Genomic DNA, 72,089 nt, shown 5'->3' on the forward strand with positions numbered 1-72,089 from the left:
GCTTCAGCACTAAACAAATACATTTACATATGCATTTTATTTATATAAAAAATATAAATGAAACTTCTACAAATTTCCATTCAATAATACTCCTTAATTGTACATATTTATGTACATATGTTCATAAATTCTTTCAAACCCAACCTTCCCACCTAACCTTGGCTTAAGTTGTGTTGGGTTAAACTTTGGTAAGCCTGAGTTGATAAATTCAAGTTGGACCTTGGATTGTGCCAGGCCTGATCCTAAGGTTAATACCTTTAGGCTGCGTTTGGATATAATGCAAATATGTAGAGTGTAAAACAGTTCATATAAATTGTAAAGTTGGGTTAGTTTTGCTTTGACAAATTTACCTTCTTACCAAATAGACTTTTAGCTGTAATGGATGCAAACATGAATTCCAATAAAGCATATGTTTTTCTTTATCAAAATCCCACTTGAATGCAAATTTACTTCTTTTTTATTAATGTACTTTTACATCTTATTATCAATGTAAATATGCATTGATCTGTCACAAGGTTCAAAGTATCGGAAACACAAGGTGTATCGAAAAGATAATTTTAAGAAATGTATCGGGATACATTTTAGATACGCATGGATACGGACGAAAAATCAAGATACATATAAATATGATAGGAAATTTAAATAAATCATAAAAAATATATTAGTAATAATACTTACAAGTTTACATGATTGTAAATAAGTCATTTAAATGTAAACAACATATTTTAATGTTTATATAAAATGTGACATATCAAGATATAATTAGTAACCGTTGAAAAATGATGGAATAACTAAAATGTGAAAAAAGCAAAAAAAAAAAAACTAAAATGTGAATATATATATATATATATATATACATCAATTTTCAAATAACCAATATAGTTTATCTTAATATTTATTAGGGCGGCAAGAGCTTCAAAATTTTGAATTCCACTACGAGCTACAATAATTCAAAATGTCAAGCACCCTCACCCTAAACACCAATACCTGCTCATGTATTGACATCAATTTCAAATTTCAAACTAGCACCTACCCCAACTGTATAGTGGAACTAAGAATTTTGACAATGGGCTGAATGGTCATTCTCCCTAATAATATATGTTTAAATGATGATGATGATAATGGTGACACCACTTGGGCTGTTCTAATTGAGTAGTTAATCCGTTGCCACTATCAGTCATCCGTCTTTAAATCACCCACCACAATGTCAACGACAGTTTCAAATCACTGTAAACGACAGTTTCAAATCACTGATTCCCAGCAGCAGCATGTGATGCAACATGCAAGGGCCCGTTTTATTAAATAAACGAAGACCTTGTCAATCAAACGCTGCCTCTTGTTCTCTCTTTCTTTCTTTTTGCCTTATGCTGTTGTCGATCAATTCTCGTTGCTTTGCCAAGATATTGGCTTCTGGGGGAGATGGATTGAAACTGGGCTTACATCCAAATTCAACCGTATTGCTCATAGAGTTGACAATTTGACACCATGCATGCCGCCCCACACTTGCTGCATTGCCAAAGGAAGAGTCACACAATTATTGTTTTAATTATTTTATTTATTGTGTAACCTGCTTAATTTCAACAACAATGCAGTTTCTTTCTTCTTCTTAAAAATATATATAATATATTAACAAAGAGCCATCCAATTCAGTGCTCTTTTCGTCGTCCTATTCTCAAGAAGCAACGCCTGTGCAACGATCTATGTGAAAGGCATGAGATTGCAGATTAACTGAATGTGATGATGTATGTATGTATGCATCAGGGGCTGTGTGACTAATAATAAGTAACGCCCCCACAATAGCCATACATGCCAGATGAGAGCTTGAATATGATTGATTAATGGTTATATAAACAAATGATAGGGTGCAACTTGCAAGCAGCAGATCTAAGTGGTTAGAGTAGAGATGCCCTACCACAAAGAGGCGAAAATAAAAAGCATGCTCAGTCAGACATCTCCCCAATCCAAATCCAATGAATTCGCTTGCATTATCGTGGAATTAGTGATTTATTTATCCCTCCAAGGCAGGCGGATGCAGATGAGCAGATGACAATGTTTGTCAAAGAAATCACCATCGGCCAGCCTTGTTAAAAGTCACCATCTGTCAATCACGGCCTATTTTGCATGGTCTTTATTTTCAAGCTAAGCTTGTAGGTATATATGTTCCTACTACTACTATTACTATTATGGGGATCAACCAATGGGTTTTACTATTCGGTAACCACTAATTCCCGAGTCTTTGACTTTAAACTCACTAACTAAATTATCATCAGAAAGACTTCAACATTGAGCCCGAATCATTATTATTCATCTAAGCTTAAAGCCTTGTCCCATCCATACTACATGAATCCCATTCAACCCCCTATCCGTTTTTGTCAGCCCCCAGAATTTATCGTAAATCACTTCTTCTATGTCTAATAGTTTTCTATTTGCTAGATCCATCTCTAGATCTCCAATACATTACACCACCCATCCTAAATCCACATCCTCTACTCACAAAAGAATGCCCAAAAGTGGACACATCACAAATTTATGCCACGTGTATTCCACACATGAAAAACATACAATGCTTTTTGAAAATTCAACCATGTTGAGAGAGAGTGGCACAAAACATTCACGTTCTTAGTCTACATTGGTGTATTTACTCGTGATTAGACCTGTTCATGGACCAAATAATCCAATGGGCTGGATTCTATTTGGATCAAGTTTCGACATTACCTACCTAGTTAGCATCCCAAGTACGAAACCAAGCACCCACTATGCCGCTATGGATCAAAGGGTATTGGGACGATAAGCCCTTTCAACCAAGGATATGGATATGTGATAAGGATAAGGTGTATTCAACTTCAATCACATCTCATTTTTATCTCCTCTATTTTTCTAATTCAAAACAATGTGGACGAAAGGAGATGAAAGGCCACTCAACCGCCCATTGCCTAGAAATGAAATGCAAGGCAAATCATTACATATTTACATCAAAAGCAAATTGCAGCTCCTCTGTTTACATTTTCTCTCTGTTTTTTACTTTTGTTGAATTTTGTTGCAAAGAGCACTTACGTGAAAGCTCCATACAGTGAAAAGGGTAGACGTAGATCTAATAAAAAGAAACGAAGTCATTGATGATGTTTGGTTTGGTGACTTGGAAGATTGAAACAAAGTGCTACTTCATTTTATATTTTTTTGGGTAAATTACAGACTGCCACCCAGTATTTTGGGTAGTGACACTTTATCTCCTGAAACTTTCATTTGTAACAAGGATGCATCCTGAATTTTCAGATTTCAACATTTTGCCCCTTCCTTGCTAACAACCTTGACAGTCAAGACAAAATTACTAAAATGTTCATTCAAGAGCTTGATGAGCTGAGAGAATAAACATTTTAAAAGCACAGTATCTCTTGTTGTATTTTTAGTTTTTTTGCAGTAATTAATGTTTTCTATTTTTTTTCTTTTTATTTATTGTATTTGTACAATTTTCTGTTTTATTTTCCTCTCTTCCCTTTTTTGGTATTATCTACAATGTCCTACTTTTTTCTTTATTTTCCAATTTTTGTTTTAATTTATCAATTTTCTGCAAAATGGTTTCATAAAAGGAGATAAGGGCAAATGGCAATTTGTGGTTTTAGAAATGTTTAAACACACATCGACAGTCACATGAGAATCTTTTAGAAAATTAAACAACAGAATGTTAAAAAAGAGGGGGGCAAAGTGCTGGAGTCTGAAAGATTTGTCACAAATGAACGTTCGGGAGGTTAAGTGTCACTACATTGTACAAGGTGGCAGTGTGCAATGTATTCTTCTTCCTCTTCTTCTTCATGTAGGGTCTTCTTGTAATATTAACGCATAAAGAACGCCCTACAGCAGAAACATGCACATAATGCCAACCAAAAAGAAGCTCAACAATAATTTCTTTTATCCTTTTTTTACTTTTACATCGTTTCTATCAACCAGTTCTTGCAGTAAGGCCCCTTTACACACAGTCTGCATTGTGTGTACCTTAAGGATCATACCAAATGAAAGAAAAAAAAAGATGGATTAAAGACGAGACATTATAAATGAAAAACAATATTAAGTTAAACATGGCACAATTTAGTGTATATCTTTGTGTGTGCTGCAACTGTTGCAGCAAATGCTCTCGATACCCATCCTGAATCCCCATGGAATATCCGTGAATTTCCACCAATCATGCAAGCTTGCTTTTTCACTGGTCCAACCATGAGAAAGAACAAAGATCATACTCAAAAGTCAGTAAAGTTACCATAAAGCAACAACATTGATATAGAAACTAATATCCCTGTATATTTCCATATACAGGGAAATCATTAAGCCGTTTCACCTATATTTAGCAGACAATCTACACTCTAGTGCATACAAAATCCAGTTGGAGGAGCCTACTTTGGAGACTTACTAATTTGACATCTCAACCTAAATGTATTGTTCACAAGAGTTCTTTTTTTTTTTTTTCACCCAAAGCAAAATCAACATCTTTTTGAAAGCTAAAGCAAAATCAACAGAGACAATAATTATGTTCTTTGTTTATTTGCTTGCACATTCAAGATAAATAGAATGGCCGGTCCAATAACACAAATCCTGTTGCCATAAAGTTTCTGTTTTCATGTTGGTTAAAGGAGAGATGAAGTGGATTTAGAGTAATCCTTGGAAATCAGCCCATCACGGATCTACACTTTGTAACTATTATGGAGCCAGTGGTTTCCGTGGTTCAAATTACCATAGTTCATCTTGAAAGGAACCCTATTAAAGGACATTAGTGTTGAGATCTTACCTGGTTGATGTAGCGCTGATTGCATTCAAGGTTCTAAATATCGACACAGGCCGATACACCGTGCTTTTTTTTATGTTTCATTTATTTTTTTTTCAAAACCGGTTCAGAGGGGTTGGTTTAAGTCCCAGCTACCCTCTGAACCATGGTCTGACCTGATACAACCCCTGTAGGGGCATATCGGGAAGCTCTCAGCACAATACGTATCGATACTTTGAACCTTGATTGCACTGACCCAAACTGATGCAGGTTGGTGGTTACTTCGATACTAATAGATGTGGGACTGAGTTTTTCGACTACCCTAAAACGACTCCAGGGGGGCAGGAAGGGTACAGAGATGATTATTTATTTTAAGGATAGATAAGAGGTTAAAAAGGTTCCTAGTCAAATCACTAAGGACAGCATATTCTACCTAGAATAGTTAAAAAACAGAAAACTCAATAACCAAGCATGATAATAAATTTTTTTAAGGAAATTTACGAAAAATATTTAGAACGGATTGTATGTAACGGTTGAATTTGTTTTGATTTTGTGCAAATTTCCCACAGAAAAGACAAAAAAAAATCCCTATTCCCTTCATAAGAAAACTACCGAAGTTCCATAAACCAAGGCTTTAAATGGAGTTTTGAGATGAAATTTGGTAGGAAGAAAGGTTGGTAAAAACTTACAGGGGACAACCTAATAGGAGGGCATTTGGGTTTGGCACAAAAGAAAAAGAACTACCAAAATGGAAAACTTCAAATTCTAACGCAAATTAAAGAAAAATTCATATGAGCTCCTCAAAAAATATTATATAAACTCCTTTAATAAAGAATCTGTGAGCTGGTGGACTGGTTGTAGTAGAAATAGTTGCTTGCAGAATTGAAGAGAAGATAGAGGGAGAAAGAAAAGAGGAAAGGTCATGTATCACTCAACAAGAGGCCTAGAATCACTTTAACATTTATCGAATTATCCACCATAAATATGTTATTATACATAAAAGTTCACTCAATCATCATTCATTGACCATGCTTTTGTGCTTGGGACAAATATAGACACTATAGGGGTGGTGGCCAAACCTACTACAAAACTAAAAAATAGAATTTACAAAATTGTCACTATCATAATTTAACGTGTCATTCAGTACCACTAATTGACCTCCAACCATGGAAATTTTTGCTTTCCGGGAGGGGGGGGGGGGGTTTATTTAGTATGACCTCCGAAAATCCTCCAAAAGCAGCACTTGGATACAGCTAGACCTGTTCATGGGCCGGGTAGCCCGACGGCCCGGCCCACACCCTGGCCGGGCTTGGTCATATAATTAGGCCCGCGGGCCTGACCTCGGGCTTAACACAGTAAGCCAGACTGTGTTTCGGGCCGGGCTCGGGATTTGTCAAAAAAGCCTGGCCCCAGCCCGGCCCGGCCCAACTCAGTATTATATATTTTATAAAATATATAATATGTATTTTATATATTATATTATTTATTAAAATATATATTTATAATTTAATATATATATATATATTTTATTCTTTTCTTTATAATTTCAATCTATCTCTCTCTTTATTCAGCTGCTTCAACATTAATAATAATAATAATATAGGCTAAATTTCGGGCCCAGGCCCAGGCTCGGGCTTCGGGCTTTTTATGAGGGCCGGGCTCGGGCCCATATTGTAGGCCCGATGGTCGGGCCGGGCTCGGGCCTTAAAAAAATTTGTTAATACACAATAAAAGCCCGGCCCGGCCCATGAACAGGTCTAGATACAGCACACCTGACCGCATACAAAGGTTTTTAAACATTTTAGACACTAATGGCACTCGTGAATTGCAAAACCTTAACTGTATTTCCTCATACTTGAAGATTTGTTTAAGATAATAAAAACCGTTAACATTATTAATGAATTTATAGTCTATTAAATAATAATAAACAATAAATTACTTAAATAATAAATAATTATTTATTATAGACATTTATCAAAGGTTACAGCATTCAGATTACAAAACAGCTTCACTGCATTTAAAGATCCAGAAAGGCTAAAAAGCAATTTTTCACTACTCAGCTCAAAATTGTTCTCAGTAACGTTTTTTGCCTTCCAGAGATTGAAGTTTAGATTTACGAAACACTACCTAACTCAAGGAAAGATTCAATAACTCCTGAACTACTTAACCAATCATTATGAACTTTTAAATACAACTAAATTATGATAGAAAAAAAGAAACATTTAGGTTGGACTTCACAAACATGTAAATGACCAAAATGTTCCTGTTGTCTAAAACTAAATACAGAAAAAGCGTTAGTAGAAAATTCGAGTTCTGACTATTTAATTCCTGCAGCACTAGTCTAATTACTTTTTGCATTCTTAGTAAACTTTGAAAGATGAATAACAGATAAAGTATGTTCCCAAGTTTTTTAAGGGGTTTAATGGGATACGTTTGTTTTAAATTATGTCTAACAACATATTTTCAAAAGTGTCTTTTCAGAGAAGATCAAAATTATTGTTTCTTTCATAAGCTATTTTTGGTGACTACTTTTCAATGCAGAAGTTTCAATACCAAAAAAAAAAGGAAAAGAAAAAGCAGATACAGAACAAAATGCAATCTATTTTTTAAAAACAGACGAAGCAAAGATACTCTTATTTGTCTACACAAAAGCTTATTCCCATGCACTGATAGCTTTAGTGTGTTTTTGGGATATAATAATGCTAGGAGTTAATATGGAGAAAATCTACAGAAGTCCCTCACTTGGCACCAGAAGAGTAGCATAAGTTTTAACAGGAAAAGTTCAATCAAGACCACTGCATATGTTCAGTAATCAGCTTCTCTTTCGGTTAGCAAGATTCTAGTGGTGAAGGTACATCCGGGATCAGGTACAATGTGAACTTCATTGTCCCAACCCAAAAATGACGATAATATTTATATTTATGTGTGCGTATGTGCAGGGATGAGAAAGATGATTTTGATGACACAACTAGTTTCTTTATGTAAAATATTATTATGTGATGTCTATTTATTATGTCTGTGCGGGCAAATATGAATTCCCATAACAGCCCAAAACCTGATTTCTTGCATAGGTGAGGTTATGGTTGAATATGTTAAGTTGAAGATAGGGTTCAGACAGTTCAGTCAGTGTTAGAATTGAGGATACATGATTGGGCTAGATTTCACCTCAGCCCAACCCAACCTGGCCTGATTTGAGCTCCTTATTGGTGGAGATGATTCCCTCTTAATTTTGTTCCCAAGGCTTTGCATCCAGGCCTTACTTGCCGTATCTAATCTTGTAAGATCAGTGTAAGTCAAGTGTTGCCTAGGTGTCAGCTGGGTCATTGCCAAGGCAACCAAAAGGTCCGAAATAACTAGGTGGATGGTGCAGATACAAATATCTTATGAGGGACAAATAATTAATTGAATATTGTGATGGTGACAATGTTTTTTTACATTGGGATCAGAGTGTAGGTAACATTTTATGCTCTAAGAACTACGAAAACCAGTGGTGAATGTTGTGATAGTGACAATGTTTATTTACATTGGGATCAGGGTGTAGGTCACATTTTATGCTCTAAGAACTAACAGAACCAGCAAAAACACTGTAGCAAGCGAAGCTGTTCAAAATAAAAGATTTAGAACCAATGTATTATGTGAAGACTTTCGAAAACATCAATGATTGCTTGGAAACATAAGGAGAGATGGAATCAGATTGAGATGAATTTCTTGATGTCATCCCATTAGACAAAGTAGTTCAAATTAATAAAAGGATAGATATTGAGGTGGTGGTTGGAAGAGAAGTTCAAGAAGGGAAGGGTTTGGGTTTGTTCCTTTTCAGCAGTGAAGAGCAAGAAAAATATTTATGGTACTAGGATAAAGAGATACAATTAAATATTCCGAATCCACAGGTTAGGACTTAAATATGCAAGTTGTTTTAGGGGGAGGAATTGTCAGGAGGGAATAGACAGATCGTTTTTGAAGATTTTAGAAGAGGTATTTTGTTAGGGGTAGTGGCAGTTTTGTTTGGGGCATATGTCTTTTGTTAGGTGAGGATGGTTGCAATCCTTTCAGGTGTGAAAAGGTTACCTATGATGGGAAGATGGAGCATGTTTTTATGGAGCTGTTCTTGATAGTTAGGGTTGATAGGTGTGTCAGTGTCTTTTTCTCTCTTTGGTGATTTCTTATCACTTCCTGCAACTTCTTTTTATTTTAATATAAAAATTTCGTTTGCTATAAAAAAAAAATTAACTAATTACGCCCCTTCTATATATTATGTAGGTGTTACAACCCATTTTTGGTCCATGGGAGTGTATGCATATCTGAATATTAGAGATCATAATCTAATTCATTTATGTTTTCTTTTGGGAAACTTACAGACTACCACCCTGTACTTTGGAGGTAGTGACACTTAAACCCCCGAATGTTCATTTGCGACAAAGACCCACACTCAACTTTCAGATTCCAACACTTTACACCCGCTGTCATTTTGTCAGCTAACTTCAGAAAAGATTCTTATATGATTCTCACGTGCATGTTTAAACATCTCTAAAACCCCAAACTACCCTTATATCGTTTTATGAGACCATTTTGTAGAAAATTGATAAAATACAACAAGCAATTTCATATTTGAGAGGTAATGAAGCTTACCATTACAATCCAGAAATCAGCACCCAACTGATATGGAGAACAAAACTAGTATATATAAGAAACATCCCCTTCTTTATCCTTTTCTTCTGTCCTTCAAGTTCCAAATCGTGGTACTTGCTGCAGCAAAGGAGAGCTAGTTGACTGTGCTACCAAATGCTCTGAGCTTGGGGATGATCTTATTGTGTGGTTAACAACTGGATTGCCAATTGCTTGTCTGATCGTGTCTTTAGCACTATTTGCATTGGTTTGAGAATGAGATGATTCCATCAATGCGCGTATCTGATCCAATAATGTGTTTTAGTAATTCTCTAGTACCCAGATGCATGGAATGTAACATAAACACAATGAATATCATAACAAAAAGTAGGGAAAAAGAATAAGATTCCAAAACTACCATCCCAAGACGCCTATTGTGAAGATCGCCTGACAACTGCAAGTACATGATGTATCAAAATTAGATTCCTAAAAGTCAAAAGAGAAAGAACATTTGCATAAAATTAAATGCTAAAATATATTATCAAAGAGCACCTCCAAGAAAACATATCTGTGAAAATAAAGGCAATAAACTAAATACAACATAAAACACATACTATATCAGTAACTAAGAAAATGCACACAAATTATAAAAAAAGGTAGCAAATAATAAATGCTTTTGGCATCTCATGGAGAAACAATCCTGTTTGCATTGCACCTAATAGTTGGAAGTATTCCTACCAGGAGAGAGCATTTTGTTTTGGTTGCTTGGTGATTTTTGGACGTTGGACCACCATAAACCCAGGGGGATACTTTTTCCATATTGATTTTAAATGTACTTTAAGATTATGTATAACTTTCAACTTCTATCATTCATCATTAAATAAGCATCCATACCCCATTTTCTGAAGACCTTTCCTGTGCTGTTGCACTAGTTTATACCTAGAACCTGGATAAGTCTATACTACCAAGGAACCATCCTGCACGAAAAAATCAGGTTGGCCAGGGTGATGCAGGAAGGGTTTTGTGCAATTGGTTATCCTTTTACATGAAAATTGCTATATTTCATATTTTTTCTATTTTAGCTTTTTTGACAAAAGAATGTGCTTAACAAATTTAACAGGTTATGCACATAGCCACATGGACACAAAATCGAAAAGGCACAGTATCATCATCAGAAATCTTCTGGCATGTCCTTGGAAATCCACCAACTTCCTTCTTGCCTACTTTCTCTAGACACATTAGATGTGAAACCTTGACTGGAAGTCTAGCTAAGTAAAGCTAGATTCTGAGAAGATGAATGGTGGAGGGAGATCCCCTTCTCCTAAAAGTGTCCTAGACTCATTGATCATCTTCTTCCATGACCATCCAATTTCCTTTGTTTTTTGAGTTCTTCAAATATGGAATTCTGGGGTGACAAGAAAGATTGGCATATGCCAAATGTTAAGTTTCAATGTTCTTTTGGAACCTTAGAAGTTTTTTCCTTGCCAACGGAAGGCAGGGACAAACTTATTTGCACAACTATTTTTTTGTTTTTTCAATGTGTTTATTTGTAGTACTATTTCTTTCCCTATTAACAAAAAATAAATACTATTTCCTTCCCTCATAAGGAATTGTTGAATGCTTCTACTCTCCCAAAGATACGTACATACTGCTTAAAAGTAGCTCACCAGAAAATTTAGTTTCTAGAGCGGGGGTTTAGTAACTACACTGGGACCTGCCCTTCCTGTGTAGGCAGTGGCAATTTGGTTTCTATTTGGGGTGGGTGAGTTTAATGACTTAATTGTACAGCCTTCTGTACTTTCTGATCTCTTTTTCTTCCCTTGAATTATAATAAAGTTCTAATATTTTTCAATGCTTTTTTGGTTGGATAACAGGTTACAAGTGCCTTGCACCCAGCACCCCTTTGCATATTGTTAGCCTTGACTAACCACCCCTTAAATGCCTACACTAGTATTGTACCCCAATACAAGTTATTTATACATACACCAGATTTTGTCAAGCCATCCACTAGGAGGTTATCTTACCTTGGAGTGTGGCTGAAAATTAAAATCAATTTCTGAAAATAGTTTAGATTTTTTTTTGATAAGTAAGATAGTTTCGATATTTCCCTTAGCATGTTTCTATATTTTAATGATCCTGCTTCATTATAATTCACTTATTCAATTACAACCTTTGAATCTTCTTCAACTTGTAATCCCTTGTAGCTGAGTGACTTAGCCAGCTTGAGACAATACAGCATAACCCATAATTCTGCCCTGATTGTCTCTATTCCCTTTCAGACCTGAGTAAATTGTTTCCAGCTTGTGCAGAAGAAGAGTATCACACTGTGTTTTTATTTCCACATGCTTCCAACTTGTGCCTAGCTTATAGAAAGATGGTGAACCACCTTTTTCATCCACTAGAATTATGCATCTAAAATCTGCAAAACACTTTTAGCATTTCTGGTGTCCATTTCTTGACCTTTTTTTTATCAGTAATCCAGTTCTTAGTTCTTCAGGATGTGCAAAACTTCCTTCAAGGGTTTCTATTCCAACCAAAATACCCTCAGTGACAGGGATAAGGTTATGCAACAATGCCTTCTGCATGCAGGTTTTTTATGCATCTAGAAGAAAAGGAATACAAGAACATTTTAGAATAAGGTGAGAATATAGTCAGTTATTGATCTGGTCAATATTCTATTGGATTATAGTTGACTCATACAATAGTTGTCCAATATTGCAAGACTATCCTCACAAGGTACTGGCAGTCATCCCAGGGATCACCTAAGGACACCATATGTTAATTTTGATGAATATTCCCTAAACAACCCATACCTGTCAAGAAGATACGATATGTGCAGGTTTCCACACTATGTATATGACCAGAACATGGATATGTCAAGTGGAGTGTGGAGAGTGTACCATCACATTACAGAGGTGAAAGCATATATATACAGATGGTACAATCTTCTATAATATTCTTCAGTCTTCACATAGATACATGGAGCTAGGTCATTGCTCCTAATAGAGCCCCACTTCAGCAAACCATTCAGAATGTTTGTTTCAGTCTTCAAGGAGTGGAACATAGGATTCTTTTTGAAAGATGTAAACTTGCGGCTAGAAAAGGAGGGGAGCTTCTTCAAAAAAAACAGAGAATTGATGAGGTTGACTTGGGCCTTAACGACAAGGCAGGGAGCAGTGATGGGGTTCGAAAAGTCAAAAATAGTAGTTTAGAGAAGGAGTGGTTCTCTTTTTTCTCTCTTTATCTTAATGGAGTTAAAAATTTTATCTTGGAATGTTAGGGGATTAGGTTCAGGAAGAAGAAGGTTGGTGGTGTGCGGTACTCTTAGAAGATCGAAATCTCAAATTGTGTTTTTGCAAGAAACTAAGCTGGAAGCTATGGACCGGTGTAGTTAGGAGTATTTGGGGGGATGGTCAAGTTAAATGGAGGGCTAAATCAGCCACCAGCAGTGCTGGAGGTTTACTGACTCTGTGGAACCCTATGTTTTGTAAACTTATTTCCTTTAAAACTGGCCTCTTTTCATTATCAGTGATTCTGGAGTTTTCGGATGGGAATCAGTACCAGATAATTAATGTGTATGGCCCTTCAGTTGTAGGCTTACAGAGTCTTTTTGGAAGGAGTTGGTTGTTATGAGAGGCTCATTTTCTTGTCCGTGGATAATTTGGGGGTGATTTCAATGCCACCATATCCTCTGATGAAAGAAATTCTAGAAACAGAAGGACAAGGGAGATGAGTTTGTTTGCTGATTTCATAAACAATTTTGAGCTTATGGACACTCCTTTAGTAGGAGCTCAGTATACCTGGATAAATAACCACGAGATTCCTACCCTGGTAAGGCTGGACAGGCTTCTTATCTCCTCAAATTGGGAGGAGGTCTTTCCGGATTTTAAGCAGATTGCTCTTCCTAGGCCTGTTTCGGTTCACACCCCAATCAGCTAGTTTGTGGTGTCCGGGAAAAAACCAAGACACCTTTCAAGTTTGAAAATTCATGGTTTGAAGAATAAAGATTTATCTCTTTGCTGAAGTCAGTCTGGTGTGGGTGTCAAGTGGAGGGTACTAGCTCCCATATCCTTGCAAAGAAGATGGGAGCAATTAAAGAAAAGGTCAATATCTGGAATTTGGAAAACAAAATTGATCTAGAAACCAAAAAAAGAGCTTACCTGAATACCATTTCAGAAATTGACAGAGCTGAAGAGGTGGGTCCAATCTCAGAAGAATTGAGACAAAAAAGGGTTCAGGCAAAGACAAAATTTGACAAGTTGACAGTGAAGGAAGAAATTAAATGGAGACAGAGCTAAAGTAACTTGGGTAAGACTAGGAGACAGAAACTCACATTTCTTTCACAAAATGGCCAATGCTCGAGTCAGAACCTCTTCAATCAGCAAATTGGAATGGGAGGGAAGAGTTGGGAATTCAGTTGCTGAAATCAAAATGGCAGCCTCTTCTTTCTATAAGAATCTTTACAAGGAATCTTGGGACAGAAGACCTTTCCCTTTGGATTTAGTTTTCAACCAGTTAAGTGCAGAATAGAAACAGCTTCTGGAGAGGCCCTTTTCTGAAGAAGAAATTAAGGCAGCAATTTTTAGTTTGGATGGTGACAAATCCCCTGGGCCGGATGGATTATTTAACCTATTTTTCATCAAATGTCGGCATTTTGTTAAATCTGATTTGCTTAAGGTTTTTCAGGATTTTCATGATAATGCTTCTCTGCAAAGAAGTCTTGATACCACCTTTATAACTTTGATCCCAAAACTGGAAGGGGCCATAAACCTCAGAGATTTCAGACCCATTACCCTATTGAACAGATTCTATAAAATTCTAGCAAAAGTGTTGGCAGAAAGAATGAAGCAGGTGTTGAGTAGTATAATTTCAAACAACCAGTTTGCTTTTGTTCCGGGGAGGCAAATACTTGACTCTGTCCTTATAGATAATGAGCTCATTGACTCGAGATTAAGAGAGGGAACTCCGGGCCTTGTAGTTAAGCTGGACATAGAGAAAGCCTACAATCATGTTAATTGGAGGTGTCTGGATCGTGTGCATGAGAAAATGAATTTTGGTCAGAAGTGGAGGAATTGGATCAAAGTTTGTGTTTCCTCACCCAAATTCTGTCTTGATAAATGGCTCTGCGGGGTATTTTGAAAGTTATAGGGGTCTTAGACAGGGTGACCCTCTATCACCCTTGCTCTTCATTTGTCTAATGGAACTTCTGTCCCAATTCTCCCTTAAGGCTGCGGCTAGTGGGCTTTGGGATGGTTTTGCTATCGCCCCAGAAGCAGAAAAGATCAACATTTTGCAATTTGCAAATGATACCCTCTGTTTCCTAGATGCCTCAACTGATCAATTGGAGCTCCTACTTGGTGTACTGTGCTGGTTTGAAGTGGTTTCAGGTCTAAAAGTTAACCTTCATGAAAGCAAAATCATTCTGGTGGGTCCTGTTCCAAACTTGGAAGATTGTACTAGCTTTTTTTATCAATAAACATGTATTTTATTAAATTTCAGATTGTAAACAATTTATACAACTTGGTGATGGGAGTGTTGATCCCTTTAATTACTCTATTCTATCCCTCATTACAGTGCAGCCCAAAATAGGTGTTGTCTCAATGCCCCTTGTTTTGCTAAAGCATCAGCTAGCCCATTTGCACTTCTTCGGACCCATTTAAATTCAGCCTCAACCTCCTTTGCTATCTTTTCCACTTCCCTAATCACTTGTTTAAACGTTCACGGGGTACGGCTACTGTTTGCTGCCCAGGAAATTACTACTTTTGAGTCCCCTTCCACCTCAATATCTGTATCCTAACTGTTTGGCCAACTTTAACCCTTGTAGTAATGCCAAAAGTTCAGCCTTCGGTGAGTTTCCGATGCCAATCAGTCCTAAGAATAAACCCAATATCCTCATTTCAGAATTTCTGAATACTCCTCCTACTCCTGAAACGCCCAGATTTCCAAAGGAGCTCCCATCAAAATTTAGTTTCACTTTATTGCCTTCTGGTGGTTTCCACTCCAACCTTACTTTTTCTCTTACTCTTGATGATTGTGTTATTTCAGGCCAGGTTCTTAGAATGTTTGTGACCGAGAAGACTTGAAACTTGAAAGCTAGCCAGGGTTTTACCCAATGAGCTACTTTCACCTTGATGCTATCAATAACTTCCTCTACTGCTCTGCTTTTTTCCGAGAAAATCCCGTTATTCCTCTCTTCCCATATTACCCAACAAATTGCTGCCTTTGTTGCTTTCCACGTTACCATCCCTCTTTTCTTTTGTTGTCTCAAGAAGTCACGGTTGAAGAGTCCTGCCACATCTTGAGGGGGAACCCACCTACAGCCAAAGAGAGTACAAAAGAATTCCCAAATTTGGAGCACAAAAGAACAAGATGTCATTAAATGGGATAGGATCTCACCACTTTCCTTACACAAAGAGCACACATGAGGAGAAAGGAAAATGTATGGTCTTCTTCTCTGCAGCATATCACAAGTGTTTACCTTAGCAAGGAATATTTCCCAGCAGAAGGCTTGAATCCTTGGGGGAATAGGCTTGCACCAAATTTCTTTCACAGGCAAATCCCCACCTAGAGGGTTGGGGGAAGCAAGTACTGAAGAAGAACAAGAAAAGAGATCGTCTGGAGAGCCTACCTAGATTCTAGAATCTTCCAGCGAAGGGTCCAAGTGGATTTTCCCTAGAAGGTCCAGCAATAGGATTAAAGACTCATACTCGTTTTCCCTTAGTCCCCTTCTGAGGCCCAACTTCCAATTCACACCATTTGGACACTGTGCTCCCAACATGGATATAGCTTCCCCCTTGATCTTTAAGTGGGGTTTCCCCTACCCAAAGATCTTCCCAAAATAGAATTTTATTACCTTGTCCCACATCGAACTAGATGGAATTGGGGAAAGTAGAGTAGATTTCATGAATTGCTTTCCAAGGAGAAGCCAAAGAACAGTGAGGGGAGATTTTTGCATCCCAGCCATTTCCGTCCACCCCATGAATGCTCTCCATTTCTTTGTGCCATAGTCTATCGCTCTCAAAGGGAAACCTCCAAAGCCATTTACCTAGTAGAGTTGTGTTCCTTAATAGGATGTTCCCAATCCTTAAACCCCCTTGTTCCTTAGGTTTGTTAACCTGCTTCCACTTGATCAAATGGTCCTTCCTTTCCTCTCTTGAATCCCAAAGGAAATCTCTTATATACTTCACTAAGCACCTTGCTACCCTAGAAGGGATTCTAAAGGTTGAAAGGAAATAGGTGGGGAGGTTTGCCAGTGTGGCTCTAATCAAGGTTATTCTTCCACCCAAAGAAATATAATTCCTCTTCCATAGGGCTAACTTCCTATCAAACCTTTCTAAAACTGGTTTCCAAAATCCAACTGACCTAGGGTTTCCTCTTAAAGGAAGATTGTGCTAGCTTGATGGCCTGTCAGGTGAACTTCCTTCATGTGAAGTATCTTCAGTTCCCCTTGGGTCTAAGTGCTTCTCTTCTGCGATTTGGGATCCAATTATTGAGAGAATGGAGAAAAAACGAGCCTCCTGAAAGGCTAAATACCTGTTTGTTGAAGGTAGAGTGACTCTTATCAAAAGTACTTTGGCCAATCTTCCCACCTACTTCCTGTCCCTCTTTCCCATTCCAACCAAAGTAGCTAAGAAGCTTGAAAATCTTCAAAGGAATTTCCTTTGGAGGGGATGGGAAGAATAGCAAAAAATTCATATGGTGAAATGGGATCAAGTTTGCTTGCCTAGGGAGGAGGGGGATCTAGGCCTAAGAAAGTTGAAGGTGCTAAATTCTGCTCTTCTGAGTAAGTGGTGATGGAGGTTTGCTGCTGAAAGAAATTCCTGGTGGAGGAACTTAATTGCCTCTAAGTACGGGGTGGATTGGGGAAATTGGAAATCACAAGATCCATTCCCAAATTGGAGTTGCTCTGTTTGGAAAGGTATTCTCAAAAGTCTACCTTTGATGTATGAAGGTGTGAGATTTAAGGTGGGTAGAGGGGACATGCTGATGTTTTGGAAAGATCCTTGGTGTTTGGATAGACCTTTAACTGAGGCATTTCCACTTCTTTTTCAATGTGCAGCAAATCAAGAAGTATCAGTGGTGGATTCCTATTCTCTCTCCAATAACACAGTGATCTGGAATCCTCAGTTCAGAAGAAACCTGTTTGATTGGGATGTAAATGGGGTCTTAGAGCTGTTGGACCTGTTACAGGGTCAGATTATAGATACCAACAGTGAAGATGAATGGACCTGGATCTGGAGTAGGGATGGCTGCTTCTCAGTTAATTCCCTGACTTCTAAACTTAGAAGCACTGGTGGGGTTAACTTCCCCTGTAAGCAAGTTTGGAATCCTAGTTCTCCCTCTAAATCCAACTTCCTGGTGTGCACAATGGTACTGAACAAATGCCTATCTAAAATCAATTTGGATAGGAGGGGTCTTCATCTCCCTTCTCTGATGTGTGGTCTTTGTGGTCTATTGCTTGAATCCACAGGCCACCTGTGCATCCACTGTCCTATCTCCTCTAGCGTGTGGGATCATTTCCTCAGGGTTGGACTTTGCTGGGTCATGCCAAGTTCAATCGAAGACATTCTGTTTAGCTGGGAGATTACAGGCCTAAAAAAAAAAAAGGAAAACTAATATGGAAGACAATTCCTGTGGCTGTTCTTTGGGTAATCTGGTCTGAGAGAAACAGGAGAGTTTTTTGTAACAAGACTAAGAGCACTGATGAGATAGCACAGCAGGCGGTCAGCAAGCTGATTTCTTGGGTGTCTGTTACTCCTGACTTTAAGAATAATAATGTTCCCAATTTGTTTAGTTCCAAGTCCATTTGGAGTCTGTAACTTGGCTTAGTGCTCTGTCTAGTCCTTTTGTGGCTAGCCTTCCTGTTGTAACTTGTACTCCCTGTTTTAATAAAATCTTGCTTTACCTTTCAAAAAAAAACAAAAAAAAAAAAACCTTGACTTCAAAACCTGTACTGATAATCAATCAACTTCCACCCTTTCTTTTTCTTCTTTTCCTAGGACAAAAACAGGGTCTCATCAACTCAGCCCCTATATTTCCTGAACTTTCTATTCTTTATTCCTTTTCTTCTCATGAATATGTTGGTTTTCTATTTTTGATATGAAGTTCATACTTTTTTGATGAATAACTGACAGAATTTTATTAAAGATTGAAGTACACATGAGGTTGGACACACCCATTGGGATAGTTACCCTCATACATCTCCACAACACCTTGTCTTGTCTGCTTTGGGTGGATAAAATATGTATCAGAGAAAAGGTTTCTTAGGTCTGTTTTTTTTTTTTTTTTGAACTGTAAATCCAGCTGGGTCCTGCAGTTCAGACCCCAAAGTTGAAAGCCCCCCCCCCTTCCCAACAGGTTTCTTAGGTCTGTAGGAGCTGTCCCAGACTGCAAGAAGAAATAGATCCAAATAGCAATCACAAATTGGCAGGAGATTAGTAAGTGAGATGTATTTTCCCCAGTTTTGCAGAGAAGACAAATGTGTGGAGGAGATAAGAACCAATTTGGCATTCTCCTCTATAAGTTTTCACATGTATTGATTTTGTTGTGATAGACCTCCCAGTAAAAAAGCCCAGACTTTAGGAGGGGCAGGTCCTTTTCATATCACATCAACAAGGAAAGTTTGGTTATTATTTGGACCACAAGATAAGGCATTAAAGAACAAGGCAGAAGAGAAAGGCTTGAAGGGGTTAAGCACCAGATTATAGTATCAGGTAAGTTAGGCTCAATAAGAAAAGATTCAAGTAGATAAAGTAAAAAATGATTTCTGAATTTTCAAAGCCCCCAATACCCCTTCTCAAACCCAAATTCCAATTCACCCACAGGCTGGACTGAGAAAAACGGTTGGAAACCAGGCAATCTTTGTCCAAAACAAGAGAGAAAATAGTTGGGGCTAAATTTTTTAAGGGTTGATTCCCCCTACCAAATATCTTTCCAGAAAAGGGTTTTAGAGCTAGAAAGGACACCATACCTGATATTGGATAAGAACAGGGGGAGCAATGCTGATAATGGCTTTCCACAGTGAATAAAGAAAGAACACCATACCTGATATTGATAATGGCATCCCATCCTCTTGGAGATAGTCCATCAATGCTTTTGATAATTGTGTGCTACAATCTGCTTGAATCAATAGGAAATCACCATAGCCATTTCCCCAAGAGGGACTTACTTTTCAAAACAAGATTTTTTTATAAGTTTTTTTCAAAACAAGCTTGTCCAACCTTAATCCACCCTCCTTTTTAAACTTACCAATTGCCAACTTATTAAATGATCCCTTTTATGTCACCCTGTTCCTACAAGAAATTCCTCGTTATTTTTTCTAGTCTTTTGGCTATTGAGCTAGGGATGCTAACCACAGACACATATTAGATAGGAAGGTTACTTAGGGTGGATTTTATTAAAATAATTCTACCTCCAGGTTATATGTACTTTCTTTTCCACAAGGAAATTTCTTGGGAAATCTATCAATTACTTGGTTCCATAAAGACTGGGCTTTTGGATTTTCTCCAAGAGGCAAGCCTAAATATTTGATTGGCCACTGACCTGAACATCCAAAGACATATCTTCTAACAATCTCCTCTTCAAAGCTCAAGCCAACTATGCAACTTCTATCCAATTTACCTTCAAGTTGGAGATTTTCTTGAAGCATTTCAGAAAGAACTGAATGTTTGTTACCCCTGCCTCTCCCGTGTCCCTAACAAAAGATAATGATATCATCAGAAAACAGAAAGTGGGAGAATTACTTGATCACTCCCTATATTCTCCAACCTTCAAAGAGACCCAAAGAATCTGCTTTCACCAATATCACGCTGCGAGCATCTACAATGATGGTAACGGGGAGAGGGGGTCTCCTTGCCTAAGACCTCTTTTAGCTGGGAAGTGGGAAGAAGTCTTTTGCACTCCCATTCACCAAGATGGAATAGTGACAATAATTGCAAACATCCTTTGATCCATTCCCTCTACTGCTCTCCAAATCCACAACTATCAAGTGCCAAATCTAGAAAAGACCAGTCCACGTCATAAACTTTCTCCAAGTCTATTTTACACACCCAGCCCTTGCATCTAGACCTCTGCATCTCCTCAACAAATTCATTTGCTATTAATATTTGGTCTGCAATTTGTCTATTCTCAATGAAAGCTCCTTGATATTGGGAGATTATAGGGGGGAGGACATGCTTCATTCCAGAGGAAAACACCTTGGAAGTGACAAACATGGCATCAACTCCTACATTAATGATTTCTCCTTCATGAATTTCCTTTCAAGCAGAAAGAAAAATCAGAGGCAGAGATGATTAACCTTGTAGTAGAGGCTTTAAAGGGTTGGATATCAATATCTAATAGTTAAAGATGATCTATTTTCTGCATCTTTTTTGAGGGTGGATTTTTTTTGGGAGTTCCTAATTGGGTTTATATCTGTACAGCCTCACATTTACAAGATATACATCTTTTGATACTAGTTCAATACAAGATACTTTACCTTTTCTCGAAAGAAAGAAAGAAATTCTTAAAAACATCCATCAGATCATCTTTTATGACTTCCCAAAATTTTTGGAAAGAAGCCTATAGTGATTTAGTGAATCCATCCGGGCCTAGAGCTTCTGTTGCATCCATCTCAAAGACAGCTTTTTTGCACTTCTTCCTCAAACTGCTTTTCTAGAGATCCCCCTTAGCCTTGGCCATTCCAAATCCATCACTTCTTGTCTGGAAGGTGGAGAGGTGCCATATAAGTTTTTGAAGTGATCCACCAAAATCCTTGAAATTTCCTTTTGATCAGTCACCTCCACTTCATTGGACTAACCTGGAGTTGTGATTCTTTTTATTCCTGCCACTGGCCAATTCGTGGAAGAATATAGACTTTCCATCACCTTCTTTTAACCATTTACTCCTTGATTTCTGGCTCCCAGGATCTATCTTCTCTTCTCAAAATTTCTTCTAGGTCTTTCTTCTTTCTGTCCCCTTCAAGCAACTTTCCTTCACCTTCCTTGAGGTCAATTTCCTGAATCTGATTTAAGATTCTAGATTTTTCCACCTCTAGATTTCCAAAGACATCTGTATTCCACACCTTCAGAGCCCCTTTGATCTTCTGAAGCCTCTTTCTGAATTTATGACCTTTCCATCTACCTTGAACTTGCTCAACCCACCAAGTTTTTATGATGGGTAACAAGGAAGCCACATATTTCAAATCTAGAAGGTTAGGGACCCCCCCCCCCCAACTATCCTCTTGGAAAATCATGATTAGGCAATGGTCTAAAATTGTCCTAGGAAGGGCTAAACAAGAAAATCTAACCCAATGTTACTCCCAATCCACAGAGAAGAGAAATATGTCCAATTTGGAACAAGTGGGATAGCTTTGGAAATTGGACCAAGTGAATTTGGCATGTCCAAGGGGCAACTCTAGCAGGTTATTCTCGTCCATAAAAGAGTTGAATTTCCTCATGCTAGTCAAGATTGGGTGATTTTGGTTTGCTGACTCATGGAAAGATTACTGATAATTACTAATGAAAGATGATTACTGGTTGATACAAAACCTAGGGAATTATCATATTACTTAAAAAAAAAAAAAAAACAAACACCTAGGCACCTAGATGCCCCTCTGTCACCTACCCTGGACTTTTTTTTGAAGACAAAATGGTCACCAGGAGAATGTAGTTAGGTTGTCACCTACCCTGGACTTGGCGCCTTGAAAACGGCTGAAAAAACATTATATACCACCAGGAGAATCAAAATTCAAAGATAAAGAGAGCAATCGAAGGAAAACGTGAATGGAAAAATATAGAATACCAAGGGGGAGAAAAAGGCATGGATATACATATAATCAAAAAGCAGCTTGATGCAAGTGGTTGTCTTGATTTTTTAAGGAATATTTTGCCCACTGCCGCCGCTAGCCTCTGTGTGTGTGGGAGGGGAGGGGGGAGAGGAAGGATGTTCAACATTTACTGGTGGAATGCAGTTTATCTTACACCATCTGGTCTCATGTTTTGAAGCTGTTTGGTGTAACTGTAAGCTAGGTGGAACCTCCAGATATCAAATCTGTAGTCTCCTTGTAGCAATTTGCAAGTTTTCAGCAAAAGGGGTAATCTATTATGGAATATTATTCCTTATTCGATCTGTTTGTGTGTTTTTAAGGAGAGAAATGGCATAGATTTTTGCTGATCAAAAAATATGGCAGAGATTTTGAAAACAACCCCTTATCATTGAGAAGATTTGCACAAAGGTTGGAAGATTAATTGTGAAATGGGTGTCCATCAATAGATTATTATGGGGCTTCAAATTCTGTCTTTTTTATTTTTTTTGGTAAAGGGTTTCAAATTCTGTCACTTCTACCATTATTAGGGAAATATTTTTTATTGGAAACTGTAACTTCATTAAAGATCTTTCAAAGTACAGCTGTCAAGCCCTAGTATAGGGTGTTGAACCAAAAAAATTTAAATTACAGCACTGCCCAGAATATATTCTCCCTAATAGTCCCTTGTTTTTCTGAAGTATCAGCTAACCCATTAGCTGATCTTCTTGTCCACTTAGAGTAAACACCAACCTCCCTTGTTAAACTAAAAATTTCCCATATCAGTTTTCTGTGTCCAGGCTCCCAACCAACCTGACTGCATCCACCCAATTACCAATTTAGAATCCCCTTCTATCTCAATGTGGTGTAGCTCCAACTGTTTGGCATATCTCACACCTTGAAGCAAAGCCATGATATCTGCTCTCAAAGCATCTCCCACTCCTGTTGGTCCCAAATACATAGCAATTATTCTGCCCTCTCCATCTCTGAAAACAGCTCCTATACTCAATGGGCCCAGATTGCCTATAGAGCTTCCATCAAAGTTCAACTTCACCCTCTGTTGTGTTGATAGGGACAAAGTTCCTATAACAGGTTTGAAAGAAGTTGTAACTGCCATAGCACCCCAATTCCTGTATATATCTCCAGCTAAGAAATAACTAAACAAACCAATTGTTTTCAACGAATGAATAACCTTAATGGTTACTCCTTCCTGCAGCTACTCTTGTAGCTCTCCGCATAACCTTCCACACATCTTCAGTTGACTAAGAAAATTTGGGTCAAAGCGGCTCACCACATCCAGGGGAAGGGTCCACCTGCAATTAAAGATAGAAGAGAACCAAGACAAAATAAAAAACAAAAAAGGAGAGGAGATTAATAGATGTGTGGTCATCTCACCAAACCTCCTTGATTGGAAAGTTCCCTACAAGGTTATAGGATTGAAGGACAGTATAGAAAGATGAGCAAGCGAAAAAAACCAGAAGGGGACAATATCCAAATTCTGTTATCCAAGCAAGATTGATCCAAGTAGACTGTCGCAACAAATTCATCAACCAGCCCCCATTTTTGACTCCCTTAACCCTCTTCTCAAGCCTAGGTCCCATGAGTAATCGATAAAAACTGAAGAGATCACTTTCTTTTGTTCTCTGAAAGGGAACAAATAGAAGGAAACCTATCTCTAAGGGAATTCTCTCCAACCCATACATCTTCCCAAAATAACACTTTGTTTCCTACATAGGCATCACATTTGAAATATGGAAAGTATGGAAAGCAAAATACCGTGAATAGCGTTCTAGGGAGAACATCGAGAAGCCCTGGGGTATGCTAACCATTGTCTGCTAATCCATGTATACTAACAATCACTCCATGCCATAGTCTATCATGTTCCAACGACAATCTCCAAAGCCACTTCCACAATAAAGTTGTATTCCTTAATCTGATAATACCTATTCCTAGTCCTCTATCATCCCTACTCCTAGAAACCACCTCCCACTTCACTAGATGATCCTTCTTGGTGTCCCCCGATTCCCATAGGAAATCCCTCATAATCTTCTCAAACCGGTTTTTCACTTTCACTAATATTTTGAAGGTAAACAAGAAATAAACCGGCAAATTGGCCAAAATGATTGAAGATTTTCTCAAAATGATGCACTAGTCTCTTTAAATTCGAAAGCTTTTCTGCTTCCCCTTCACAAAATAGTATGATATCATCTACAAACTATAGATGTATGACCACCACTTCCTCCCTCCCAACTCTCCAACCTCTAATCAAATTATTAGCATCTACCCTTAAAATCATTTCACTTAGTACATCAGCTACCGAAGTAAAGAGGAAGGGTCACAAAGGGTCCCTTGTTAAGGCCCCTTTTATGGTTTTACCAGGAAAGAAATCCCTAGCTACTCCATTCACCAATATGGAAAAATGACACTAGGAAATGCAACCCTTCACCCATCTATACCATCTTTTTCCAAAACCCCTGTAGTTGAGAATTTCTAGAAGAAAATCCCCATCCACCATGTCAAAAGCCTTTTCCAAATATAGCTTACAAACCAATCCCTTTTCTTTCTTCCTCCTCTTAAACTCTACAGTCTATACATTCATTAGCAATGAGTATTTGATCCATTATTTGTCTCCCAAAAACAAAGACCCCTTGATTTGGAGAGATTAGCAAAGGAAGGACCATTTTTATAGGTCTGAAATCCCTCGGTTGTAGCACATCCATCTTCTTTGGGATCAAAGCAATAAAAGTCACATTTGCTCTTAACTCTTCAAAAACCTCCATTAAGTCACCCCCAATTATCTCCCAGCAATCTTGATAGAAAGCCATCATAAAACCATCGGGCCCTGGGGCTTTAGGACAATCAGTTGAGAAACAACAGTTTTTACTTCTTGAACCTCAAAATTCTTTTCCAAAAAGTCCAATAACTCTCTATTCCCCACCCTCCACTCCAAATCCTCTAAACTTTCTCTTGGTCTCCCCGGACAATCATAAATTGCCTTGAAATAGAGGCTTATGCTATCCCCTCTTTCCTTGTCAAAACTTGTCCATCCCACTCCAGCTCCAAGACAGAGTTCTTCCTTTTTCTACCATTTGCCACATCATTTGAAAGAAACTAGTGTTATTGTCCCCTTCCCTTAGCCACTTACATCTCTAGATTTTTATCTCCAACTCATCTCCACTTTCCTCAGCAACTCTTCTAGTTCCAATTTATCTTCCACCCTCAATCTTCTTTCAGCTTCCCACTAGACTTATTGGGGAAATATTCTGTGGGATGATGACTTTGAATTGTAATGTCTCTACAAGGATGGATTTAAGCATCTATTGTAGTGCTTTGTAGAGGGAAACTCTCCCTTTGTAGATCTTTTATTCCTGATTTTAATGAAATTCACTTTTATCTTTCAAAAAAAGGTCATTTACTAAAACACCCCCTATAATTTCATGGATTTATTAAAACCTGCCCTATAATTTGCATTTTACTAGAATGCCCCCTATAGTTTGCATTTTGCAATCAATTTACTTAATCAACCTTCCATTAGATGATAGTGGAAACGATAGTTTTGACCCTAATGCCCATTTGAATATATAATATATTTAATCAAAAGAAAATGAAAATGGAGGACCATTTTCGACCCTAGTAAGGCACGAAAAGTGTTACAGCAGTACACCACTGCTTCCACTATGGATGGATGCATGGCATGTTTACATGGATGGCAAAGAATGTCTAGGAAAGATTGATATGTAGAATGAGAGCCACTAAATGCATGCATACATATGTTAACAGAGAGGTTAAACTTCGAAGCGAAAAGTGGACAAATTAAGTGTATGCACATTCATATACTATCTATACAAAAGGGGGGCGGGGGAATATCTGGTCTCCCTGCTAATAGACCAAGAAGCAGCCTATTTTTTGAGTTTACTCAAATTATTTCGAAAACTACAATTACATTTGATGATGCATACACAATTTACCATGTTTAAGTTAATGAAACATAAACAGCTTCTTACAGATTTCATCTGGTACTTGTGCTCTTCGCTTGTATATCCTGGAATTTTCAAATGCCAATTTTTCTCTGCATAATGATATCCTCTTTTAGATAACTGTATTGCACTAACCTTTTAAACATACAAAGACGAGATGAAGTACATCCTTTATATTATAGATTTTGGGCATTCATAAAACAAAGGCTAAAAAAGTTGTTCTAATAAAGTGGATTGGACCCACAACAGCAATTTCTTGATTCCAAAAGTTTTATTTTAAATGGTAGTTATGTTTTTCCTTGCAAAACTATTTGAAAAGGCAAGAATATTGAGTATTGAGTTAAAAAACGATTGATGCCCACTAAATGCTAACTTTCTAAAAAAATTATATCCTTGTTTTTTATTGCCAATCAAGTTCCTCCAAGAAAATAAATATTTGTTTTTTTCTTTTTATTTTCTTTTAGTTTATTTCACATTCTTATATTCTCCTGGCAACCAAACAGAGCCAATAGATTTGGGTTAGGATGTAGATTCAAAGAAGCACATCCTTTGTCAAATGCATGGAATTCCATGAGGTTGCAACCCACTCAAACAGTCCCATCAAAGTGATTTTCAATGCCTAATATTTGATGATTAACTAAACAACACTTCATATGGTTAGGCCAATGTGGAAAAGATTCCATGAGAAGCTCTCCTAGAAAATAGATTAGGATAATTTCATTAATAATTTTCCTATGACGCCTCTAAATGGTGATACGTAGGTCCAAGCATGATTCTGCATTCTTTGCTTCTAATGATAAACATCTAAACAAGTAATAAGCAATAAATTGCCAAGACCAAGAAGCAAACCTCACTAAATAACACATTAACACCAGATTTACCATTAACAAAAAACGCATGTGAAATACAATGTTTTTTTTTTTGAAGAAGAAGAAGTATGGTCATAGAGGAGAGCGGACCTAGGTGTAGTAATAAATCCTTTGATTCTAAAGTTGAAGATTTTCGATGTTTTGCCAAACTACATGCAAATGTTGTAACCTGCAAAAATAATATTTTGTTAAGCCAAGATGGGATAAATTTGTATCAGAAAAACATAACATTCCAAATTAAAACAGGAGATCATCAATCATTATCATGAAAACGATAAAGATATGAATCACATGGACTCTGAGACAATCTACACATGGCATATCAGTTCACCAGGTTCACATTTAGGGTTTCATTCAGGAGGCATGTCAAAGACCAACTCGGTCAGGTAAAGTAATCACAATACTCTTTCCACCCATCTAAAACAATGTGACAGATCAGATAACTATGTACAGAGGATCTCCAGGTTGACCTGAGAACAGTGTAGCAGTCCTTGACTAACCATCCTATTTTCCAGGTTCAAGTTAGAATCTACATCACATTGACACTACAAAAATGGGAACTATTATTGGAAATGTATGGGCACTAAAACTGATATGACACTTGAGGGACTCTTCTACATCACATTTGTAAAATGTGATTAAAAACCTCAAATTCTTAGTGCAAATTTTGGACATGAATGTTAATTTTTAATGTTTGATAATCTAGCATAATCAATCCTTGCTTGGCTAGCGTTTTTTGCACTTTGCACTGATTAATGCATCTATGCTCAGTTTTTTTTTCATTTCCAATAATTATTCCATCATTTGTATAGCATAAAAGATATTAGCTTAAAACTAAAGAATAGTAGCTATGTCGCTGAATCCTATTTGTATGGGATTGCCAAGTCCAACACCTCACCTAGGGCTGTCAACAGGTTGGATCTGGGTCAGGACAGGGTCTCCCAGTCGCAAACCAATTATTAATTGAGACAAAATCATAGACCCAAAACCGTCCCAATTAATAACCAGGACCGATAGACCCAATTATACTGATAGCTATAATAATTTATATAAATAATAACTTAAAACATGATTTTTTGTAATATAACCTTAACAAAAATGATGGTAAAATAATAAATTATTTGTATGTTAATAAATCAAGCGCTTTTAACTAAAATTATCTTATATATTATCTATCAAATTTACCATTTTAGACAAAATATAATACAGATTACAAGAAAATTAGGAATATATACTGTTAAAAATATCTCCAATGCCAATTGAAAAAAGGCCTCAACTTACCATGCACAATGTGGGCTTTTGTTCTTCAAATTTGGCATACATATCATTTATGGTTGTTCTTTCCTTCAATTTAAGCAGTTTGACCTTTAAATATTAACCATGTCTATATTGACATTTTTGGAATTCGAAAGAAAACTTCCATCTTTCTCCAGCACCTAGCTCCAACTAGAAAGTTCTACACTGTTATGGGATTTTCTCAATTTTGAAGGGTCAAAGTTTCCCTCAAAATTAAAATTGCAAACCTTGCTCAACTACATAAGTAAGGATAAATGAGAACCACACCCACACATTGCGGAACTTTGCTATACTCTCACCATCTAGACAAAATAGAAAGGATGAAGATTATAATTGATGAGTATCCCAACTGCCTATTTCCACACTCATATAAAACCACATTGTTACTAACATCTAATAACTTGAAAATTATGGCATAAATCTTTAAAGTTAATATAAATATTCTACTAACAAAAAAGGAAAAAAAAAAGCCAAAGGTTAGGACCGTATCCAATCCAACCCTCCCAAGACCCCAGATAGCTGACCGACATTGGGTAATGACCTTTTACTAATGCACATTCTACGGTTCTACCTAAAGAACTAAAAGGCAATATTTCTATGAAAATGTGGATGAACTAATTTGAAAAATGGGTAAAGTAAGAATATATAGGAGACCATTAAACACACATGCTAGGAAAGATGGTGGAGAATAAAAGATGGAGCATAGAGGACAAAGAATGAGAAAGGAGAAGAAATCTTGGAATACATAGTTCTGTAGAATTCTGCTAAAAAACACCTTGTTACTTCAGATTGTTGCACTAAAATATGAAAGAGAAATAGTTTCCCATAGATTAGATTATGGAATCTAAAGAGAAATTTATGTAAATCCAAGAGGAAAGGATAATTATCAAAAAAAAAGTAGGGGAATGATGAAATTTTCAGACATCCATTAAAGAGATGCAAAAAGCTCCTTCTTTTCCCATTAAAAACTTAACGATGAGGGTATTTAGTATTTCCATCAAACCCCTTTCTGCATCATATTCCTCAACTCTCTTGTTCTGTGATCTCCAGCCCTCTCTTTTCATGCATCATATCAATACTCTTCTGCACATCTGATGAGAGCTTACCAATGACCAAAAGACAGCCTTCCATGACACCATTATTCTCCCCAACTATGAAAGAGGAACAAAGTAAAAGAACCTTCAACTTGAATCAATGTTTGGTCCATACTATCAGGATTGGTTAATTTACTTGTCATCACCTAGCAACCTTCTAGGGGATAGTTGAGTTCCGAATGCTTTGCAGTCAGTAGGGACATTTACAGCAGCACCAGACAAAAATACAACACGTATAAAAAGGAAGATAACAAATGGCAAGAGCAAGGTTCAGATAGCAATCTTGATGATGCAACCATGGGTTCCAGCAAAACGGTTGCTGATTCAGAAATTTTAGCTATAAATAAATGAAAACTCTAGGTTGGGCACAGTCTGTATTTTCGCATGAGATAAAGGGAAGGGCAATGGTGAGGGGTAGATACTTTGTCTTTTTAAGACATGAATGGGAAGTAAGTAGCAGGCTTGTTGCTGTGAAGTGGGAACTTCTTAGTGGCAATGTATTCGCCAGAGGGAGCAACAGCTGAATACTCAGACTAAAAGCTCTAGGTTTTCCTTTGTTCTTGTTGGCAAAAAGAAAACAATGAAGGAGAGATAAAGACAAAGAAAAAAATAAATAAATTACTAAAGTGGTTTTGGCTTTTAGTTTTAATAACATGTTTAATAGGGATATGTCTACACAAATCAATATGGGGATGAAGACACCCTTTTAAAATTGAAGGTTAGCTTTTTTGACAAAAACTAAATTTCATTTCAAAGAAAAAAGAAAGAAGGGTAAAGATGTATATCAAAAGATGTACAAGAATGACAAAAAAAGCAATAAAAAAAGAACCCACCTTAGGACCATGCTTTGTTGCCTAGGAAACACAACAAAGTGAGGAATCTAGAAATTTTATTCTCCAAAAAAATATTCAACATGACATTTGTTTGCCACTAAGATAGTTGCAAGCCTCGTGCCAAAATTTTCATAATTTCCTTTCATTCCTCATAACTTTCCATTTTAGTGTATGCCTGACAATGTTTTAAAAGGAACTTAAGGTATATGCCTGGAGAGTGTCTCAAGACAAGGCACTGAGGAAATGCTAGAGGCACATAGTGGAGGCACAGAGCCACTAGAGGCATATGATAGTATGACTCCAGTATATAAGGCATATAAGGTGTATGCCTCTTTTGCCCTTTATACAAGAAGCATATGCCTCATATACTCTTACCTTTTAAGCTAATTTTTCATAATAAAAATTTACAAATAAAAGTGGGGGAAAAACCTCCAAATTTGTTTATGTATTAACATAATACAAAGTGGGGAAAAATGCTTCTGCTCTCCATTATATATCAACATAATAGAAAGGATGAAAACCCTCCAAACGTGTTTATTATAATCATAATAAAACATTATAAACAGAAGTGAGGTACCACAGCTTTGATTTCTTTTAATGCATTACATTCATTTAGATATGAAATGTCAAACTTGTTTACGCTAATGGTGTGAAATTTATGTGAATTGTTAATTCTGAAACTTTGATTTGCAGCATTGCAAGTTATAAATTGATGGCTCATGATACTGCATGATATGTACTTCAATTTTATATTTAAATGTGATGATTTTATTATTCGAAACTGCAAATGTGATTTTTTCTATTTCTCATAAATTTACCATTTTTATGGGATATTTAGTACATTTTTTCTAATTTCTCATAATTTTTTTTTTATTTTATCTTTACTTTAATTATTTATTAATTAAAAAACATGCTCGGAAGGCTTATGCCTCGTGCCTTAGGATCACAGAATGCCTCCACGATGCCCTATAAGACTTTAAAAATACAGGAACCAACTGGTAACTAGACAAGGGAAGAAAGAAGGTAGAATGAGATGATTCTAGCCACCTCATAAAGATAATTAAATGATGGAATACAGCAAATAAGTGATTAGGTGTTGGGCTATGTCCACAGAGGTTCTTTGAAGTCATAGTGCGTCAAGGAGGGGTTTTTGTCTTCTGTTTTATTGATGGGCTGTTGGGCTATGTTTCTTGGGGGTTTGGTTAGGGTTTTCTTTGTTTCTCAGTTAGGATTTGGTTTGGGGTTTGTTTGGGTGCTCTTGTTATCATCTAGTTCTGTGGATTTGGGGTCTCAATGGGTCATTGAGACTGCTTTTCTTCTCCCGGTATCTTATCACCTCCCTGCTGTTTCTCTTTTTGCTTTTAATAAAATGTTTATCTTTATTCTTCAAAAAAAAGTGATTAGGTGCATGTTGAAATTCTCAAAGCTAAAAATCTTACAAAAGGACCAGTTTGCGGTTTCATGTATTCTGAATGGATTTCATATATCACCCTTTAAAAAGAAGATGAAAGCATGGATAAAGAAAAAGGAATGAAATTCATGCAGTTAAGTATAAATTTATATATAAAAAAAGTTTTTCTGCATGTATATATATATATGACCATTTATCTGTGAAGGAAAGGTACACAATATTATCCTGCATTATAACTGAAAAGCATATTATAAGCATTACTGAGTCAATGAAGTCATCAGCAATCTCAAGAAGAAGATCTTCAACTTCTGGATCTAGCTTCCCCTGTGAATCCACCTGCAATATGGCAAACGGATGACCATTTGAAGAAAGAAAAATAAACTGGAAAAAAAAAATCTCATATGAAAGAGAAAATAAGATAGGTATTCATCACATAAAGAACAACTAAAAAGAACATACTGGGAAAAGAATATTAGTCCATCAATGATTTAATATACAGTGAAGGGCAAGCTTAAAAAAGATCTTTTCAACTCAAAAGATAATGCCAGAAGTTAGTATGAATTCTTTCAAATTCTTGAAAAATAACAGGAAAACCAATTCCAAAATTTCAGATTTCTCATGTCACTGCATTTTAAACCCCATAGGAGAAAAAGCCTGAGGAACATCTGGGCTGACCACAAAGCCCGGCTCACAGGCAACTGGACAGGAGGGCCCTAAAATTTGGTTGGGGGGCACAGGTTAAAATTTTTGAAACTTAAGGTTTCACAGCAACCTGCATGTGTGTCATATGTAACCTCTGTTACCTACAGGCTACAGAGTTTCATTGGTCCACCCAGGGGTACATCAGATGGTCTTTTGAAAGTTTGTCAATTATTTAAACTACACAATCTCCACTTTCCAAAAAAACAAGTACAAGAACAAAGAAAGGACAAGAGGTCTGGAGCCAGCATACAGGGATTGAACTATTAATGGGTGGGTAAAGGTGCAGGAAAGACCTGTGAAACCAAATCCTGTATTTTTCTCTTTCCAAGAAGTTGATTAGTTGCTTCTGTTCCTTGGCTTGAACTCCCCCCTGGTGTTGTTGTACCAGAAGCTGGAGTATTGGGTTGTGATCCTGTCAGACTCAGAGATTTCTGAACAGCAGGTCCTGGCATCCTTGGAGACTGTTGCTGCTGTTGCAAAGGTGGCATCTGCTGCTGCTGTTGTAATTGTTGATGCAATTGTTGTTGTTGCTGCTGTTGTTGCTGCTGTTGCTGCTGGAGGTGTTGCTGCTGTTGCTGGAGTTGTGGTTGCTGCTGAGAACTTAGCTGTGGCTGCTGCTGAACCAGTTGAGACATTTGTTGTGGGTTCAAGGCCATTGATTTCTGCTGCAGCTGAGGAGATGAGGCCAGTTGCTGCTGCAAGAAGGCCTGTTGCTGCCTATGGAATGACTGACCAGAAATTGCTGGTTGCATTTGTTTCAACCACTGCTGCTGCAACATGGAGTTTTGCATCATAGATGGTTGTGCATTCTGAGCCAACCCAGACATCTGAGGGTTCAAGGATGCTAGTGATGATGTCCTTTGTAGATTTTGAGCCTGTAGCTTCTATTGATAGATTGGATGTTAGGAGCATATACTGTTCATCAAATAAAGGTGATAAACATATACTGAAAATCTAAATTTCAATTTGATTTGGATTCCATCAAATATAAAATGAAGAGAAATATTATTAGTTCAATAACATAAACGGTTCTTGAGATTCTTTGTTGCTCTTGGAAGATAAGCATGTTTGTCTTCCTTTTGTAAATCTTCTATTGATGAATTAATGAAAGTGTTATTGATCAAAAAATAATAATAATAACATAAACATTAAAAAACATTTGAAAAACCACTATCTAAATCATGTCTTGACAATAGAACCTCTCAGTCATGTTGATAGCCAGATCAATCTTATCTTATGTTCAAGGTTTAAGAAGAAAGAAAAGAAGAACTGCCCAAGGTAATTTTACAGAAGTACAGTTCAATTTGGCCATGGGATCTAAGTTCCAAACCATAATCATGTCAAAAAGGCATTTTTTTTCCAATGTACTACCTCATATTGTTAAGATAACAAGTAATCTAGGTTCAAAAGAAACACACCCACGAATATTCTCCTTCTATAATCTATTCCTTTTCCATCACTTATTTTTCTTAACAGATTTCACCAATATTGTATTCATTAACATTTTCAAATTCCTATTTAACTTTCTAATCAGCCCTGCCTTTTTCTTCTCCCATAATCAACATTGCATGGATACAGAAGTGGGAATTTGAAACATGTCTGAAGAATCTGTCAAAAAATATTGAATATTAAAAGTTTGATAGCCTGTAAGCTGTGACATCATATACCTATACAAAAGAGCATTGGGAAAATGAAAACTTTATTTTTGCTACCAAGAACAACATATAATAAGAAATGAGGGAATTTGTTATGTATAGCTGATGTTCATTTATTTTGAACACAAGGATTTGAATTTCAGTTTCATACCAGTTTTGACCTGGATCCAAATCCAAAACTGTCTTTAAAATTTTGGTGGAATTTTGTGATCAGTTCAAAATTGAGGAAAAAAAATCTATACTTCTACAGTATTTATTTTGTTTGTTCAAAACTCTTTCCCTTTTTCCAGGTTTTCTCTATCTTGTTTCCATAATATCTCCTTAATCTTTACCTTCTCTCAAAAAAAAAAAAAAAACTTAATCTTACCTAAACTTCTCTTGTATTCTTTTTAGCCTTACTTCATCTTGTATCTTCCAAGTTTATACATACCCCTGACCCCCAAGCATTTGGCCACATATATCCTTTTTGCCCTTCTCAGCATTTTAAAGCCTCCAATTTGCTCTGTAGCACTGCTGACCAATACCACCTTTTCTCTTCATTTCACATAAACAACTCTTACATATTTAGACAAAGGAATTTACACAAAGAAGAATGTTAGATATGATAGCTTATTTGGCATCCTGAAAAGGTCTTGCACGTTCTCCACAACTCATGTAGCAAAAAATCTTTTTTTTTTTTTTTGACAATTAGCAATTGCTGTTACTAAGGAAATAATACATGCATGGTAGGATATAGGGTTGAGGACTGACCAATCTGAAGGGTCATATCTAGGCATAGTGGTTGTGATTGGTGACATCATTTTTCCACACTACAAGATTGAGAATGTGGTTGGATAGATACCCGTACAGTAAAAGGGAGAAAAATAAAAGGGAATAAAGACTCTCCTATTATTATTGATACACAACCTAACTAAGAGACCATTCAATAACAGCTGAAGTGGGTGAATTGAAAAACATATTGCTTTGTCTTTTAGTGAATTAAGATTTCAAGGAGGTTGTGGGCTCCTTAAGGGCTAGTTGAAATTGTAACCCTTGTATATATTATTCCTTAATCATTCTATCCACTAAAAGAACAGCAATAAGTTGTTATGTTCAGAAACTTGAGCCATTATCAAATGGCCCCTAATCCTTATCAGAACTATTTGGATGAACTACATGAATCCTATTTTATAATTTTGCACCTTCTAGGCATTCTATGTTAACTTATATGTTGTTCCATTAATCAAATACCAAAAATTCAACATTTTTAGAGCCATACCTCATAAAGATTTTATATCTATCCTGATGGTACAAAACAGAATTGATAATAATTGATTTACAAAAGGCTGATCTTAGTAGAACCATTAGGTAGCACTCAAATTGAACTCAAAAGAGCAATTTTTAGAATGTGTGTGTGTAGAAATAATAAAATATTTGTCAAAATGGTGAATCTCACAATTATTTACCATCAGAATGGTAACAATGGCATAGTGACAGTTTAATTAACAACAAAATTTAACTATCCCAGCCCCTAGGATGCATTAACATTTACAATGGGCATTTTGGAGAAAAGAATCATGTTGACAACTAAAACAACTGTAGGAGTTTTGGATGTAGAAGCACCATCTGAGGCAAAGACTCGTTCAACAAAAGGTTTTACAATTTGCATCCACACTTATAAAACCATTGGCTTTAACTTCTAAATAAGGAAGAACTGGAAGCTACTCCTTGCCAACAAAAAAGATAAATACACAATCAAGGTGACATGAAATCATAACTATAGGCACTTCATCAAAACACAACTAACTGGAAGCATAAACACCTTAAAGAGGACTTTATACCTGGGGGGAGGAGAGTGAAGTTTGCTGGGACAATTGCTGCTGCCTCATCTGCCCCTGGTTTATCTGCTGTTGGACATAGGAGAGGGGCCTGTTTCCTCTTAGTTGACCACTCAGACCAAGTGACCCCATCATTCCAATTGTCTGCATTCCCTGCAATGGCTGCCCAGGAGTATTACCCGGATGAAATTGGGATCCTTGGATTAAACCTGTTTTCTGCCTTACCTACATCAAGAATGCCTTTTCCTTACATTTGTATCAATAATTTCAAGAAAAAGTGAAACACAGCATTGACAATTATAGATACACGCAATCAACAGTAAGTTAGTAACCGATCAATTGATAACAAAAATAGAAATAAATTTAAACTCCTAAAGAGAACTCTCAAAGAAAAGAACAGGAGAAAGGAAGTAATAAGTATCAATTTGTGTCCTGAACCAAAAGCCAATTAGACAAAAGTCCAACTACTCAAATTCTAGTTCACGTACCGGTGAGAGTATCTGAGACTGCAAATTGAACTGAGCGGCAGCCGCTGCTGCTGCTGCAGCTTGCCCGGATAACATGGGTAAGTGGCCACCGACCTGCGCACTCTGCCCAATCAAAGCCGAACGAGACAAACCCCCGCCACCCATCTGCTGTTGCTGCTGCTGCTGCTGTTGAAGATGGGATCCATTGAAATTCATTTGGCTATAAATTCCTGCTTGCTGCCGCATGGCACCAGCCGCCGCGCCGTACTGCTGTTGCTGGATCGGGTTCATCCGAGACATTGATGTTGATCTTTGTAAATTTTGTTGGATTTGGAAATTCGAAGGTGGAACCAGGCCCTGTTGTTGTTGCTGCTGCTGTTGCAATTGTTGTTGTTGCTGCTGCGGTTGTTGTTGTAGTTGTTGCTGCTGCTGCTGCGATTGTTGTTGCTGGTAATCTAATCCAACCGTGGGATTAATGTGCTGCTGCTGGGGTTGGGTTATAAGGGTTTGGCCGCCAGCGGCAGAAGCAGAAGTTTGGGTTAACGGAAGCTGCGGAGATGAGATTTGAGGAATATCCATCGAAGGAGAAGGGGAGATATTCGAAGGTGAGGTGAGATTTGGGTTTGATGGGTTAGGAGGAATCGAATCAACCACATTCATTGTTTGCATGGGTTTTGGGGAGGACGATGGATTTTCCGCCATTCTTCTTTCTGAATTCTGGCTTTTCGATGGCTTTCAAGGCATGGCGAATCGCGAGCAGACGAACGAGCGAGCGAGCGAGAGCGAGAGCGAAAGCGAAAGCGAAAGCGAAAGAGAGAGAGAGAAGAGAGAGAGAGAGAGAGAGAGAGAGAGAGAGAGAGAGAGAAGTCCACGCCTTCACGGCAGAGGCCTAAACTTTTAGAGGGTCGACAAAATTATCATTGCTTAGTCTTTCGAGAATTAGAGTTAATTGAGAATTTATTTTGGAAGATAAGAGAATTGGAAATTGGAACTGAAATGCGAAGGTGGGCCGGAGAAGGTGGGCCCGCGTGGATGACACGGATCCCATGGACTCGCTTGCCGTGTTCCCTCCTGAGGCCCTGCCCGTTGGTTGTTGAATTGGGCCTGACAATTCACTCTAGCCTATGTAGAGTAGCCAAAAAACCAAAGAGAATGTAATGCGTCTTTCTCGTGCGGAGGCACAGTGGGACGATGTGATACCGGATTTCCCAACTTTTATTTTTATAGCAGAGTTGCTGGATTCCGCATCCGCATGCCTACAAATTGATTCTTTTATTGTAGGTCGACATAGATTGTGGCGTTTCACTATAAATCTATAATCGCATGTTTAATCCATTTGTTCAAATTGAGGGGCTAGATTTGTCTTTATCCTGAAACAAAAGGTGATATATACTTAAAAGCTCCCCAATTATCCACAAGTAACAAGTTAGCCCAGAAAACTTAGCAAATTTGACATCTAAGCCATAGGCCATAGGCCATGTTTGGTTTGATAGAAATATACCCTCAATTTCCTGTTTCTCTCCTTGTTTTTTCATCGAACCAAACATAGCAGTGTCTATTTGACAATGATTTAAATTGTTCAAATGTGGATAAAATAACTGAATGATAAAATACTCAAAGATGCAACAATCAACAACCCCAACTTCAACTTCAACCATTGAAAATCTTACAGCCTCTTTAATAATTTAGGCAATATTTTCCATCAAAAAAAAAAATAGGCAATATTTGATACCATAGTTGTTTTTAATTGAAAAGCTGTCGCATCAGCATCAATCACGTGTTTTAAGGTTGAATGTTAATTTTCTGTTTGGTTGGACAAAAATAATCCTAAAACATTTCTACTATAAATATAAATCCAGTGGTGTTGGGGAAATGTCAAATTGTTGTGTTTCTTCCATCAACTGCTCATTTGAAGAAATAGTCCAATAACTTGTATCTTGTATGGTGTCCTATGTGGCAGTGTAGAGATATGTTCCGATGCATCACATACTAAAAGGTTAGATATACACCAATGAACAACGTTCAAAGTATTAATACAATGTACCCCATATCAAACATATCATATTCTATCTCAAAGTCACCAATATGTAACTTTAGGGGAGTGAGCAGGTTTCAACTTCTTTATATGTTAAAAAGGCGATGAAATAAGCCCCATTGTCAAAAGATGACACCGAAAAAAAAAATAAAGAAAATATTTTAGTATATTGAATATTGATTGTGAGTCAATTCCATAATGTGTTTTGATAATAACAAACTTGTTGGTATCTTGAATATTGATCATAAATCAATTCCATAATGTGTTTTGATAATAATAAGCTTGTTTTTTAGGCTGCGTTTGTTTGGAGTATCTAATCGATGGAGTTTCACACTAAACTGTTTGAAAAAAATGAGCATTGAAAAATGTGTTTGTCGATGTAAAAATTACATCAATTTTATCGATGTAGTTTTTACATCGACAATCATTGTAAAATTTCACTATAAGTGACGTTTTACATCGATTTAATGTAAACCAAACATCCACCCAAACGCCTACAAAACCGAACCGCTTATGGCATTTAACATTGCATCCAAACGCCGATAAAACTGAACTGGTGGTGATGTTTTACACCACAAACAAACGCAGCCTTAAGATCAAACAACTATTGTTACACCAAAAGCTCTAATTGATGATGAGGGCATTATTTTATATCCTTATTGTAGCAGCACAAAGCTCTATATCTATATGTGTTGTGGATGGACCTAAGGGGGCTTTGTAGTGCATTACACACTAATAGGGAGAGGAGTTAAGCACCCATGGTCTTAAGGGGATTTGAACCTACAACTAAGCACCCATGAAGCATGTATTGCCCTGCCAAAAGCTTGAATTGATGGTGCGGATGCAACTTTATTTCCTTGTTGTTATAGTACATACCCCCTCCCCCCTAGTTCTAGATGTATTGCAAGTGGGCCTGGGGCTTCATAATGCGTTCACACAAGCAAGTAAAGTAGTTAAGCACACCGAGGGATGAGGTTGACCCTAGTTAGACCAACATGGTCAACACAATACTCTCAATCAAGGATTAAAATATTGATGATATATTCGATGTGAGGTGTATTGTATTGACATCGGATCACACTAGCATGGGATACACTATAACTAAAGGTGCATCTTTTAAGTCGTGCATATCAGTCCAATATGCCTCGACACATAAGCGTATCAAACCCTATTTTGACAACAAGGCACCTATCATGATTCAAACCTAGGAATCCAAGTGGCTCAAACACCTAAGAGTACATACATTCTTAACCACCAAACCACTTTTTATTTTATGATAACAAATAAAATAAATTAACTTTTATTAACATCAATGTTTACACACAATCCAAACAAACAACATACAATTATGTTCAACATTCCAATTACAAAATGAAAAAATAATATTCAAAATTATTATTTTATAAATCAATGGAATAGATAATCCAACAAATCCATATTTATATAAAAAATGATTTTTAATTTCAAGAAATTTATACAAATAAATATGTTAATAATAAAATAATTATTTTAATACTTAAAATTTAGAAATTTGCACATGATATGTATCTTAAAAATTTTATAAATTACTAATTAACATTTTAATTTGCATTAAACAACAGTATATTTTTTATTTACAAAAATAAAAATATTATTTATAAAATATCTGAGGATATTATATAAATTCATTCTATCAAATCCACTAATCCACATTTATATAAAAAATATTTTTTTTATTTTAGAAAATTTATAGAAATAAAAATATTCATAATGGAATAATTGATTTAGTATTTAAGATTTAGGAATTTTCATATGATATGTATCATCGAGATTTTAATATATTTGATATATTTTAAGTTAAGACTCTATATTTTTATCAACTTTTAATTGATATTAAAATTTACGTTTTATAATAATATATTCATTGTTCATAAAAATTAGTGTATTGCTTACCAAACATTTAAGAATAATTTTTAGTTGACTTTTTTGTTAATGTTAAAAACTATAAATAGTAAAATAGAAAAAAATGATATAATAAATCAAATATAATAGTTGCATATGTTTTGTGCCTTGGACTTTATTGAAAAATAAAATAATAATGGCTTTATGCATGTATTAATTTGTAAAATTGGACTCTTGATTGACACATTATCAATAAAATTATATGATATATGTGCATTCCGCTATATTAATTGTAAGATATTTTTTATATATACCATTAAAATATATAATTCTTATGTACTTATACATTATTTATAGCTACTTTGACATTAAACTTAATGTTAATTGTATGATATTCCCTAGTGTATCCAAGTGTTTTCATATTTTTCATCTAAATCCATGTGTTTCGAGAGAGATCAGTTTTAGTGCTCACAAGACCGTGTTTACCCCATTCACACAATCTTTACAACCTTGCATTGGGAATACCTTCGTACTTTATGCTTTTTTTCATAGGGAGATATTCCTCCCAATGCAAGATTGTATGGATGGTGCGAGCACGGTATTATGAACACCGGAGTCAATTTTGTTTCCAAAATGTATCTATATCCATATTTGTATTTGAGTTGTTCAATTCAATACCTGATACCAATACTTTAATCTTTGTCTCAATACACAAATTTTGCATATTCATAATACTGCTACTTCAAAACACGCCACTAAACACCTATAAACTCTATCTCAAATAGAAAGGTTCTTTTTTTGTTGGGTTCAACTATGATATCGAAAAGATGTATCTTAAAAACTTCTGACCTATCAATTGGAATCATAAACGTGATAGACAATCAGGTGTTATTTATCAAAATTCATGGATGGGTTTTGATTGATCAAAACTCTTCGATACCATGTCTTTCCCACATCATAGATTTACCCTTTTTTATTCCATGTTTGTTTGTAAAACCATCAATTATATTTGCATCTATATGTTAATCTATGTATAATAATGAGTTAATCATCACAACAAAATATTTTTTATTTTGATCATTGGTTGAGAGTTAGGCTAAGTTTGAGAGTGCTTAAAAATAAGTGTTTATTCAAATAAGCACTTATTTTGAAATGGGACCACACCAATAAACACTTATTTGCATTTGGGAAATAAGCCCAAAGTAAATGCTTATTTTGAGAATAATCACTTAATTGAAAACCCAAAATTTAGGCTTATTTTTTAAGTGTTTATTTACTTTCTAGCCTATCTTGGCCCACCATTACATTTCGAAAATGCCTATACTAGCCTTGTTTAAAATAAGTGCTTGTTCACCAAATGCTCTTAAGTGTTTATTAGAATAAGCCCTTATTTTCAAATAAGCACTCCCAAATTAGTCTTATTATGGTAGGGTGGTGCCACATTAAATAGAAACATTTCATTTTAACATTTTAGGTAGCAATACTAACAAATGCAATTTTTTTTTTCTTTTCAGTTTTTATTTGGTAAAGAGCTAAACAAGTTCATATAATGCCATTGCCCCTCTAAACGTTCGAACCTGAAATAGCAATGGTACCAAACACAACCTTATTCACTAGAAGATCCAACAATAAGTCATTCCATTTAGACACTTTAGCTTTTAGCAATAACAGTTGATGCTGATTCAGATATCGACATTTGGATTCCTTGACCAACCTATGAGCCACCAATTCTGGAACAAACTTGAAGGTAAATGGAGCCTCACAAAATTGGTTTGAAGTTGGATCCCGAACAATATATATATTTTTTGCTGCCAATATTATCTAATTCAAAATTGGGAGATTTGGACAATTTCATGGTCAATTCGATACATTAAAAGACGGTTTCTCAAGCATTACCACATGTTTTAGTTTTGCACAGTACATATTTATATTTACACTATCTCCAAACTAAGCCTTTATCAACCATTTTTGCACTAAAAATAAAAGCAAAGCTTGCTTAAGAAATGGAAGCAAACTATCTTTGCACTCAAAATTGGACAATGAAATATAGGTTGGCTCTAGCCTAGAGGGTTCATACTTGCATCATCACAACCAAACAAAACATTGCAAATTTGAATGTAAAACCAAATCATATTTGCACCATTATATTTGGACAAATTTGCATTCACATCAATGCTTTTACTTTTTGTACTCTTACCAAACGCTGGCAGTGCAAATGGAATTGCATTGAAAGCAAGCAAATAGAACTTCTGAATCAGATAGCTCAATGTGATCCAAAGAATGAAAGAATAGAGAATGGTCGGGATCCACTTAACATTAACATCATTAATAACTTGCCCCAACTTCGCTTCATAACTTTTATGGGTCCAACTTGAATGAATTGGGCCAGATTGACGGTCAATCCAAGCCTAACTGACCTTGAGCTTGGTCCAAACTTAACATAAGGTCAAGCCTGAATTTATCCACCAATCCAGGTTCAACCCAAGCTTAACCCAACACAACGCAGGGTGGGCTTGCTTGGGCTAGACAGGGGCGTTGAGAGGAATTGACACCAGCAGCTGCCAAAAGGCACCCTTCATATGCTTCATGGCTTAGGCACGCCAGCATTTTCTTACGCAAATATGGGGGAACCAGAGTCTAGAGAGCAAAGTTCCATTTCATAGGTGACCCTGGCTAAATACAATAATCCATATTGCTAAATTATGACGTAAATTTGCATCGTTACAATTTAATAATTTCATCAAACCAAAAAATAAAAAAATAAAAACTATGTAAGACTGTGTGGATAATTTTCAAGATTTGCACTTTTAAAGCCCAAAGTCACAAGACCCCAATTTTACAATCCAGATCTCCTACCCACACGGGCCACACACCTTGGTGCTTTGGAGCTTAAAAGTGCTTTTATTTTAGATTGTTACTAGCAGGGCCCTGTGTGATACACTGGATATGGCACTCCTCCCTGTCCCTCAACCTCGCCCCCGTAGCCAAGACACTCTACTCCATCTTCTCGCCCCATCCCCGGTGGTGGGGCAGTTTCAAGGCGAGGCACCAATTCCCTGTTGGGGATGGGGAATCTCCAAATTTTCCCCACCCCAAGGCAATCACCTAAAAATAATCTAATTTATAGATATTTTACAAATAGGGTTATGGGAATTTGGGGGTATTTTAGGAATTGGATTATGACAATTTGGGGGTACTTTATAAATGGAATTATGGGATCCTAGGATTATAAGAATAGGGGAAAACTTAGAGATATTTTAAAAATCAATATTAAACCTACTGATATTTTACTAATTTACCATCGGGTTTGGGGAATTATATGCAAACCCCTTTCCTGATTTGGAGCAAAAATATTTTCCCCATCCCCATCCCTATTTAAAATTCAAGAAAACTTGCCCCATTTGGGGTGGGGCAGGGTAGGGCCCTAGTTTTGTAGGGAAAATTGCCATCCCTACAATTCTAATAATTTTTTATAACCAATTAACTAACAATAAATTATAATATTTTATGATAATTTCCAAAAATTATTGATATTGTTGTTGATTGGCAAAAATATATAGTAAATTAGTTATTTACAATAACAACAAATTAATGTGAATTAATGTAAATTATTTACTTTTTAAGCCTAAATGATTTACTATTAATCAAAGTGGTGTAATTTTAGTAAATTAATGTAATTATGGTAAATTGCATTAATTTTAATTAAAAGTAAATCATTTGTTGTTAATTAATGTAAAACCAAGTATGGTTGAAGTCAACCAAGTGGTCTAGACTGGTGTGGATAGATTTAATAATCTTCCTAAATTATTTCATAATTATTTATTAAAATAATAATAATGGATTGTTATTTAAATAAATATGAAACAATTTTTGATAGATTAATTTCCTAAAAGTTGTTATAATTATTTAGTTGAATAATAATAAATCACTATTATTTATATAGTTTTGGAGAATATTTTTTTCATAGATTAATTTTCTAATTATGGATTATTAGTCAAAGAGTTTTCCTAAATTATTTGATAATTGTTAACTATAATTATTGATTTTATAGGAATTAGTAAATTACACCAATTAGTGATATCTTTTATGAATAAAAAGTTGTTGTAAAAAATTAATGAAAATTTGTTAAATTACAATGGTTATTGTAAATTATGCTAAACATTAAAAATTTGAACATTTATTAATTAACCATTGGTTAGTTTTCACTAATGGTTGGTCAATTTCAATTGACCAACTCCTTAACCTGACCAAATCAGTTTGGCTAGCCAAACAATCTCCAACTGAACTGAATCGCCTATTGAACACTCCTAATTTCTCCTAAATTAATAGTCTAATCTTTAACAAATAACAATAGTCCTTATCCAGTGCTTTTGATAATATTATTTGTTATTTAAATTTTATTTCTTTAAAGTTATTTTGTAATTTTAAATATTTTGTTACATAACTATTTAGCTATTTTTAATATTTTGTTATTTAAATAATTCTTTATTTATGTTTTAACATATTATTTAATTATTAAATTGAATAATTCATAAAATATAAAATTATTAAACCTATTATAATTATTTTTTGTGTTTTTAATAAAAATTTGAAAGTTATTACATAATTTAATTATAATATTTAAGTAAATGTTAAATGTTTTAATTGAGACTTTCTTTAGATAGATATAGATGAAAAGTGGGGGAGAGGATAAATAGGAATTGGAGATAATTTAGGATAAAGTGGGGGATAGTTAGTTTCCTAAGAAAAAAGAGAGAAAAAATGAGATAATCCATGTTAGGTGGCAACTCCTAATGCTTCTAGAGGGAATCATGCACTCTCTCTAGAATTGCTTGGTTTGGGTAGTGGAGCAAGGAGAGGACTGCTGACATGGCAAGTTCTACTTTAGTATATATATATTTAAAAGCAACTATTACAATATTCTCTCAAAACACTTTTTGGTTTGTTTTTTCTTTCCATAATTTAAAGCTCAAAATAAATAAAAGAAATATCAAAGTTGTATACATGTCAGCTTTTAAGCCAAATAAATGGGCTTAATTTACATGAGAGCCTCCAAAATTAATATGGGTCTATAGAGGCTTAGGGCCCAGCCTATATAGACAATGGCCCATGGCCCAAGGATCAAAGTATACCAAGTCTAATAAGGCCCATGACCTATGTAATAAAATAGACCCATTGGTAGAACCAATGAATCCTACATAATGGAACATGCATAAGAATTCACCCTAACTAACATCTTATTTACATGGGATTGGTTAAGGTGATAACTCTAATCCTAGGCTATAAATAGCAATGCCTATAGAGGAAAAGTTCTCTTTTGAATCTCACATACATGCTTAGTAACTCTCTTATCAATCTCACCAACACTTAGAATTACAAGCTACAATACTTGCAAATTCACTTCAACATCAAAAGCTTAAGAGAGAAAAGGAAGAGAGGCAATCTATCTACTTCGCACTTGGATTTAAAGTCTTCTAAGAAGATAAAGCCACCATGAGTGCCCGTTTTTAAAGAAATATTCCACATAGCTGATCAAGTGCAAAGTTAGAAATGAAAAAACTATATCAACACTTTGAGAAGCACGAGATTGTATAAGTGGCCCTTGTCTTCACCAAAGATCAATGGTTAACCGGAGGTTGTTTACATGACCGAGCATAACCAAAGAGAGTCAAATCCCTTGTATTTTTATTTACTACAAAATTTCATTATATAATTTCTCTTCATACTTTGTGTTGTTTTGAATTTTGATTATTTGATTAGCGTATCCGTTGAACATATATATGCATAATAGGAGGCTCCTGAGATGAGTGTAAAACTAGAAAAACAAATACTACACATACCAACATATGTGATATTATTAATTAATTTGCTATTTGATTATAGCTCTACTAACCATTATTATTCACTTGCTATGAATTATTCACTACAAGAAAAATGGTCAAAGCCGACGGTCTTTGCCTTAGATCTAAGGCAGTGGTTAGGTGTCCGTCCCCTTATCAACTGCTGTCTTAGAGTAGGACTGCCAGCTTAGACACAAAACAAAGCCACCCTAGATGACCGATCGAAGATGGTTCAAATTGCTCTAAAGTGGCAATCATAGCAAACAACTGGCTTAGCATTAATAAGGTGGCGGTTCTGACTGCTGGCTATTGATTTCTATCAAACTCCCTTGTGTTCTTAGGTGGCGGTTTGAACCACCGGCTTAGATGCTATATGACTGTTGCCTTAGGTTTTGTCAAATGTCACTTGTTTTTGGGTGATGATCTAAACCATCGACTTATACGCTATATGACCGCCGCCTTAGGTTTTGCCAAACGTCGCTTGTTTTTTTGGGTGGTGGTCTAAACCGTCGGCTTATATACTATATGGCTGCCACCTTAGGTGTTGTTTATGGCTAAACCGGCAGTTTCATGACCGTTGGCTTAGAACTTTTTTTTTATTTATACATGTTAATTCTAACATTTTTTAGCATATGCACTTTCATTGATTCATCACTTTAATACCTAATTATTACAAATCTCATGACAATTGATACATAAAAACAACTTAAATAAAAAATGTAATTTAAAACAAAATGTATTAATTTAAAAATTAATTATTATTATTATATCCAAAATAAATTATTCAAATACAACATCCAATTGACATAAAAAGTACAAGGACTTAAAAAAATTCAATTTGTCGTATAATATAGCACATCTTCCAATGCAAATCCACTTAAGATAATGGTCAAACCTACAAATAATAACATATAAATTGTTAAAAATGTAAAATAAATGAGATGTTAATAAAAAATGTATAAAAATATATATTTAGTTACACAAAATATTAAAATGGGCCCACTCATGCATTTCCCTCATAGTACAAGAACTTTAAAGCCATTAGTAATGGTACTTCTCTCCCTTTGGGTATCTTGAATTCCCTTAGCACTCCCTGTTAGCAACAATTTTTATTTAGTAGATGTTCTAAATTCATAATTTCTTTCAATGCAAATCAAACAAATACCATGATGGCTTCCTCGGTGATAGAACAACATGCCAAAAATCAAAGGTCATTCATAATATTTGTGAACTCTTCCATAGAATAGAAAAGGAATTTAATAATCTACATGAATTATTTATTGGCACCACATTTAATGTTGGACCATGTTTTGTCATGCATTCAAAGGTCAACAAAAATACAATTAACACAAATACATACCTAAGTATCACCATTAGAACTAGGTGGTGACTGAGGAGGGCTTGACTAAATCTGAATTTCCAGTTGCTTGAGGAGAGCTTGACTGGTGAGAGTCCTGCAGCATCCATGAAGGGAAATCAACTACAAGGGCTTGTGGCCCTTCTAAATCTTCAATGCAATCTTGTAAATCATTATATATGTTATTCAGATCAATATTGTTTATTCATCACAATTATGGATGGTTGTGTCTTATTGGAATCACAGTTATGGACTTTGGTGAAGATCCAGTTTGTAGGGTTCCAACTCGAGCATCAGTTGTAGCCATTCATTTTTGAGGTATCCTTTATAATGTAGGAGTTAGGTAGCTTTGATTGTATCCTTTATAATAATGTTAACTATTGCATAGAATTTTTCTTTTTTTTTTTTATCTATGATACTTGCCTTGATTTTGGTACAAGGCATAAAAAGTTAACATAGATTTTGCATGTGTGTAGAAAAAAGTGAATAAGGAATTAATCCTTTAAATACCAAACAATTATCTTAATGATTTCCAGTTTAGTTCCAAATAACTCATAAATGACTTTCAATATAATCTCCCACATCCAATATCAGATTTTCCCTATCATTCCAATTCCAGTTTGATTTCTATTAACGTCGTTCCAAACATACAGGTAATTAACAAAACAAAGTTCATTCAAGTGTTACGATTGTAATTTGAGTTCATCTAGACTTTACCCAACAAGCATGAGAACACAGGTATGAGTCTGAGAGTAACCACTTGTACAAAAACCAAAGAGACATGAATATATCCATCCACTCCACCCAAAACCCAGATAGACATGTCTACCAGCCAGTGACATGCTTTAATATCTAGATACAATTTTTTGGCACTACTAAGATAATATGACGATCATTGAAAAACAAAATGAGGGCCCTTGAAAGAAAACAAGGTATTTTATGAGTGTTTGTTTGTGATTAGTATATCAGAATACACACATCCCTTTTTTTTGTTAAGCTAGCAAGAGTGATACCTTACCTCATCTTATTATTACCTTCTTACAACTATTACAAAGCAATCCCCCTGAATAGTTGTTCCTTATTCAAACCTTGCTTAGCTAAAGCCAACATGTTAACCGAACTGTTGGCTGATTTTCAATCCAAATCATGGCTAGTCTTTATTTCTCACCAGAAAGTTTACTTATCTCATGACATATCCATGCTGCCATGAAACTTGGCTGACATTTCTTAACCAGTCTACAACCACCCTATAATCCCCTTTCACCACTTTCTCAAACTCAGCTGTCTATCCAATCTTAGGCCTTGTGGGATTATCGTTAATTAAGCCCTTGTTAAATCCCCAATTCTTGTTGGTTCACAGAGATGGCCATTACAACTCCATAGTTGTCCCTAAATACTCCATACCTAGGTGTGCAACTTGGGTTGGCCCGAGTTAGCATTTTGTACTATTTCAGGTTCCCGCCTTTGGACTAGGCGCATTCAAGTTTTGACAAAAGCTCAACTCAAGCCCACCCAAGTTGCATTCCTACCTACACCAGACATGTCAGGGTTGTCCTATACTACAACCATAAAAAAAAAAGTTTGATTTTGTTGTTTGGTTGAGCATATATTCTTATTCAACGAATCACCATTGAAATTATATTTGGATGATTGGATCCTTATCCACATATCTAAATTCCGATAGTAATTACCTGATCTTTCTTATAGCAGGTTGAGGTGGATCCTCATCCACCATTGTGGGACACTTTATGGTGGTCTAAAGGTGAATTACTAGATTAATCTAAAGGGTGATTGGGGCATTGACTAAGACAAGCTAGTCCATGTTTTAGGTTGAAGGGACAATCTTATTTCTTCTTATCTACATTAGCAAAATTTATTGAGTAGGCAGCCTAATTGCCTTATAGTTTAAAAAAAAAATTGTAATCATTCATTGTAGAAATTATCCCTTCCCCCCCTTCAAATCCAGACACAAGATCCAAGGCATCATCAAACTTTTAACATGCATAAAAGATTAACTTATCCTTAAAACTGCAAAGCAAGGGAAGAAAGTACTTATACAATAAGGAGTTGAAAAAAAATGGAAATTAAAAGAATGGATCATTAGATCAAGTCTTTGATGCTACGGATACTTGCCTTCAGTAACAAAGCATTGCAAGCCTTTGAGAATAATTGCTTCAACAGTTCTCTTTGCATTAGTGACCAAAAAGACATCTCCTACAAGTTGGATATTAATTGAAGACTCTAGTGAAGCCCATGAGCTCCAATCATATTGGTCAAAGGGATCTTTTATGGACACAATGGAGAAGTCTCTAACAAACTATTTATACATTTCACAGAGGCTCTGATATATGTCTATATGAGCTCCATCATTTGGTTGCTTTTTAAAGTTCATATCAAATTTCCCATCTTTGGTGAGGAGCTATAAAGATGCCTATTCTGATCCATCCCTATTTTGATATGCATAATCCACTTTGAGGTTATTTCTTATACACTAAAGGCAAGATGCCTGATCACAAAGAATAAAAAATAGAATTCAACGTTCCACATTCTTACATTGCTTGTGTAACCAACATTTTCAATCGCATCAAGGATCAAAACTAGCCTGTCCCTATTATCCTATATATTGGGAGCAAATCCTCCTTCATCTCCAATATTGCATGTATCTTGGCGATATGATAAACTATTCTTGCCTTGATGATGCCCTTCAAAATATGATAAATTGTTCTTTCCAAAAACATAATTTACAATAGTTATTTTATTTTTTGTTCCCTTCTCATAGATTAGTGTTGTAGAAAAGATACCGACTACAATGAATTACTGTGACAATTTTAAAGTAACTTCTGAATTAGTGGATCAACAATAACAGTCAAAGAGAACATCATTAATTTGTCAAAAAATGAGAATCCACACAAGCTTCTTGAATGCAAAACATGTGTAAGGATATATTAATGGTAAATAGGGAACATACCATGCTGTCCTCAATCTTGAACCACTTCCCCTAAAAATTCTTAATGTAGCACACATAATGACTAGAGAATGCAACACTCATAACATCCAAGTGAACCACCACTGCATAGAGCATGTAAACAGGAGATTTGTCGTTTGTCATACTCATATATGGAGTTGGATCAAGGACCGTTGGGAAATGTACCACCTTATTGAGCTTCCCAAATTTACCAAACTGTAAAGTAGAGAGTGAAGCAAGCGTTAAGAAGCCAAAAGTAACAACCAGAACAGAGTATCATTTTGCACTTTTCAGGATTACCTGAAATCGTTTTAAGGTAATTGTAAGGACATTATGAGCTTTTGACATTGTCAATTTCCTTTTTGCCTTCTCATATGATTTGCATTTGGTTAGAGAAAAATAGAATTTAAAAGGTAGTCTCAAAAGAGAAACTACTAACAACAAAATTGCAATAAGCATAGCTATATTGACTAGGTCATTATATAAGTATAGACATGCAGGAACTTGCTAAAATTCCTCAAGATGGATAGGTGAAAATCAAGCATCACCTTGACTTCAATGGTTGTACCACATTAATTTGTTTTCCTCAAGATAGACATGCAGGAACTAACTATTTTCATTTTCCTCAATAAGATGTTCTATATAAATTCCAACCCTCACCCAGGTGCATCCCACAAAGACATTTTACAGTTGTGCTTCATTGTACCATAAAATATTAAATATTAGACAAGTAACATAGATCATTATTTTTTTAATGCAGCTAAAATACGCCACATAAAAACAAATCTACCTTGATTAAAAATTATTAGACATTTTATATAAATCCCAATTTTTGATAACTTAACAACTTATTACATTATTTCTAATAATTTTATGCAATATGCATCATGTGCTACCATCTGTTTTCACTAGTACACATAACTCTTGTTGAACATGGTGAATTTTCATACTTAATAATTCAAAAAAGCTTTTCAAGGAACATGGATACTCCAACAATGGTGTAGATAAATCATGGGCAAAAGAAGCATGGAACAACAAAGCCTTTAGACTGACAATTCAAAGGAAGAGAGCAGTTTTCTTGTTACAACCTGAAAATTTGAGTTTTAATCCATTATCCAATGTAAATTCTTTATAGATTTGTGATTTGTTGCATATGTATTCATAACTCCAGAAAGACATAAATATGGAACAAAACTGAGTAAAATATAGTAATATCTAAGTAGTCTTCAATTTCTTGCTTTGGATTATGTATATAATTTGCATTGCATTTTTAATAACTACATTTGTTGCCAATCATAAATATCTTTTCCCCAAAATCCAAACTCCAGTCTACATTCAGATTGCAACCATCTTCTTTTTTTTTTGATATTGCAACAATATCTTTTCCCCAAAATCCAAACTCCAGTCTACATTCAGATTGCAACCATCTTCCTTTTTTTTTTGATATTGCAACAGTTTTCTTCCAAGTAGCTATACATATCTTAATGCTGAACCAATAATTGTTTACCGTGAACCATGAAATGGTATTTTATTAACCATGATATTTGACAAAAATTGAAGCCAGGATATATAAATAATGGCCCAAAACTAACTAGTCATCAGAAAACCAGAAAGAATCACCTATTACTAAACACCATCCTCTCAATATTCTGACTTCATGGTTATCATTTCTTTGTGATATTAGAAAAAACAAATTTTTGTAATGTCCATTTACACTCTAAAACAACATGATGGCAAATGGGTAGCAAATAAATACAAATTGATATCATGAAGGACAAATTTCTAAAAAATAATAAGCATGAGTACCAATTAGAGAGGTTATAATTTATATGTAATTAGTTGTCATGAAGAAAGACCCACCACACCTTTGTAGATCTCTTACTAGATCTCTTAGGACTTTAAAGAACCTCAATCTAATGATTTATACTATGTACCTTTGTTGTCAAGTCACCTAAGCACATGGCTAGGTGGCATGGTCGTACCTTGTTTATTAGGTGCATGGGCAATGAATTTTGACAAAACAAAAGACCTAGAATTTTCATATTATAATCATTATGATCCACTTTTGAAGGGAAAAGATAATTTTTGGTTTCAGCTACATAGCTTGAAGAGTCAGGTAAGGTAAAAATCAATAATAATAAAGGAGGAACTGGAAATATCTATAATATCCTACATAATTTATAGTTTACTAACTTTTTTATTCCTATCTTACCCTTCTCACTTAAGAGTGTTTTTGGTGTTATAGAACAGAACCCCCCAACCCTACCCCCTAAAAAACTAACATAAATAATTACTTTAAATATAGGTCAGTAAATTTAGAGAAAGGGGGAATTGTTTTATAGGACAATAACCAATTAAAAAAATGATGACTTGGTCTCGCCCCGAAGGATCTGTCAAGCTCAAGTAGTGTAAAGTTATTTGTTTATAATATTGATGTAGTCAAGGATCTATACAGTTCTTTATTTCCTACCATGTAACTTTTTGGGTAGTATGGATTTAATACAATAATTCCTATTATTTATCAAATAAAGAAAAAAAATAAATAAACACATCCAAACCACAAGTGGACAAAGTAAACAATTAAGCCAGAGCTCACAAAAAACAAGGCAATAACCTACTAACAACAATACATGAAAAATTTAGTAAGTTCGTCTAACAATTCGAATCCTACATCATAAAGTTTTTATTATCAAGAAAAAGTCTTGTACAAAATAGAATTGGGTTTTTTTTTATCTACTTAAGATGTTCTTGAAAAAACAAGTAATAGATGCTTTGGATGATATATGCAAATCACCTATATTGTTTCGATAAGTAGAAGCTTCTGTTTAAAAAGGATGTGGGTTGGCATTCCAACACTTTGGCTTTGCTAATATGTCAAACATTTATAAGGTTTCTTATAATACTTATAATTCTTTCTCTTTATCATGAGATTTAGGAATCAAATACAACATGGAGTATGGTGGACCTATTCGTGAGGAAATCACAGATAAGATCTATGAGAATACAAAAACAATAAATGAGTACTTCATTCAGAAGACTTACCGAATGCATTAACCCAATAAGATCTTATCTATTCCTTAAGTTTCATCACTACAGTTTCTATAACCATGTTTTTATGGCTACTTTCAACAAATACTATAACCATATTTCTAGCATTATGTGTTAAAAGCTTGGGGGACCTAACGAGGGACAACTTGACATAAAAGTTTTCCATTCAATAAAACTTTCGGATAGGAGTTTCTAGTCTAGGCCTCTAGGGTTTTGTAGCAACTCAATAAAACGTTTAGGAATTAAGAAGCTCTTTGGAATTGGGAGAAAACCCTTCCGCCTACTATCCAAAATCCCTTTCACCCTTTCACCCTCATTTCCAAAACTCGATTTCACTCCTCACATTGGATCGGGAGAAAATCCTATTACCCACTATCTCCAAATACAAGCATTAGATCATGAAAACCTATCAAGAGGGAGGCTTAGATGATTACCTTCTCTTGGTCAAACAAATTTAAGAATCAATGCTAATATAGAGCTTATGAAAACAAAATTTCCCCTCTCTATCAGTCAATCGGTTCACGCATAGCCTTCTCAAGCGATCAAAGCAGGTATAGAGCTCTTCTACATCGTACAATGCTCGAATGAAGCTCTAAATCAATTGATCTCTTCACATCCTCAATCGAACAATGATGGAATGGAGTTACCTTTCCCTTTTTCTCTTCATCGAACAATGATATCTACCTTTCCCTTTTTCTATTGATCGAATAACGATATCTTCGTGCCTTCTTCGGCCAAAAGTTTCTCTACCATCATTTTATAGAACACAGGAAGGAGAGAACAAAGCAGGAACTTTGAAGCCTTTGTAGAGGTTTTGGCGGGTTGGGTTTTTTTGATTTGTCGATTAGAATAAAATGGGTTTTATACCGGTTCAAGTCCAGTTAAAAAATAAATCATCAGGCCAAGTGTTAAGGACCGCCGCCCAACTTTCATTTTCCTCTTGTAGGCGGCGGCTCCTTTGAGAACGCCACGTTGCTTCTCTTTGTAGGCTGCGTTTGGAAGAGGTGTAAAACGTCCTCAATGTAAAAATATACTGATGACGTTTTACATTGAACCTTAAATATATATGACCGTTGTATTTTAAAATCGATGTAAAAAGTTGTTTAAGTTTTACATTGATAAAATCAATGTAGTTTTTATATTGATTATCGATGTAAAACTTTAAATGTGATGAGGCTTTATATCTATCATCGACGTAAAATTACACTCCATCCAAATGCATGCAAAACTAAACCGGGGTGTAGTTTTACGTCGATAATGATTACACTTGTTTACCAAACACGTTCAAAAGCGAACCGATGTAAATTTTACATTTGTTATTGATTTACATCGCATCCAAATACAGCCGTAGCAGTGATCTTGAAGACCGCCGCTTTTGACCATTTTTCTTGTAGTGATTTTTGCTAATTAATCAATCATTCTTGGTTAGCTTAAACCCGATAATAAACTATAGAAGGAAACACCATTTATAGATTATGACTTTATATATTAAAACAAAACGTCTCTTATGAAACAATTTAAGGGGTGTTCGACAGCATGGTTGGTTTTGTTTTTGAAAATAAACAACTACTACATCAGCAAAAACAATCTAATTCTGCTGATGTGGCAATTATGTTTTTATTTTAAAAATAAAACCAATCATATTGCCAAACACTCCCCCAATTAACCAATTTCAATTTGAACATGTTCAATGCAAGCAAATATCATCTTTGAAACTAGGAATGTCAATAGATCGGGTTCAGAACTTATGGGTTTGAGTCAAAACCTGAACCGGATCAGATCCGGTTAAATGGAGAGGAATTGCCAAACCAGACCTTTCATATATTTTTTTTAATTTTATTTTTCAATTCCACATAATTACCAATTAAACTAATAGGGAAATAACATAGGCTTAACCATTTCTAATAACCATAAAGAAAGAGAGATTTGCTTTTCTAATGTTTAGCCAAGCGGCACCACTTTCTCCTAAATTGTCTCTAATTCCTATTTATCTCCAAAATTATCTCCCACTCCTATTTATCTCTTTAATTATCTCTAATTTAGTAGAGAGATTCTCTCCTAAGCTATCTTTAATTCCTATTTATCCTCTCCCCCACTTTTTATCTACATCTACCTAAAGAGAGTTTCAATTAAAAAAAGGGAAATTTTCCAATTAGTACCTTGTACTTTAAGCCTAGTGCCACTTTGGTACCCAAACTTTAAAATGCGACAATTTAGTACTCGAATTTTTAAAGTGTGACAATCCAATACTTGTCGTTAACTTAATGTTAACCAGCCGTTAAGTGGCATTTGAAAAGACACAAATGCCCTTCGAGTGTCATCTAATTTTCTTTATCAACAATTCAAACATTGACAAAAAAATAATAGTCCCAAATCCTTGCCTCTTCTATTCAAAAAAGTTGGGGTCACTAGAATGTCCACTCAAATATAACTCCAATTTTCTTGAATGGAAGATGTAAGGATTTGAGATTGTTAATTTTTTCAACATTTACATGGTTGAAACAAAATTAAATAACACTTGAAGGGCATCAGTGTCTTTTTCAAATGCTACTTAACAGCTGGTTAACAACTAGTTAACGGTAGGTAATGAATTGCCATGTTTCGAAAGTTCGGGTACTGAATTGTCGCATTTTAATGTTCGGGGACCAAAGTGGCACTAGGCCCCAAGTACATGGTACTAATTGGGAATTTTCCCTTAAAAAATTCAGAATTATTTAAATATTATAATGAAATTATATAGTAATTTTAAAATATTTATTCAAAACACAACAATTAATTATAGAAGATTTAATAATATTCATATTACTAAAAATTCTATATTTTTACAAAATTCATCATGAAATTATGTAGTAACAATATAAATTATAAATTTACAAATTATTCAATTTAAATGTCATTCAAACAATACAAATTTAACACTAAAAATAAAATATTATTTAAATACTTCAACAACTAAATATCTTAAATATAAAATATTAGAAATAGCTAAATAATTATATAAAAATATTTAATATTTCGTAATAAATTTTAAAATAAATAAAATTCAAATAATGAAAAAATTTAAATATTATACATATTATTTAATATTTAAGTAATGAAATATTTAACATGACTAAATTTTAAATAGTTAAAATAACGAAACTATGTAATAAATTTAAAAAATTTCTTAAAAGTAGAAAAATAATTATAATAGATTTCATAATATTCATATAATAATAATTTAATAATTTTCAAAATTAATAATGAATTATGTAATAATAGTAATAATTATAACTTTATGAATTATTAAATTCAATAAATAATTAATATCTTAAAAATTTAAATAGCAATAATATTTAAATAGTTAAATAATATTGTAAATAACTAATTTCACTTATATCAATTAAAATGATAGAAAATAACTTTCAAAAAAATAATATTTATTAGTAATAATTTTACAATAATAGTGTATATTCATTATATATTTATATACACTAAAATTAATATTTATTGCATTTTCAGTAATTATTTGTTGTGTTTTTTGATAAATATGTTTTCAATAATTATTTATAAATCTATTTTTTTTGTTATTTAAAAAAAAATTCAATAATTATTGGAGATTAAACAACTGTTATTTAAATTTTAAAATTTAATTTATTATATTTTTGTTATAAAGTTATTTTAGTAATTATGTATTTTTTATAATTTATTGATTAATGTTTATTATAGATTAAACTATTATTTTAGATTACACTATTTATTGACTAATTTAATATATTTTCAGTATTTATTTTATTTTTGTAATTATTGTATTTTTATAAAATATCTATTATATTTCCATTACAAATTTATTTTCAATAATTGTTTATTTTTGCTATAAATTTTTAATAATTATTGGAGATTAAACTATTGCTATTTATTAGAGATTAGACCACTAATTTAGTTGAAATTAGGAGTGTTCAAAAATCGGTTCATTTCTGTTGTAGGTTGTTTTGCCAACTAAATCAACCTGGTCAAGTCGGGAGTTTGTCACCCAAAACCGATTGATCATTAGTGAAAACCCACCAACTCGGGTTGTATAAGTTTGGGTCTATTTTCAATTTGATTTGTTTTTTCAAAAGATTTAAACTTAAAGTTAAAATTAAAATTTAATAAATTATAGCGGTATTATTAAAAATTAAATTTGTGACATAAAATATTTTAGACTAAAAAATATGGTAATTTTCCCACTTTTTCGTATTAAAATATTATATTTAAAATAATATATATATCTATGATCGGGTCGGTTCAATTTTAGTCGATTTAAAAATGACCAAACTGAACCTGACCTAATTTAGTCGGATTGAAAAATTGTTGAATCAAAATCGATCAGAAATACTAGAAAATCGATTAACTTGGATCGAGTTTGACCAAATTGATTATTAAAAAATTAAAATATAAAAGCTCGTACATCACACGGGTCCCGCTAGTATTAGATATATGTGAACATTTTGATTAATGCTGCAATTGCAATGGATCACACCAATATAGCATGTCTCAATCTGAAATCGACCCTAAACCCAAGCTGACGCTGACCCAGTTGGGTTAATACAGATTTATCATTTAGGCCCCATTCGCTTTTCTGTAAGTCACTTACCCAGGTAAATGCAATTATTTGGGTAAGTTTTTCCTGAGAAACACTTACCAAGATAAGTGCATTTTACCCATGTTCTTTTATTTCCTAAGTAAATAAGGTAATGACCATTTTAGCCATAAAAATTCATTATTAAAGGGGGCATTTTTGTCCCATTCAAATGTTAGCAACTTTCCCCCTAGGTGGGAAAATTATTTACCCACCTAGGAGATGGGTATCACTTACTCGGGTGACTAGGAAAATAAACTTTCCCTGTTCCCTACATAAATCTGAAAAATGAACATGAAATTCTTGGTCAATGAAAATTAAAATTCTATTGACCAATTTTTAACATCAAAAAATCCAAAAAAACGAACACCACCTTAACCCCACCCACCGACATCCAAAACCGTGACCCACTATCTAGCAATAGCTAGGTAGCAGTCAATTTACATATAGCAACACCAAACTGATCATTGATTGGAGCTCACCTAGCTTTCACTATTTTCGTAATGAGCATGTTGTTGTAAGTTTGGTAATATATTTATTGTAGTTTACATTTTGATTGCATGGCTGTGTTTGGTAACTACCTATGCGGATGGTAGAGTGACATCGGCTACTGTCACCTAACGCTCACAAAACACCGGCACCGCACGCGGGATTTTATGGGGCTGCAAACAGTTTCGAAGTGGTTCCATCCCACCCCCACCATATTTTGACACGCATGCTTATTAATTCCCTCTATTTTATTGATATTTGATAGTATACATCTTAATTTAATTTATTGATAATATTCAATATCCAATTCAATTCCCATTTAATTCGAATCAAATGGATAAGAATCGATTCAAATCCGTATATTGAAAACAAATTTATTGGATGAAGCTTTTGCTGATGATCACTCCTCTGCGATTGATTTTCTGATGAGTTAGTTGCTCCCTTGGGCTACGACTGGACGAGTTTGAAGTAACGAAGAAAAGAGCAAAGTCATGAACAAGATGATAGCTGTACTGTCATTAAGGAAAAGATGATGCAAATAATGACTTCTTCTACGATACTAGAAGGAAGAGAGATGGAGTAGGTATTGAGATGAAGTAAGCAAAGCTGGGCTTCTTCATTCCCATGTCAACGATTTCTCAGGAGAATTATTGAAAATTCCACTAGCAAGCAAGTTAGGTATCACGGTTTAAATAATCCATTTTCAATCTATCCATCGTCATTAAGACTGAATATAATATTCTTTGAATCAGACTTAAGAACAAACCCAAGAGTTGAGCTTAGTTGATAATTTTCTTGTTTATTGTTTTACCTTGTTGATCTTGCTTCAAAGGTTCAACGTATGGATGTATCATATGGTATGGACAGGTGGCTAATCCAACTTGTTTTAAGGTATTTTGAGAAAAAACTTGTTTTAATAGTTAATTAACATTAAAAGAGTCATCCTCTGAAATTTTATAAAAATAATAAAGACTCTATAAATATATACAAAATAATATAAAATATAAGGTTTTGCACTCTATAGATTTGTATTTGTACTCCTTCCAAATCGAGCCAAAGGTTGTATTTGGAATCGGTGTAAATCAAGAACGATGTAAATATTTATATCGATTTGGTTTTCTCCACGTTTGAAAAGAGTGTGTAATAATGATTGGTGTAAAATTCCATTCCGGTTTAGTTTTGCACACGTTTGGATGGAATGAAGTTTCACATCGTGAATCAATGTAAAACTTTACACTGATTGCATCATGTTTTTCAAAAATACAATGATCACTAATGATAGTTCATTTTAAAATGTCATCAGTGTACTTTTACATCAATAATGTTTTACACTGATTCCAAACACAATAAAAAAATGATATATAAGATTCAAAACACTCATATATTACATCTTTTCTACTGTATTAAGGTGTATCAATACTTTGAATCTTATTTGTATCAAGTAGAGCACAAAACCTTACATGATATGGTGATCTCCCTCACTCTTAATTTGATATGCATTGTTTCAAGGTGCTTACCAATGCTTTTGAGCACCTTGAATGGTTGATCAGCTCTAAGCATAAATTTAGAATGTTGTATTCATCCTTGTGGAGCCAAAGCGCAGCATTAGAATGCTAAATATTTTATGTATAATGCTACCTCTATCAATAGCTCTACTAAGCATCATCCAACCACCACTTGGTTAATTACTAATAAAAATTGTTATTTTTTCATATATAAACCTTTAAATTTCAACTCCGTAAACTCCAAATCCTCAAACCCTAATAATCTCTTAAACCCAAAACTCTAAGGCTCAATTTGTGAAAGGAGTATAAATACAAATATATAGAGTGCAAAACCTTCCATTTTGTATTATTTTGTATGTACTAATTTATACTTTAGTATCTTTCCAAACTGTGCCCAAACTCCTTTAAACGTTAAAATTAACAAATAAAAACTCAAAAGCATTTGTCACGGGCATAAATGAATGAATACAATCCACCTTATACCTTACTTGCCATGCAAGTACGCTTTTCATCTTTTGTCATGCATTAACCAACCGGGGATGGATCAGCTGATTATCGGAACAAATAGATTTCTGTCACCAAATTTCCTCACATTATAAAACAATAGAGATTAGGTGGAGCGATGAATCAAGAATATATACTCAATCAACTTTTCATTCAATCCATACCGTATGGCAATTGACAAGGAATCTGCCTTTTATTATATTGTGGCTAATGGGATATGTGAGCCTCTATACATTGTTTATTAGGACTTTCTTTGGTAAACATTTAGGACTACACCTATCAGAGGCGAAGATTTGGGCTTTTGGCAAGAGCCCTGAGAAATTAACAGGTATGCTCAACCAATTAACAGGTATGCTCAACCAATTAAGGGGTCTTCACATGGGATGGCGCTTCGCACTTTAACCATTTCACTGGTATATATATGATAAGGGTGGCCTGTAGGGCTCTAAATGGATCGGACAGATAATGTTTGATCCAAATTGTACTCATTAATGTTTAGATTCGAATTTATTTTTGTTCTTCACATAATCACATATGGATCTGATTTTGGTCGTATCATATCCAGATATTGAATACTATTAATAAATTAAACAAAAATTAACAGAATGTTATTGTTATATATGCATTAATAAAAGGAATTAAAAACAACTTTAATATCGTATAGGTACCGGAAAAAACTCCTATAATACTTGAACCCATGACTACCAATTTTATTTTATTTAGACATGAGCATTTACATATTAAAATATTATTGTATTGGATTGCATTAAATTATTAGATGAATTCTTAATTTGAATAGGTTTGTTTTTCTAACATGCGCCCCTGGACACAGAAGTCCATTGAACTTGAAGTGTGGACAAGTATAAGTACACCTATACTCTGTGCTAAAATTTGATTAATTATTACGGATGCAACAAAATTTGATCGAACATATACCGCTCAGTTAAACAAACATCTATCTCAAGGCTTCAACGTAAAAGCTTAAGCTGGTAGTTGACTATAGGTGAGGTCAATTCCTAAATAAAGGTTTGTTCTTATTATTCAACACATATTTTTGGCTTAGGTTGGGGTGAAATCAAAATCAATCCAGTTATAATTGATGAAATATAGATCAAATCACATAAGGTTCCAATTTTAATTTGGACAAACAGATACACTACTATGCATCCCCAACTAAGTTGGATTAAGGCTAGGGTTGTTAGGTGGATTGAAATAATAATTAAGGCTCTATTTGGTTTGTGGGAATAGAGGTTTAGAATCGGAATTAGAATGATCTATTCTGATTCTAACTGTTTGGTTGGGTGGAATTGAAATTCCATTCCCATTTTTTATGGAATGGCATTCCTCCATCTGAAGGAATGACCAATATTCTCTCTCCCTCCCTTTGTAATGAAATCTCATTCTTGCTGATTTTAATTTTCATTCATATCCTGTCTAAACCAAATTGACTATGGGAATAGACCATTCTGATTTCGATTCCAAAGGATTTTGGTTCCAATTTCAATTGCAAACCAAACGAGCCCTAAGATAAAAAATTAGAAAGACACCCTTGACCTGTTAAGCTAATCTATCAACTTCGTAGCTTTCTTCATTTGATTCTTTTTTATGGACTGCTCAATACTTTTGTATAATTTCTACAAGCACTTTATGGACATGATCATTATATATTAAGCGTATAAACTTCACCTTTTCCTAAGATAATCAAGCTTTCTTTTGAAACAAAGAATAATATTAATATGATCAATACTAGAATAATTTTGTTATCAACCTTATCTATGTTATAATATTTAGGGGGCATTCATTTTTTGGATTTTGAGAGGGGGAAAGTTGGTGGTGGAATTTTGGTTCCCATTAACAGAGAATCCCATATTCATTTTTTAGATTTATGTAGGGATCAAAGAAGGTTTATTTTTTGGGTAAGTAATACCCATCTCCTAGGTGGGTAAATAACTTTTCCACCTAGGGGGAAAGTTACCAACACTTGAATTTGACAAAAATGCCCCCTTTAATAATGGATTTTTATGGATAAAATGATCATTGTCTTATTTAAATGAGAAATAAAAGAATATAGGTAAATACACTTACTTGGATAAGTGTTTACTAGGGAAAATTTACACAAATAACTGCATTTATCCGAATAAATAACTTAACTAAAAACGAATGGAGCTTTAGAAATAATTATTTGTGCTTTTAAGTAACTTGCATTTTAAGTCATCTTAGTCGGCTTGGAGTTGTGATTTCATTGGAATATCTATATTAAGTGGATATCATTAGTTATCAACACAGTAAAAAGCGTCTCTCTATTAGTTTGTTTCACGGGTTCCAATCGAAATGCTTTGCTTCAGTTCTTAAATAACGATAGTTATCCACGAAAATGATCCAGAAAGCATATTTTATCAACCATGGACCGCCGGAATCGACGTCAGACCAGCTCGTACTGACCGTGTACTAGCACCAGTCCGGTGAAACTCCCATCAGTTGCTGGCAAATCTCAGTAGTTATAAGAGTTTGTTACTTGTAAAAGCTTTTCATTTAAAGTTTCGTGTAGCTCAAGTGAAAATTACAGTTATAGTAATCTAACAACAAGAACCACATGGATCATACTTATCTCATTAAATCCATCCAGAATTTTTCTTTAAAACGACACTTTATCCAATGACAAATAATATAATGAATTTGGATTAGATAGTAAGAGAAGCAAGAAAACAGGGGGAGGGAGCCTATGAGATGAGAATGAAAAATGAGTTACATGCATACAATTATCAAATTAAATATCAACCGACCAAGCTCCATTTTAGGAGGGTTGCAAATAGATCGGATAGGATTCGGTGGTAAAGAATCCTGATCCAATCTTATAAGAAATTTAATCTATTTGAATCTAATAAGAATTTATTGGATTTTCAAAGTTATGATTTGAATTCAAATTTAAATAACTTGATGATATAATATAAATGTCATGGCATATTGGGTCGGGTATATTCGATTTTGATCCATTAATTAAACGGATCAACCTTTTCAATTCGATTTGATTTGTTAAAATGATATCCGAATTTGATTCTTAACGGATCGAATTTGATCCGACTTATTTGCAGAAGGCCTTGTGTGATCGATGTAATGTGATGTGGCAATAGATTCCAATTCAACGGTTCTGTTTTGCTGAGGTTACAAAAATGGCTGTGTAGACAACTATACATGATTATTTAAGTCAATGTTCCAATTGAATGATATCAGCCCGAGGGGGACTGTCCAGGAACAGGCTGCCTTCCAAAGGTAGACTACTTCACGCCCACGACGATATAGATATTTACCAAACCAAAATAAAAAATGAAAGAAGAGAACCAACATGATTTTTTTAGTGAGATTTGGTGATAAAGCTTTAATAGGTAAGCTGTGGTTTGAAGGGAGCTTTCACTGACTTTTCAAGGGCCCACCAGATTGCGTTGAAGACCTACGCGGCATTCCGCGTGGCATTGCGTGGAGAGCTGGAATCCAACCCCACACTCCACGTCATCCAGACCCCTCTACTCTCTTCTTTTAAGCCAATCCACCTGAGTCCAGTCCTCCATTATAGTTTGTGAAAGAACACAACTCTTCTACTCTTCTCTAAGCTTTCTCTCTCTGCCTCTCTGCGTCTCTCGCTGTACGTGTCAAGAATGGAGGGTCTCATACCATATGTCTACAGAGCCATAGTGCAATACAGGACTGGTGGGCAACCTCCCATGGCGGGCACATGGTTCGATGAATCGCCTTACATGAGACTTCCGGGCGATTCAGGGCGGTTCCAGTCATCGGAAATCCAGCTCTTCCGGCCGGATCGTGTGACCTCTTCCATGGCTCCTTCTACGTCTCAGCTAGTTGTCTCTACCACAGCTCAGTCTCCTATTTCTCGTTCCGCTTCTCGTCGACTTGTTGCTTGATCGTAAGATCGTTAGGCTCTCGTTGTGTTTTCGGTTCCCAACTGGGAATTAGGTGCCGGAGGGAATTCGAACACGCGAAATTTGTTATCTACCAGATACCGTGTGGTTTCATTTGGTAAGAGTATCTAGGGATATAGTGTATGATAACCTTATATACTTCTTCTTCTTCTTCCCCTCCTCACCTCCTGTCTTTTAGCTTAGACCAATAAATGGGTGGGCGACGCAAGAAGCCTTACTGTCTCTTGGTGCAAAAACGAAAGATGGGTATTCGATTCTACAAGAAATATAATACTATTAAGCACCCGAAGGGGTCTTCTACTGTAGTCTGTAAATGCATTCTGAAAAACAATCCTTCTGTATTATTTTACTTGATAGTAGAAACAACAAACAAGTCTGTGAGATATGCAGTATTAATTGTTTTTAAGGTACTTTTAGTTTTTTTGTTAATCTTTGATCGGTTTTCCGATGAATCGGTGGGGCTTGGGCCAAAAAATGCCCAAGCCGGTCGCCGGCCGATCGGTCTCATGAAAAATACCAACGAGGCGATTGAAGAATGATGAGAATTGGGATCTGCTCCTCACATAGCGCGCCTCACGGTCACATCCCACCCTGTCCCGATGTGCGACAAGCCGGCAACGGTAAGGACATGCTGTGAGGTCGGAGTGAGGCGCGCAGTGTGAGGAGCAGATGCGGATGGGAATGATGAAGACTTGAAGATCATCACTCTACGCGGGTTGGTACTTAGAGGTGGACCTGACCCCTCCATTCAAGGACTTGTAAATCCTAGTCCAGAAAAGTGGGCAGGATCAAGGATGCCATTGTTTCTGCGTGCGGAACGTAGAAACCAGAGGTAGAGGAGGAGACTAGGGATACATAATACTTATTAAGAAGATTTGTTTACGCAAGGAAAATCTCTCGGCTCCACTGTATTGCACCTTGTGCTCTTTTAGGTTGAATGTCAACATCATGTGATGTGCTCAAGGAGTTGAGGCTTTCTAGAAGACTTTACCAAATGAACCAGTGTGCAACTTAAAATAGCAGAAGGTGTAACAAATTTCACTAGCATAGATGAAGAGTAATATCCATCGGGAACATTTAATTTGTATAAATAGGCATGCGGGATTTTTCTAATTAAAAATAAAACAATTAATACTGTTAAGAATTAAAATTTCCTCCAGATGTTAGCAGTGTGTTACAACTACAAAGTGGAAAACATTTCCGAGGAAATTAGAACGGTCTCTATTGACAATTGGACAATGTTTAAGACTTTCCCAGTCTTTAGACACCTCCAAGGGAACGCTCCATCAAATAAAATGTTATTTTTTAAGCATATAATTTTCTTATACAACCTTTTGTTTTGGTGTCGCAAAGAAATGGCGCACATGACCCACAAATAATTTTTGAAACGACAAAAATGTGTCTCACCCATACCAGATGAATGCCAACCATTTCTCTCTCTCTAAAAAAGATGTCCTCTGCAATATGGACCTCGGTCTATAAGGTCATGAACTAGTACCATTTGTTTTATTTTTTATTAACCACTTTCCCTAGTTACATACACTATTAGAAATAAACCTTATACAATAAAGAAGCTAGGAATCAAATTGATCCGGCTGACCATAGGTATGCTTAGGATCTAAACAATAATGAGTTGAGTCATCTGTGTAATAGCGAAGATGCAAACGTTGATTTAATTAATGCAGCAATACCTAACATGATTTGCATATCGTGTTCATATAATTTTTTACTTTTAAGTTACAAATGGATCCGAATATATATGTTTAAAGAGTACATTATGATGATGGGCAGAATAGTAATTTTGTATTTTTATTTGCCACTTGGAAAAATATTTCTAAGATTGATGTGCTTGAGGTACCTAAAAGTCAAAGGTTTAGAAAGAAACAAAACAAAGCACAAAAATCTTCTTCTTTCTTTTTATTTTTGGTGTTCCTCCTTTTTGTTTGTTTTTGTGGAGCAAATAAAAATTTGTTTGTTGTGATTTATTTCTCAATCGTACATTTTATCTTCTCTATATTTTTCAATTTGATTGACATGGGAGATTACTTAAAGAATTATCTCTATTTTCATTTTTTCTTCAGTTTTTTTCTTATCTGAAACAAAGATAGAAAAGAAGGGGGGAAATTTTCTTAATTTTATGCAACTTCTGTGGAGCTATAAGGTATGGTATCTGAAAAATTTTAACCAATGAAAATCCCACATGAATAATTTGGATGAATAGTTGAATACCAATGATTGGATACCACATCCACATGCATAAATTCTGGTTAGATTGATTGGTTGTCGGTTTTTTAGAGAATATATGTTTAAGCTGTGTTTGGTTTGACAAAAAGTGCAGGTTCTTAAGCTCAGTTTGGAAGGAGTATAAATGCAAATATGTATTTGCACTCTATATATTTGCATTTGTATTCCTTCCAAACAGAGCCTAAGGAATTACACAAATTTTATTGGGCTGTGTTTGGTTGCAGTCCAATTTTATTTGCATTAGTACAAATGTATGGGAGTGCAAATAAAAAAGAAGAAGCAAATTTTGGTTTAATTTTCTTTTGTATTTTATTTTACTTCATTTTTATTGCAACCAAACAAATTAAGGTAAATTTTGAAACAAAAATAAATCAAGATTTGTACTCAAATCATTTGCAGTTTTACACTACCATAATTTTGCATCAATGCAAATTCATTTGCACTGCAACCAAATATCTTATTTCCTATCAAAAAAAAAAAAAAAACATAGCCTATAGCCCTTAGGGTACCATGATAAAACTCTTTTTTTACATGGAAAAATCTTACAATAAAGAAAGGATTCTATGTATCAATCTATTACATCCTCCAAAGTCCACAACCTCTGATGTAACCAAATAAATCGCAAATTTTAATGATTAAATCCACTACTTGAGTATTTCTTGATTTGAAAAGCCCTGTGTTATTGTAGTCACGATGCCTCTCTTAGGGTCCATTTGGTTTGTGGGAATAGGGGGTTTGGAGTTGGATTAATCACTTGGTTGAGAGGAATCCGATTGAAATGGCGTTAATCCCCATTTGAGGGAATGATTATTCCCTCCCCTTTCTTGCGAATGAGAATCCATTCTAGTTTATTCTGATTCTGGATTCAATTCTTGTTTGAATCAAACAGGCAAGGGGGATAGATCATTTTGATTATGCTTTCGGTGGATTTGGATTCCAATTCTAATTTCAATTCCAACTACAAATTGACCAGTAGAAATATAAACAAAAAAAAAAAGAGCAACACATATTTTGGCTCTTGAATCACATTTTAGACCAAATCTATCATTGTCATTAACCTAATATATGTTTGGTCTTTCTTTTTCTTTTTTACCTTCTCTCTTAGGAGTCTAGGAGAGCAATTGTATTGTGTAGGCTCTCGGTTTTTTTCTTGTCACACATATACCCCACAGCCTGAAATAATAGAGTTCACATATGTTGCAACTATTGTTGCAGAATTTTCTTAAGATTCCTAATAGAAAGCAAACATGCCAGCAATGGAAATAAATTCAAGGCATTACAAGCACACACACACACATATATATATATATATATATATATATATATATATATTAAAGGAAAGTTTTCAGGCTACAGCTTCCACCATTCAGACACGTGGTTTTTTCAAATCTAGACATGGCATTTTCTAAGCAATTGTTGTTAAAGTCCACAACCCATTACCACAATTTAGATAAGTAGCATTTCATTTTCTAAAAAATTAGACACTTGGCAATTTCTGAGAAATTCCTGCAAAAACCCATAGCCCACTACTAAGCTACATTCTCCCACCATTCAGGCACATGACCTTTACATTTTTTCTGGAAAGTTAGACAAATGGCATTCCTGCTAAAATCCATAGCCCACTACTAGGCTACATTCTCCCACCATTCAGACACATGACTTTTACATTTTTTCTGGAAAGCTAGACAAATGGCATTCCTGCTAAAACCCATAGCCCACTACTAGGCTACATTCTCCCACCATTCAGACACATGACCTTTACATTTTTTCTGGAAAGCTAGACAAGTGGCATTTTCTGAGAAGTTGCTACTAAAGCCCACAATCCACTACCACAATTTTCAATCAATTCCTAAAAAAATGTAGAAAATACAAAAGTGATTATCCATCCACAACCACTTCTGCTTACATTTTATCTATCTCAATTAATCATTAACCCTTTACTTATTATAACAAAAGAAAACTATCAATATTCTAATCATTATTGAAAAACTATTTTTTGAAATAAATATTTTTTGAAATTTTAATAATTATTTAAATATTAATAAATGTAAATTTAACATTACTGATACCTCGTACTTAGTACGGGGTCATTCACTAGTTTCTAAACAATATGAAAGAAAAGAGACATTCTCTGTTTTTTTAAGAATCCAACACATTTACATTTATTTTGATCATGTGAGTCCCAGCATATATGATACCGAAAGGGTATAATACCTAAAAAACTAATAACCAATCAATTAGTACCATGGGTTCTGAATTTCTGATTGGTGAAAGTCTTTCTGGCATCACAAAAAATTCTTAAATTTAGTAATCAATTCCTTCAGAAAAAAAAGGAAGATTAGTTCACCTCCCTACCTACTTCCCTTCAGAGATGTTCCTAATATACGGCTGTAGTGTCGCTCTTTTGAATAACAGATCTGATTAATTCCTCTATCTCTAACATCTCCCAATTGCTAAAAAAAGATGTTGTGGAGATTGTAACAAAGGCTCTTTCTTTCATCATAGAAGTCATTAGGTAAATAGGTACTCTTGCCCTTGTGTCCCAATTTAAGTTCCATTTTCCATGTACCAATAATCGGAACACATATGTACCGAGAGATTGTCAAGATGCAGATCTGATTATCAATTTGATGAATTTCAAAATTCAAATACATAAGACTCGGATTTGGCTTCAGGCCCATTCAAAATTTGATAAATGCTTAACCCAACCCAGCCAAATACATCAGGCTCAAATGATTCCACCTTCTACCTTCTTCTAAGTGATGTTTGGTACTGTTTACGTTTATTGATGGTGCCACATAGGTGCCATCTCAGCATTTTCCCTCTCTTGCTCTTTTGTATACATCGAAAATGTAAAAGTAAATTTTGATTTATGTGCATGCTAGCCATTTGTAGAAATTATTTTTTGAAACTTTCATAAATGGCCAGACGTTTATTCACCATTACGCTGAAGTGGCGCCCAATTGTCATAAACAGTTGTAATTATTGCATTTTTCAATTTTACTAACATATAAAATACAAACATTTATTCAATAAACATAAACGGTACCAAACACATACCTTGAACAAAATTTAAACAAGCGCTCCCAAATACCACAGGATAAAAAGTGTGAAACTTCATTCAGATGGGAAGCAGTTGTTTTAACCTTTAAATTAACGGATCAGCCCTAAACCTTTTGAACTTGAACTTAAATATCCCCTATTGAATTCACTTTGGCCACCTTGGTTTTTTGGCCCCAATGGACCAAACAATTTCAACCATGTCACCCATGGAGCTACCTGGATGTGTTTTGAGTGGCCGGTGGAAGTAGCTTATCTCCGCTGATAAGTTGGCATAGCTAAAGCTGCATCACAAACTTGCCTTGTGCGGGGTAAATAAGAGATGTACAGCTATAATTGTAGCCCATATTCACAACATAAAATTCTCTTTATAAAGGGGCTACAGTTGTAAATCCTGGATATGCACTTAGTCATCAATATCTATCTATACATATCAAGGTTTTTAATCCACCGTTGACCCGGATGGTTGAACCATCACCCAACCAATTTTTTTGGGTTCGGTTCTCATAAAACTTGGGATTTGTTAAAAATCATTGACAAGTCAGAAAATTGGACGACCTAGATGGTTGAACCGTCGAACTGGCAACCTGATAAGCAAGCGACAGTGCAACTGTCGACCTATACTTTTTAGTCCATTTTTTAGGTTTAAAAAATTGAAAAATTTCCCAAAAGTCCCAACTCGAGCTCCCTTCTCTTTTTACATTTTTTTGGGTTTTCTCACATTTTTTGCATTTTTTGGATATATATTTTTCGCAAATATTAGGCATTTTATATGTTTTAAGATATTTCAGACATTTATTCAGCTATTTATAGTTTATATCATTTTCTAGATATTTATACTGGTTAACCCACCCAGTTGAACCGGTGACCCTGACCCATTGGAAAAACCGGGTTGACCTCGAGATCAGTTTTAAAAATATTGATATCTATACTATATTATAAAGCGATTAGGTACCAAGTCAACAACCCTCTCCTTCCACTCCCCATTCTCTCTTTTTTCCTTAAACCTCTCTCATTCCTCCCTTACCCCATTCTTGTTCTTTCATTCACTCTCTCTTTTCTCAACTTTCCCTACTCAGGCTTCTCAATAGGCCATGTCAGCAATTGGCCTCAACCATCTACATACAAATGAAAAAACTTTAGCTGTTGGGAGCCAACAGCCTTTGCTGTTGAGAGAATTTCTGGAAATGCCACATTATTATGAGAATGGGTAAATTAATAATTACATCTTAATTTATTTTGACCGAAAACAAAAGCATGAGGGTGAATAGGTGAGCTGCCCAGAACATGCCCAGCCCAGAAGCTGTTGAGAGAATTTCTGGAAATGCCACATTATTATGAAAATGGGTAAATTAATAATTACACCTTAATTTATTTTGACTAAAAACCAAAGCATGAGAGTGAATAAGTGAACTGCGCAGAACGTGCCCAGCCCATAAACTGTCTCAACAGCCTATGCTGAAGTTAACCCCATACAAACCACCCTATTACACCGAAATCATGGTATATTAGCTAAAAACGAAATTACCATCGTGTCTCGGTAGGAAACCTTCCAAAACATTCTCCTCCTCCCTCCTTTCTTCTCTACATTCAGTTTCCCTTCCATTCTCACATTGTTCTTCCCCGAACCCACCACGCCCCTGTTCGTTTTTTTGATTTGTCTAAGATATCGTTTTTCCACTACCCAGTGAGTTCTTCATCTACGTAGATGCTAAATTGAAATAGCCAAACATATTACAATCATCACTCACTCAACCAAATATTACATCTGTTTCAATTCACCGCTTGAATAGATGTAATAGATGTTAAAGCACTCCACTTGCAATCATTCATCCATGCTTGTTATTCAGGCTCCATTTGGAAGGAGTATAAATACAAATATATACAGTACAAAAAATATAAGATTTTGCACTCTACTTATTTGTATTTATACTCTTTTCAAACTGAGCTTTACTTTCAATTTTTTTTAATTGATTAAATAACATTTTTAAAACTTTTAATCACTTCTTATAAAAGAAAACAGAAATATTAGATCAAGACAACACATATCGGCTATCCGAGCCACACGAAAAGCGTTACTGTCGTCGCTCTATTGAGTGGACAGCGTAACTGTTAATCAGGTCAAGAAGATGACCCCAAAATGGGTAATCGGGCCGGGTTCTAATGTGGTATCCGCATCTTTCTTTGTTTACCCTGTTTTTAGAAATTATTTTAAATGAATTATTGTCTGCTAATGATTCTGTGATTAATAATAGTTTCTTATTAGTCTGGACCTGTGGGATGCATGGGCTTGAAGTATATTTAAGGCTGGAGTCTTATGACATTCTTACATCAAGCTAAAGCAAATCCACCCCCTTTTTTTGTAT

General features: G+C 35.0%; 1 protein-coding gene and 1 long non-coding RNA gene across 3 annotated transcripts; both read right to left on the reverse strand.

Moving 5' to 3' along the window:
- Nucleotides 1–3,885: 3,885 nt before the first annotated feature.
- EER4 (Transcription initiation factor TFIID subunit A) lies at nt 3,886–37,191 on the reverse strand. Of its 2 annotated transcripts, none has more exons than XM_010258492.3 (9): nt 36,282–37,191; nt 35,797–36,018; nt 32,615–33,205; nt 31,881–31,955; nt 27,076–27,154; nt 26,144–26,208; nt 9,777–9,812; nt 9,383–9,661; nt 3,886–4,198 (listed from the first exon to the last, which is right to left on the reverse strand). In XM_010258492.3, the coding sequence occupies exons 1-8, from the start codon at nt 36,960–36,962 to the stop codon at nt 9,476–9,478; spliced, it is 1,935 nt and encodes a 644-aa protein (XP_010256794.2). In that variant the 5' UTR covers nt 36,963–37,191; the 3' UTR covers nt 3,886–4,198; nt 9,383–9,475. The 2 variants fall into 2 exon arrangements, with proteins under 2 accessions (XP_010256794.2, XP_010256795.2); XM_010258493.3 differs by having other exon boundaries at nt 32,615–33,196; nt 36,282–37,176.
- Nucleotides 37,192–46,875: 9,684 nt separating this feature from the next.
- LOC148801940 (uncharacterized) lies at nt 46,876–50,573 on the reverse strand. The gene is made up of 3 exons (XR_016082311.1): nt 50,342–50,573; nt 47,377–47,470; nt 46,876–47,109 (listed from the first exon to the last, which is right to left on the reverse strand). It is a non-coding gene; the product is annotated as an uncharacterized LOC148801940 (long non-coding RNA).
- Between the last annotated feature and the right edge of the window lie 21,516 nt (nt 50,574–72,089).

This window comes from Nelumbo nucifera, chromosome 2 (assembly GCF_055504915.1).
Source record: "Nelumbo nucifera cultivar China Antique chromosome 2, China Antique-T2T, whole genome shotgun sequence".
Lineage (NCBI taxonomy): Eukaryota > Viridiplantae > Streptophyta > Magnoliopsida > Proteales > Nelumbonaceae > Nelumbo > Nelumbo nucifera.

Coding starts and splice junctions, on each gene's coding strand:
- EER4 (XM_010258492.3), bottom strand. CDS start 36,962: ATGGCGGAAAATCCATCGTCCTCCCCAAAACCCATGCAAACAATGAAT. Junction 33,206..35,796: donor CTTCACTCTCCTCCCCCCAG/GTATAAAGTCCT, acceptor ATCTATCAATAG/AAGCTACAGGCTCAAAATCT. Junction 9,662..9,776: donor ACAATAGGCGTCTTGGGATG/GTAGTTTTGGAA, acceptor TTATTGGATCAG/ATACGCGCATTGATGGAATC.